The following is a 72,089-nucleotide window of genomic DNA, read 5'->3' on the forward strand; positions in this document are numbered from 1 at the left end:
GTGTACTCCATCCCCCACATGGTTGCCTTTAGGACATTTATTGCTAAGGAACCCCCTTAGCAGTAGTGTCCATCCCGATGATAATCCTTAGGATAGGTCCCTTATGAGAGGTATTTAGGGGCGTAATGTGAGGATAACGGGAACGGGTAATCGGGTTATTGTTGGTTGATGAAATTAATAAACTATTTATTGTGGGTTGAAAACCCTATGTGCTCACCAGGCTCCCAAGCCTGACCCACTCAGTTTTATGTATTACAGGTAGTGGCGCTCGAGCATAGTTGTGATGTGTTGAGATGAGAGATTACGGATATAGGCCTGTAGATATGAAATAATGTAGTAAGGCTTATATTGTATTGTTTATACTTATGTACTGTATCGAACATGACATCCCGAGTCTTTTAATGAAATACATTTCTAAGGAAATGCTTTTGATAAATCTTTATCATATTATTGTTTTGGGACAAATTCCGCAACTCTTTTATTAAAAGGTTACTCTGATTTTGAAATAAAGTATAAACAAAACCGGTCTTTTCTGGCTGTGAAAATGGGGATCTCACAATATGTATATATATATATATATATATATATATATATATATATATATATATATATATATATATATATATATATATATATATATATATATATATATAAGGTTAAAGTGAATGCAAGACAAATTGAAATACACGTTGGTGGAACCGCGCAACACAAGAACTAGGGTATAAATAGTCCTTGAACCACAAACCAATCATAAGACAAAAAGCTTTCCTGTCGAAGCATACCAGATTGTTGTGTGTCGGAAATATAAGCTCGTACATGTCAACTAGAGGAAAAGTATTATATTGCATGCACATAAGATAGTGATAGAGTAAAGGGTGATATTTGACACCCATCGACATGTTAACATAATCACCAAAACATGATGACCAAACATGGCAGCACAAAGTGGTCTGTGTTGTAACCGGGCCATGACTTTCCGCCCGAGTTCATGCTTGTAGATTACAGTCACAACCACTTCGTATGTTATGTTATGCTACAATCAAAAGAATAATTAATTATGCATTTGTTGTATGTTCCAGATGACATTCTGGAACACAATTCCGTATCAACATATTCCAAAACCAAATTCCAAATCAACATTCCGAACGTGTTCGACGTATTCCGGACATGTTCTACGCATTCCAGACATTTTCTGGACAAGTTAGAATTAGAAAAATTTAAGATTTGTAGTATACACATATAACCACATGTAATCCTACAATAGCCTAAAAACCACTAAAAACTGAAGGAAAACAAACAACATATATATAATTGCATATATTATCTACTTTTTAACATATAACCTAATTTAAAGACATAAAATTATAAAGATAATTGAAACTTACATATAAAAATGGTGCTCGTCCTTGCTATGGATTGATGTCCGAAATGTTGTCCATAATGAAGTCCAAAATGAGTGAGTTCGAAGTTAAGTCCGAAATGAATTCAAAATGTTATTTATAGGGGAAATCATTACCAGGTCGGATCCTGTACCCATTTACAGAATACGAAATTCGGGTCTAAAATGGATCATTTCGGACAAAATGGTCATTTTACATAAATAAAAATTTTATTTTTTATTATTATTATTTTTAAATAGCATTATAAAGTGGTTATATTACTTACTTTCCCTAAATTATGATATAAGATAATTGGTATTGTGTTAGTGTTGTGCTTTTGTACTCTAATCTTTTTAATAAAAAGCATGTTAAGATAAAATTTCTTTTCCAATAGGGATTTAGAGAACGTAGACCCCAAAGTCGACGGTTTCTTGCTAAACCAAAACCAAAACCAAAACCTTAATAAGATTGTTGTTGCAAATCAACTTCACCCGAAGCTCCTTCCACCGCCGACTTGGGTTGCCGGTCACCCGTTCCCTTCCTTACCCACTCATACCAATTACCCCCCGTTTGCTCTAAATTTCCAATCTCTGTCTTGCTCAGAAAGAAAAAGACCAACCCCTCTATATATACACATATACCATCGAGAAACACATACAAATTATACATACCCTGATACCCAGAGGTAGAAATGCACCGCTATAACGCCTGGCTCCCGCCTCCGGTCGCCGACGCCACCAAGAAAGAGAAAGAATCCTTCGCTGGTGTTGTATCATCCGTGAAAGAATCGTACACTAAGGGTGATCCAGAATCTGTCTACTCCACTCTCAAATGGATATCAGTCATTGACCTGTAAGTTCCAATTGTTTTACAGTATCAATTCGCTATTATATTCACTCTTTTATGTGCATTCTTGTGCAAGTAACAACGATCGCTTCTTTCTATGTTAGTTTATACTTAATTTTACTATAAATTTTCGATCTTTTACTTGTTTCTTGATCATTGATGAATGTTTTAATGAAATCTCGAGTCTTTACTCGGACAGGTCAACTATTAGTAGCGCCAACAGTTCAATTTTGAGTATTATTAATCTTTTCTTTACATTTTAGTTTCTGTAAAATAGGCAAGAACCAAATGTGATGAAATAATGCTAATTAATCCCATCCACGAAGTTAAAGAATTGGGTTCTTTCAGAACTATGATGTAATTGGGGACTAACATCCCCAAACATTGACATCTTGAGGCTTCATCTGTTTTTTGGTCAAAACCCTGAACGAATTGTGCTATTTTAGTCTTTATTATATTGAATTTTCTGAAACAAACAAACTATATACAGGCATTCTATAAAAGTACATATGCATAAGTCTTGATATGTTCTTTATGCTTAACTTTTGACAGATGATTAAGGTTACATGCTTAATTTCATTCTTTGTATCTTATATCTCTGTAGCTTATTGTTTATATTTACCACTCAATTAATCATGCAGGTTTGTAAAGGCAAAAAGTGAAGTATCATTGGAAGATGTTTCTACTCTTGTGGAATTTGGGCTTCAAGTGTTTCATTCATCACAAGACAAACTCTATGCTCAGGTATTTGTTTGTCTTACAAAACATCTCCCAAATTATACATTGATACTGAAACTGAAATCACTTAGGTGAGATGGGGTAATGTTCTTGTGAGCTTGCTGAATAAATTCCGCAAAAAGTTGACTTTGAAAGTTGACTGGCGCCCTTTCTATGATACAATGATTCAAACACACTTCACAAGGTATACTTCTATTGATGATATGATGACTATAATGCATATCAAAGCCACTTGTCTTTTACTCTTTTCATTGAGTGTCATTGATACTCTTTTATTAACTTTTTTATGACATATATATATATATATATATATATATATATATATGCTACAGAAACACAGGACCAGAGGGATGGAGGATAAGACAAAGACATTTTGAGACAGTTACTTCTCTTGTTCGTTCATGTAGAAGGTTTTTCCCTCCAAATTCTGCTCAAGAGATATGGTCTGAGTTTAAGTAAGTTACTAATAATGATAATTCAAGATAGTTTTTTGATAATATAACTTATAAAGTTATAATGTTGTCAATTTGCAGATCTCTACTTGAAAATCCATGGCATAACTCGGCTTTTGAAGGGTCTGGATTTGTGAGACTTTTCCTTCCTACAAATATCGATAACAAGGATTTCTATTCAAGGTAATTATAATTTATAGATGTTTGTTTTCTTTATACAATTATTGAAGCAAATTGATAACCTTTATTTGTGATTACAGAGAGTGGATCAATGCATGTATTCTTCAATGGGATTCTATACCAAATTGTCAATTTTGGAACAGCCAATGGGCAGCTATCATTGCTCGTGTTATTAAGAACTACAAATCCAAGGATTGGGAGGATCTTTTACCAGAGATCTTTAGTCGATTCTTGAACATGTTTGAGGTACTTTCTAGTTTCTTCTAAGTGGAATCAAAATCATTAATCATTAAAGATTTCAATTTGACAACATGATATTGAAAAGTGGTCATTTCATTTCTATAGGTGCCTGTGGCAAGTGGAGGTGGATCATATCCTTTCTCTATTGATGTCCCAAGAAATACAAGATTTTTGTTCTCCAATAGATCACACACTCCATCAAAAGCCATTGCAAAATCGATTGTAATATCCATATATATATGATTAGTCATAGTTGATAGATTTCTTTTTGCTAATTCTTATTTTGGTCCCTAACATATGTATGTTTCTAATACGTTGTAGGTTTATTTATTAAGGCCTGGTAGCTTGGCTCAACAACACTTTGAGAAATTGGTCAACCTCTTAGAACAGTTTGTTTTCTAGATTTTTGTTTATTGCAATCTTTAAATGATATATGTGTGGTTTATGACTTATGATTTGTGATGTGTATTTATATTTATAAAATACATGATTGGATACTTGTTGCAGATATTATCATCCTTCTAATGGTGGTCGTTGGACATACTCACTTGAAAGATTTTTGTTTCATTTGGTGTATACGTTTCAAAAACGTTTACAAAGAGAGAAAGAGTAAGAACATCATCTCATTCTTTTGTTTTTTCATACACTTTTGACTAACTTTTCTTTTTTAACTTGTATAATAATATGATTTGTTATAAATTCAGGAATCCAGATAGCAGTGAACAGATTGAATTCTGTTTAGGACAACCAGAAAGGGAATCTTTTGTCACTACTGTTTTGAAGTTAATAGATCGAGGGCAATATAGTAAAAATGAACACCTTTCTGAAACAGTTGCTGCTGCAACTTCTATTTTATCCTATGTAGAGCCTTCATTGGTTTTGCCATTTTTGGTCTCTCGTTTCCACATGGCTCTAGAAACGGTTTGTGATAACATTTTTTAATTTTTGGAGTTAATTTGGACATTCTTATGACTTAATATTCTTCTTCTTCATCAATGGTTAGATGACAGCTACACATCAGTTGAAGACAGCTGTCACATCTGTAGCTTTTTCAGGGAGATCACTGTTTTTGATGTCTTTATCTTCATCATCAATGGAAACAGATGATGTTAATGATGCTGACATGTTCAAAGATCTTCTGATGATATCACTTACCAATGCTTTACTTGGAATGGATGCCAATGATCCACCCAAAACCCTAGCAACAATGCAACTCATTGGCTCCATATTTTCCAATGTAATCATAAAATTTTCTTAATTGTGTCTTTTTTGAAGAAAAGTTTCGTACTTTCATGTATTAATTAACCGAGTTATGTGCCAATTTCAGATGGCAACTTTGGATGATGATACAGATAATTTGTCATTCATGCCTGCAGAACGTTTTTCAGAGTGGCTTGATGAGTTCTTATGTCGCCTTTTTTCTTTGTTGCAACACTTGGAACCTAGTAGTGTTTTGTAAGTACTTTTACATTTTTAGTCCCTCTAGTTTGGAACTTTTACATGTTTAATCCCTGTAATTTGGTGCAGAAATGAAGATGCCCATTCACCTGCAACATCTGGAACATTCCTTGTTGAGGATGGACCTCAGTATTTTTGCATGTTGGAAATATTGTTTGGAAGACTTTCAAGATCTTTGTACAATCAGGTTCAACTTTTTCTCTCCAAATTAATCAATTATTTTGAGGTAGCTTGTTCAAATTTCATAATCATAAGATTTCCATATATACCCTTCAGGCCATTAAAAAAGTTTCCAAGTTTTTGAAGACGAATATTCTACCTGGAGCTATTGCTGAAGTTGGGCTTCTTTGTTGTGCATGTATTCATTCAAATCCAGAGCTTGCTATTAGTCATCTTGTTGAACCTCTTCTATCTTCTGTTATATCATCTTTAAAAGGAATTCCTCTCACGGGTTTTGGAGGAAGTGGGAATTTCACTAGCCAATCTTTGAATAAGGTTTTTATTTTACAATTCTATTTTTCATATGCAACTTGTGTTGCTGATTAATCTCTTTGATAAATCTTCATAGGAAAGAGCCACACTTTCTCCAGCTCTAGAAACATCCATTGATTATCAGCTGAAGGTTTTGTCAATTGCAATAAGTTATGGAGGTCCTTCACTTCTTCATTACAAGGATCAATTCAAAGAGACAATACATTCTGCTTTTGAATCCCCATCTTGGAAGGTTTCTTTACATCTTTGATTTAATAGTTTCTTTGATTCTTGTTCTCAAATATATCTTAATTTGTTGCTACTTTATAATTTGAAAGGTTAACATAGCTGGTGATCAAGTCCTTCGATCCCTTCTTGGAAGTTTTGTTCTCTATTATCCTGTTGATCAATACAAGTATGTTTCTTTTGCCATTTTTTCTTATGATGAACAAATGATTCTTTTGTAACTTGTTTAAGCTCATTAAAATGTGAATTTTTGCTTTTCACAGGTCTGTTTCAGCCAATTCATCTTTGACCCCTCTTGAGGAATGGATAAGTAACAAAGATTTTTCAAACACTGAAGGATTTACAGGCCCCAAATGGCATATCCCTAGTGAGGAAGAAATTCAATTTGCCAATGAGCTTTTAAATCTGCATTTGGAATCAGCTTTAGATGAGCTTCTCAAAATATGTCAAGATAAAATCCATTCTGATCCTGGTATACCTGTGTAAAAATGTTTATCTGAATAAAATAATATGATAATTTGTCACGTTTGTCTTATTATATATCAATTATGATCTACAGGAAATGAAAAAGATCATCTGAAAGTGACACTTTTGCGCATTGATTCCTCATTACAAGGTGTTTTGTCATGTTTGCCTGATTTTATACCTTCATTTAAAAATGGGAAAGTTGAAAATCCACCTTTCTTGATTGCTGGAGCAACGGGTTCAAGTGTTGGTAGCATTAAATTGCGTGAAAAAGCTGCTAATATTGTTCATGTAGCCTCAAAGTAAATAAATAAATCTTGTCTCCTTTTTTTCATCTCACTTTTTTCTATCTTCTAATCTCTCAAAATTCAAAAAGTAAAATATCCACATCTCTTGCAGATACTTACTTGAGAAAAAATCAGATGACAGCATTCTATTGCTACTCCTCATCCGTATCATCGAGGCTTTAGGGAACTATGGTAATTTACTAATGTACCCTTCAACAATATGACTTTCAATATTACCTTTTAGACCTGTTTTCTTAACTAACTTAATACAGGAAGTTCTGAATATGAAGAGTGGACTAATCATAGGCAAGCATGGAAATTGGAATCTGTTGCCATAATAGAACCTCCTGTTAATTTCATTATGCCTTCACGTTCTAAAGGGAAGAAAAGGTATATACATATATATATTCTTGATTCTTCTGAATGACAAAATGTTTTCTTTTCCTAATTCCTAGTTTTGATTTGTTGCTTCAGACCAAGGTGGGCCCTCATTGACAAAGCATACATGCACAATACATGGAGAACATCACAATCATCGTACCATTTGTTTCGTACTATAAAAAACATTTCTCCTTCAGAGAGTGTGAATCTTTTGTTGGATGATCTTCTTAATCTTTCTGTTCATAGCTATGACACTGTTCGCACGTGAGTTTTCTACTTTTCTTTACTTTCTTGTGTTAAGCTTTTAATATAGTGTTTTGTTTTCATTGGTACCCCTTTTGATAAGCTTTTTTTATTTTTTTATTTTTTTATTTTTTATATTAATATTCAGACTTGCTGGAAGATCTCTAGTGAAAATGATCAAAAGGTGGCCTTCTCTCATTGCAAAGTGTGTGCATACACTCACTGAAAATCTTAGAAATGCAAACACACCAGAATACATGGTTTTAGGTTCTTGTGCTGTTCTTGGAACTCAAACTGTTCTCAAGCATCTCACATTGGTATTCTGTTGTTAATTATAGTGTCATATTATCTTCCATTTTCTTTTCTTACACGAGTCATGAGTTATTCTCTTTTCCTATTTATACACAGGAGCCAAAATCTTTCTCATCTTTCCTTCTTGGAATTCTTTTGAGGCAAGTGTCTTGTGTATATATTATTACTATATCATTCGAATTATACGTATTGAATCTAGTGTGACATTATGTTTATGCTTGCAGTTCTCATCATGAATCCTTGAAATCCCAGAAAGCTATCAATGAGGTAAATGTTCACAGATGTTTCAACTTTCAATAGCTTACTTTTCTGTGTGTTTTCTTGCTAACTGAATACCTAATCTTTGCAATTTGCAACTATCAACAGCTATTTGTCAAATACAACATCTATTTTTCGGGGATCTCTAGAAACGTTTTCTGGAAATCAGAGAACAATTCTGGAACAGATTTTGCAGCTTTGGTTTCTGAGATAAGTTCTATGAGTTTTGAGTCAACTAATTTACATTGGAGGTAAACATTCTGGCTTATACAGTTTACACACATGAATATATGATTATTTCAACTCAGCAAAACATGTATTAAATTTTTTTTATTTTATTTTATTTTTTTTTAATTGTTTCATATAGGTATAACTTGATGGCAAATAGGGTTCTCTTGTTATTGGCTATGTCATCTAGAAATGAACCGAGTTTATCATCAAAGATTCTCAGTGAAGCAGCTGGTCATTTCCTAAAGAATTTAAAAAGTCAACTTCCACAAACAAGAATCCTAGCCATTTCTGCTTTGAATATGTTACTAAAAGAGTCACCTTACAAGTTATCACATGAAGAACAATCGGATTTACAAGAAAACACAAAGTCTTCACTTGAAGGGACTTTGAGTAATATCTTTCAAGAGGAAGGATTCTTTACTGAAACATTCGATAGTCTTTCAAATGTCCACATCATCAGTGACACCGAAAACTCATCTTCAAGAAGTGGACATGGGAATTCATCATTCCAGAGTTTAGCTGACAAATCCATCACCCGTTTCTACTTTGACTTTTCATCTTCATGGCCTCGAACACCCTCTTGGATTTCCTTTTTTGGAAGTGATACTTTTTACTCAAGTTTTGCTCGAATATTCAAACGATTAGTTCAAGAATGTGGTGTCCCTGTTTTACACTCACTGAAAAGTGCATTAGAGGAATTTGTAAATGCAAAAGAGAGGTCCAAACAGTGTGTTGCTGCTGAAGCTTTTGCAGGATTGCTTCATGCTGATGTCATCGGTCTTGTAGAAGCATGGGACAGCTGGATGAATGTCCAATTACAGAGCATTCTTCTTGCACCTTCAGTAGAATCTATTCCAGAATGGGCTGCTTGTATAAGATATGCAGTTACTGGGAAGGGTAAATATGGAACAAGAGTTCCTCTTTTAAGACAAAGAATCTTGGATTGTTTGATTCAGCCTTTACCTCAAACAGTAACCACTACCGTTGTTGCCAAAAGATACTCTTTCCTTTCTGCTGCTTTGATAGAAGTATCACCTCCAAGAATGCCATTATCAGAAGTTGAACTCCATCATAAGTTGCTCCAGGAGTTACTGGATAGAATGAGCCATCCCACTGCCCATGTGGGTTTTTTACTATTTTACCCTTGAGTACATAATTGGCGTTTAATTTGTTCAAGTTTAACATATTGGTTTTTTCTGTATTTCAAAACAGGTGAGAGAAGCAATTGCTATTGCCCTTTCTGTGTTGTGTTCAAATATCAGACTACATGCATCCTTTAATGTAGACTATTATGAGAAGGGTAATATGGGAAATGGAAAACACGGAGATAGTTGGGATCAGGTTTTACAAAAACGTGCAACTGAACTTGTGGTGTCAATTCAGAATGCAAATCCTTCTGACAATTTGGAGAAATTATCAGAAACAAACACCCTCTCAGATAGCAACTCACCTGATGATGTTCAATGGATGGAAACGGTAATTATTATTTTTTAATTGTGTTTGTTTCACTGTTGTAGATTATATAAAAAAATTAATATTTGTTCTTTTTTTTTTTGTGTAGTTGTTCCATTTTGTTATCTCATTAATGAAGTCTGGAAGATCTGCATTCCTACTAGATGTGCTTGTGGGATTTCTTTACCCTGTGATCTCTTTACAGGTATGTGATATTTATAAATTTATGCCTATGTGGAATTTGAGATTTTCTTTTTCTTTTCCACATTGTTTTTACATGCTATTATTGTTGTTTTTTTGAAGGAAACTTCAAATAAAGATTTGTCAATACTAGCAAAGGCAGCTTTTGAGTTGCTAAAATGGAGAATATTTCCAGATGCTCATCTCAGAAAGGCAGTTTCCATTCTTTTATCTTCAGCAGAAGATCCCAACTGGAGGACTAGATCTGCAACTTTGACTTTTCTAAGAAGCTTTATGTACAGGTATGTATGCATCCATAAGCTCTTTTAATAATTTTTTTTCATAATTTTATTTGATATTAAGTTATTCTCACATTCACAGGCACACTTTCATCCTCTCCAATGATGAGAAACAGAAAATCTGGAAAACAGTTGAGAAGCTACTTACAGATAACCAAGTGGAGGCAAGTTTTGTTATTTAATTAGTTTAGTTTTTTTGTTTTGTGTTTGAATAAAATAAAGATATTTATTATTAATTTAATATATATATATATATATATACAGGTAAGGGAACATGCTGCAGCAGTTTTAGCTGGCTTAATGAAGGGTGAAGATGGAGAACTATCAAAGAATTTCCGTGAAAGAGCTTACAATGAGGCTACAAAGCTTCAGAAAAGAAGAAAACAAAGGTCTTTTTTTATCGATTTTACAAAATTTCAATCTTTTATTCCTTCAAAACAAGATTCATCAAGCTGTTTTTTACTTTATTTCTTCAGAAGCTCAAGTTCTGGTCCTTCAATTGCTTCTGTACATGGTTGTGTTCTTGCTCTTGTTGCATGTGTGTTATCAGTTCCTTATGATATGCCAAGGTAATTAAACTCTAAAAGGTCTTATATATTTCTTCTACTTTATTATATCCAAAAAGGGTATCTCTAATTTTCATTTCTTGATTTTTTTTTTGTTTTTTTAGTTGGTTGCCTGAACATGCAACATTATTGGCTCGATTTGTTGGGGAATCATCACCAGTTAAATCCACTGTTACAAAAGCAGTTGCAGAGTTTCGTAGAACACATGCAGACACTTGGAGTGTTCAGAAAGATTCATTCACTGAAGAACAGCTTGAGGTAAATAATATCATAATTATAATAATCATCATCTTCTTTGAATCTTTTCCAAGAAAATCAATTGAAATCAGTAGACTTTATTATAACAATCATGGTGAAAAAAACTTGCAGGTTTTGGCAGACACATCATCTTCATCATCATATTTTGCTTGATTTATATTCTATGATTCTATCCCCACTTTAAAGTGAGGAACAAATAGAAGAACTACAACTACAACTAGAACTACAAAGCTAGTAAATTTGATAAGTAGTCTGATAGGAACTGTATTTATGGTTATATGTGATATTGTGATATAAAATAAGCAGTGTTTGATTACATTTTGGATACATGTTAGCTAGTTTTTGCTTCTATGACTCCTCCAATTGATCCAATTAAAGCTACTGCTGACACCACCATTAAAACAATGCTAAAAATTTGTAGAACAATCCATTTTGTGCTCCAAGCTTCCACCTTTCTTTGCTTTTTGTACATTTCCACTGGAAAATATATTGCTAATGGCCATAGATTCAAAGCCCCTAAGAGACCCAGTATTTCATTGAAGTATGGGAACACCATTGAGATTCCAGTTGTTGACACAACGTATGCTGTTCTGAATGATAGTCTGAATAGATTCAGTTGTAAATCTGGCAAAAATGGAAGCTTCAAGTGGTGGATTTTCGTTAGAAATACAGATTCTGGAAACTTCTCAGTTATCCATCTTTCTACGTATGCAAACACCGGCTGACTGTATAGCTTTCCTTACCAAAAAAAGAAAGAAAGAAACAGGCGTTAATATTAACTGTTGAGGTCAAAAGAAGCAATAATACTCGAATCAAGATATTTATAAATAGATTCGTATGTTAATTTTGATATGGGAATTGGGAAGTCGTTGACGTGACTTGAAAAGTCAAAATGGTAGAATGAATATTGAGTAGTGAGAGTATTTACTTGGTAACCTCCGATTAGATGTAGAATGATGCAAGCATTAGCAAAGTCAATAAGCCAGTAAGGCTCGTAAAACCCGAATCCAGTTAACAGGTTTCCTGGTGTACTGTTTCCAAATGCTGCATATCCAAAGCATCCACATCCAAAGTAAAAGAATGTAGTCACTATAATCGCAATAACCGATGCCTTTTTCATAGTCTTATTCTCCTGTGGTGGCGACTTAATGGTATCCTTAAAACACACACAAAAAAAAACATTACTTATCGACAAACATTTAGCAGATCTTTTTAACAAAAAAGTTATTCTTTCAGTAACACTCAGCTTGTGCTGATTCAAACAATCACACCTTCCAAAGATATCATTGGATAGATAGACAATGATTCAAATCCTATGGTGAAACTAAAATTCCCAAGAATTGAAGCTTTATTTAGCCAATTAACAGATAAGAAATTAAATATCATTTTATATTTTTTTCTGACTCATACTCTTACCCATGTCAAATGTTGACATATGTCACATTTAATGAAAATTAATAATATTTCAATCAACTTGTCACAATTTAATATGAATATGATGATAGGTAAGAAGAAAATGTAAGAGGATATTTAATTTCTCTTAACAGATTACCAACCTGTATTTCAAGAAAAATTATGGAATACGGATAAGCAAACGCAATATCGCCAAGCGCTTGAAAAGCTAACAATAGCTTTAGAGGTACATTGCCAGCTGGGACACCATTGATGCTTCCATCTATTCTACCATTTTCTGATTTCGGGCATAATTATTAGAAACTGTTTTTAACAACTCAAGCTTCATTCAACAATTATTCTATTAATATAATATACGTACCAATTACTTTAGCGACACCAAGTCCTAAACCGATGGATGAGTAACAAAACGACATGATAGCAGCAACAATGGACACCCACACCATGCTATGAAAATCAGGTATTTGTGACATCACAATCTGTATAACTCCAAACAAAAACATATAAAGATTGCCCGAATATTCGCATGTAGCCTCCTGCCCTTCTTTATGGTAACAATTTGATTTCTGAATTGCTCTGTATGGATAAAGTGTTGTATACATGAACAATAAACATTTCTTTGAAAACATTTGAGAAAGAGGCATAGTTAATTAATTACATCATACAAGTTGAGGTTGTAACCACATAAGCAACACCAGTCCCGAAGAAGTTAAGAAACTGAAGCCAACCACATAGCAACGCCTGTTTTTCACCTGTTGACCGAATAATAATACTTAAATGTAGAAACTACGTACAAATACGTACATGAAAGATTAGATTATTAATTATATTATAAACTTTGAACGTGTAGTGTAGACTTGTAGTACCCAAGATGACTCTAACTGCTTCTGTATAAGTTTGGTTTCTAGTTCCATTAATGGGGTCGGGTGATCTGTAGCAATCTGATAAAAGAGATGCAGACACATACGTGACCAATGCAAAGAACAACAATGCGATAGGCCCAGCTATCCAACCTAGTTGTGACATGCTCCATGCAAGAGAAAGTACACCGGATCCGATCACTGCAGTGATGATGTGAGCAACTGTACTCCATAGTGTTCCTGAATCCAAGGAAATTAATCTATCCAGAGTTATGATTTGTTTGATTGAAAATGGATTTGGAAAAACACAAAAGGGTGTTTGACTTTGGATTAACCTGTTCTTATTGTGTTGTTGTGATCATTGGTGGCAGAAACTCCATTGATGAGCTCTTGTTCAACTGTTACGTATATGATATATCGAAATCAAAATCAACATGGAGCAAAACAGAAACAGAAGTCAGAACACACAAAAAGAGGAGAAGAAATTGAAGATCAAACGGAGCAAACCAGTGAGCTTTAAAGAAGATAACCCCAACATGGGAGTTTCTTCCTCCTCTTCATAATTATCTTCTCCTTCGATCATGTTTGCTTGTTCACCCAAAAATTGTTAGACCTTTGATGAATCTTGGAGCGATTTAGTTGTTTTGTTAGGTGGGTGTATTGATCATCCAGATTTTGACAAATAAAGACCCTGCATAATGGTCAAACTATCTTTTTCCAGTGACAAACAAATTTGTAGACGAACAAGTAGCGTATAGAAATGAAATCTTAGTGATCAGATGCTGCAGATTCAGTTCTTGTTTTGGGAGCAAAATCTTGGCTGATTGATTATAATTTAAAAGGAATCTTTTGAAGAACTTAACTTTCGGTAGCTCCATTATTATCTTAATATTTGGGTTATTAAAAATAGAGGGGTATGTTATTAAGATATGTTTGCGTATTACAAAAGTTGAGAAGTAATGGGACAGATACATGATTTGATTTTGGTTTAATATAAAATATACATTTGTGGCCCACAGGTATCGAAAGTTGACTGTTCTTTTCTGCCAAATGTTAAGGTTCTATTTACATTGGTACAAAAGATAAGAAATATAGGAGTAGACAAGTGAATGTTTGTTTCAATTTAAAAAGGACAAATACCAAAATATTAATGAATTATATATTATTGGGGACGGTTCACTTGAGATTAAAAAAAAAAAATAGAGATTTTGAGATTAAACCTCAACCACAGATTTCGCATGTGCCGCTCTAATACTCCTGCGTACCAGCAGCAACGACGTATGCCTAATCATAAATGATTATATGACAGAGAGGTAGAATCATACAAGATTATATATGTTTATACGTATATGCATAATCATAAATGATTATACATATGTGTATGTTCATAGATTGAGTAATCATAAATGATTATTACAGTTAGTCACAGAAGAGGTGGTGGTGACAGAGGTGACAGTGATATAAGTAATGGAGGTGATAATGGTGGGTTCGACTGGTGTCAGAGGTGATGGTAGTGGTGGTGGCGGTGGCGGTTACGGTGGTGGGGATGGTGACGGAGGAGAAAGGAAAGGGTGACACTGTTTATGATTACACCAGACTTTCCGTGCCGGTACGCCGAAGGGTTAGAGCGACAGATGTGAAATATATGGCCGATGTTGAATCTCGAGATCTCTATTTTATTTTTAGTCTCAACGGAACCAACCTCATATATTATTTTCCTGGTTTTGTTTTAATTTAAAAAAAAAGATTGAAATATAAAAGAATCATATTATATGTCATTTACCATTTTACCTTATCAATTAATTTGTTGATTTTTTTTTAACAAGAAACCTCTACGTTATCATTGAAATTCTAATTTTCTTTTTCCTTTTTTGCAGTTTTCTTGTGACTATCAAAATGTCAAAATTAGCAAAATAAAAGTGATTACCGCAATCTTATAAAAAACCACTATATTAAATTTTGTTCATGCATTTATTTTTATTATTGATTTTGTCATTTTACACGTTTAAAGTTGATATTAAGTTTATCATTTTATATGTTTCAATTGACATTGGTTTTATTAGATTTATCATTTTATATATTTCAATTGACATTGGTTTTATTAGATGATGTGGGAAAAAAAACAAAGAACTATTTTTTTTAGACAAAATTATTGGTCTTTATGATGGATATGGTGCGGACAACTATCAAAACATGTTTCGTATTTATGGTTTTATTTTCTTGGCTAGTTGAGAATTTACCCATATAAAATGATTTTTTAACTGTTTATTTATTTTATATATTTTTTAAACTAATTTTACTAAAAAAAATTTAACCCTCGCTCTAACCTTTTCTTTCATGATGTTTTTTCATACCCTCAAACACCTCACATCACACTTAAATCACCTCCTAGCTCTAATAGCCACCCTCCATCACCGACATTGCTTCTCTGTCTCTCCGCTCTATTTCACCGAAACATATCCTCCATTATTGGTGATGCATCCATGTCTCTCTGCTCTATTCCCGTTTGGAAATAAGAAGAGATCATGATGGATTTTTATCACAAAGCTAGCACAGACCATGCGAGGGGTGGATTCGATTGACCAAGATTACGCATTTCATCCTTATTCAGGAGAGCATTTATGCAGAGAAGTTAGCATATGTCTATATCCAGGAGGTTGTAGCATGGCATGGGGTTCCCGTCTCGGTGGTTTTAGATCAGAATGTTCGGTTCACTTCTAGGTTTTGGAAGAGGTTCCATGAGGAGTTGGATACTCGGTTGCACTTCAACATAACTTTTCATCTGCAGACTGATGATCAGAGTGAGCGGACTATCCAAACCTTGGAGGATATGCTTCGGACAAGTGTATTGGATTTTGGCGGTAGCTGGGATACATATCTTCCATCGGTTGAACTTTCTTACAACAACAACTACCACACTAGTATTGATAGAACTCCTTTTGATATGCTTTATGGGAGAAAATTTCGGACCCCGATTTGTTGTGGTGAGGTCAATAAACTAGTTATGGGTAGCATGGAGGTGATGCTCCAGATTACCGAGGTGATCCAACAGGTACATGGGAGATTGTAGACCGTGTAGAGTCGACATAAGAGTTACGCTGATAGACTCCAGTCAGATTTAGGATTTTAGGTTAGGGATATGGTACTCTTGAAGGTGTCACCATGGAAATGTGTCATCCGGTTCATGAAGCGGGGTAAGTTGGGCCTCAGATATATCGGTCCTTTCAAGGTTATTGCTTGGGTGGGCAGGGTTACTTATCGTTTGGATACCTGAGGAGCTCAGTCAGATTCACAACACTTTTCACGTCTCTTAGTTGCGGAAGTGTTTGGTTGATGATTTCGTAGTGGTTCCTTTGGAGGATATTTAGGTGGATAAGCGCTTGAATTACATTAAGTGACCGATCACGATCCTCGATAAGAAGACAAAGACCCTATGACGCAAGGAAGTAAGCTTAGTGAGGGTGCGGTGGCAACACCATAAAGGCTCGGAGTGGACATGTGAGCCTTATGAGGAGATGAGAGAGCATTATCCACAGTTGTTTGTGGAGGTGCACTACGAGAATGAAGTCCGATTCAAGTAGGGGAGAATTATAACATTCAATTTCAGCTACTTGTCATTTTAAGCTTAACAATCCAAAAAGTTTGCATTTTAGTCCCTACACATGGTATACGTGGGAGCTACACCATGTGTAACTCTTTTATTTTTTGGACCCGGACTCTGGCTAGTACGCTGGGTGTACGTGGAGGTACGTCAGATATACTCGTGAAAACCTCAAACCATAGTTTTGGGTTTTGACCCTATTTAAACACCTTATGACCCCTTGTAGCCTCTTCATTCTCAACCTCCTTTCACCCCAAAGTTGATATTCGAAACCCTAGCCCCCTTTAGCAAAGTTTGAGACATTTAAGTATTTTTGTGGGTTTTTAGTGCTCTTAGAAGAAGAAGAAGTCAACCAATGAAGCTTGAAGAAGGTCAAGCTCTTAGATCCAAAACTTCCATCATCCTTGCAAGCTTGTGGAGGTATAAAGGTTGTACCTTTATCCTTCTTTTTCTAGATCTAGATTTTGACCATGTTATGTTGTGTTTTGGTCCCAAGATTTGGACTTTTGAGACTAGGGTTGTTCTTAATCATTTTGAGTATCATTTTTGATCATTGTGAGCTTATAAAGTCATAAAGTTGGGAGCTTGGACACTCCATTCATCCATGCATGAGATCTTAGACAATAAAGCATACTTTAGCCTTAGGGTTTAGATTTTTGCCCTATTGATCCATGTAAAGGCATCAAGTTGTTGACGTTATCATTTAAGACACCCCCAAGAGCAAAATTTGTTGTTTAGATGATTGGTCTTAAATCATTAAGTACTTAGAGTTAAGTTTTGGACACCTGATGAGTACATTGGGTGTAGCCTCCTGGAACGTACGACGTAATGGGACGTGACCTTTTCCGCTTTCAGATTAGATCCAATATGTTGGGCATAGGCATTATGTACGCACGACATACTCACCTGAAGCCTATTTGGGTCATTTTGGGCTTTAGGTTAGTTAGGCCTTAGGCCATGGCTTATTAGGCCTAGAGTAGGAGGAGTAAAAGGGTCTTTTACCCTTTGTGATAGGGATTATGATTTGGACCTTCAGTTATGGATTATTACCCTATAGTGATTAGGGTTGGTTTGATTGTGTTTAGTGTGGTAGCAGCAGCATGAGAGCATAACTATAATTGGTATGTACTTGACCCGAGAGTAGCATGGTCCATTTGGGTTGCATGACACCGAAATAATTTGTAGGATGGATTTTTGAGAAGAGGATATTTATGATTTATTAATATATTATAAGTTCTAATATATTAATATGAAATCATATTATTTAATTAGTATTGATCAAGAATCAATTTGAAATTAATTTTGTGATCAAAAGAGACTAATTACATATATGGGGATTGATTGTGTAAATCATTCTGTAACACCCAAGTTTTGAAGGCCAAGAAAGGAAAGAAAACCCTAATTTTTAGGGGTGACTCGGCGGGTCCAAGGAGGAACTCGGCGAGTCCGAGCAGGATCCGGGTCAAGGAGTAAGTGACCGACTCGGCGAGTCAGCCAAGGAGACTCGGCGAGTCTGGTCTGTACGAGGAAAACCCTAATTCCGGGAGTTGTATCCTATATAAAGGGTGTTATGTCCCTCCCTCAGCCTCCATATCATCCTAGAGAACCTGTAAACCCTAGATTTCATGTGAGCTTCCATCATTTGAGAGAAATAGCTTTGGAGGAAGGAAATTTTGGAAAGGAACTTGAAGATCAAGAAGGTTGCTTCAAAGGAGAGGTGTACATCTGAGATCTACTTCAGTTTGTGTTCATCTTGGAGGTATTAAGCTGCCATTTTCCCTTCTTTGCATCTAGATCTATTTTTGTTATGAGATTTGGGGGTTTTATGGTTGATTGAGACCCAATTCGAGTTAGGGGCTTAGATATGTTGTTGCCACTTCAGATCTAGTGTTGGGATGGTCCAATATGTCATAAAGCATCAGGAGATGAGTAGTTGGTAAAGCCCTTTTGTCCTTAAACCAAACCCTAGTATGTTTTGAGCCTAGATCTCTTTAGTTATACGTAAAGTTTGCAACTTTACGTGGGGATTGAGCTTTGGAAGTATGGATCTATGGTTTGGAGTCCCTGCATGACTCAAAAGTCCTCTGCATGTTTGGAGATCTGAATGGACTTGGAGAGTCCTTTGAGTGGACTCGGCGAGTAGCATGAAGATTTGGAGAAACTCGACGAGTGGGAGGAACAGCTCGTCGAGTCAAATGATGTTGGGCAGGAACTCGGCGAGTTGGATGAACAACTCGGCGAGTCTGTTGAAGGTTGTCCTGGACTCGGCGAGTCTGTTCTTGGACTCGACGAGTTAGGTCGAATGGAGACTCGGAGAGTTGGTTAGGTCAGGACTCGGTAATCGGTAGACTCCGCGAGTCATGGACTGACTCGGCGAGTCGAGTCGCAAAGAGAAGGACTCTGGACATATGAACTCGGCGAGTCAATAGGGTGACTCGACGAGTAGGGTTGACCTGGAAGGTTGACTTTGACCAGGACTTTGACTTTGACCAGAGTTGAATTGGTTGTCTTTCGGGGGTCAGTTAGACTCAGTGTTGTTTTGACATTGGCAGCTCGGGGAGCGAGTGAAGCAGGAGTTCAGAGAGTTGCCGGGCAGTAGCTAGTGGGTTCATCAGCTAATTCAGCCAGTGCAGGTGAGTTTCCCTTTGTATGAATGGGTCTACAGCCACAATGCCGGCCCATGTAGTTATGAGTAGAAGACCCGGGGGTTAGACCTAGGCACAGTATGCTAGTATGATATACGGGATGAGGTCCAATGATAGAGGGAGGGTGCCCAAGGAATGGTTTATGTGATAGTTTATACTTGTTGTCTGTGTGATACCTGTATGTGCCTGGTAGGGAGGTGAGTGTGGGCGAGGTCCCGTATCTCACCAATAGCAGAATGTGGATGGTGTTCCACATCTCAGTAGCAGCAGATTAGGGGCGAGGCCCAAGTTAGGGAAGGAGTGAGGGTGGGCTGGGCCCGTACCTCACTATCAGCAGGAGTATGGACGGGGTTCCATGACTCTTCAGTAGCAGGACAAGGGCGGGGCCCAGAGATAGGCGAGGCCTTAGGACAAGATCCGTTAGTATGTGTTTAGATTATGTGATGTGATGTGATATGTTTACGTGCTATTATATGTTAGTGGGCGAGGCCCTGTGACAGGTGAGGCCTAAGTGAAACAGATCTGTATCCGAGCGGGGCTCGAAGCCAGGCGGGGCCTGGAGTGGCGGGGCCGTTGTAGCGGGCGAGGCCCGAGGTAGGGGGCGAGGCCCAGGATAACGGGCGTGGCCCAGTATGTGCAGTATGTGGTTAAGCATGGTATGTGTTAGGGTGGGGAACTCACTAAGCTTCGTGCTTACGGTTTTCAGTTTTGGTTTCAGGTACTTCCGGTAGCGGAGGGAAGAGCTCGGGGTGATCGCATGGCACACACCATAGTTTAAACAGCCTGGGAATGTTTACTCTGATAACGAACATGTATTTTGGAAACTAATACTCTGTTTATGTTTTGAAATGATGAATTTGCTTAAAGTAATGTTTTATTAAAAGAAATTTTTAGTCTTGAATTTTGGGAAGTTACACATTCATTCTTATAAAGTGGGCTTATGATCCATAGTTCCTTATGTTGGGCTAAACCCATGTGGTGACCCATGGATACTCCATGGAGTTTAAAACCCATGGAGCATAAGGAATGTGAAAAGTCATGCACATTAGGGTTTGCATGGTGTAACCCTAGTTATGTCACACTATATAAGAAGCTGTCACACCCTAAAACCAAGAACGACGGAAACGTTCTGCGGCGGAGGACGTCATGTACAGTATCACAACAATGAAAAGTAGTAAACAAGCAACAACATCATCCATTGCATTAATAATATAATTATTATACAAGTGTGTTCTGTCAAATTTTGATAAACACTAAAGCATAAATCAAAATGAAAGATGAGTCTTCAACGAGCTTCATCTTCCCTAATCCTTGCATCGGTACCTGTCTAAGATGACCCGAGGATACAAGTAATTTTGAAAGAGAGTATCAGCTTTGAAGCTGGTGAGATCATAAGTATTTTAGTGTCTTAATTTGTATGTAAGAATTTGTAAGTTTATGAACTGTAAGTATGGAAAATGTAAATGAACTGTAAGTATGGAAAATGTAAATGAACTATAAGTATAAAAATGTTTGTAAAACAACTGTAAGCGTTTGAAAAACTCTAGAATTCCCTATGATTCCTACTATTATATAAGGGTGTCTTCTACCAATACCTAAATGTTCTCAATGTAGTCTTCTACCAAGACCTAACTGTTCTATATGTTCGTTTCTTGTAAACGTGTGTAATTTTCCCAAGTGTAACTATCATTATCAAAATATAGTTTTTATATTAAATGTTTAAGTGAAAAGATCACTAAATATATGCAAGGGAAAATAAATGTAGTACTGTAGTGTTGTATTATAGGAACTACTGCTGTACTAACTACCTTAAACTGGATTTATATTAAGGCATAATGTGATTAATTGCACCATACTATTGACTGGTAACAACGACATACGAATGGTCGTAAAAACGGAATGACGTTTGGCACCAGCAGACCTGCAGGTCCGGCTGTAGCTAGCAACAAGGTGTAGGATAGTCAATCCAGTATAGATCTATACGCAAACTCATGCTCTCCCTTCAAGAGACTCTGGTTACAACTCGGGCCATGACATTTAAGGCATGCTCCGATACATATCACAATAATTAACGTATTCATATATATGTAATGTAATGAACTGTTCTAGCTGTAATGTACGTGCTCTCTACCTAGCAAGTATAGTAATGTACTCGTTCTAGTATCGTTGTATATGTTCTTCCTAGTATAGTTGTATATGTTCTTCTCTAGTATAGTTGTATATGTTCTTCCCTAGTATAGTTGTATATGTTCTCATAGTAGTAAGTATTGACTCATGAATGAACCGACTCATAGTATGATATTGTGTTCTAGTAATAGTCCTAGTATCTTCCTAAACTACCCATATGGTAGTTTACTAGTAATCTAACTGGTACGTATGGACATGGATGTATACCCTTGCTACCCAAGGGCATGGGATGAACTGGAAGGACCTTTTATGACTATATATGTACACATGATATATAACTAATATTTAAACGACCTTTGGACGAGTACCCGATATCCCACCAGACCACATCTCAAGCGCGAAAAGGAAATAGGGTGGATAGCCTTCCTAAGTCTTTTAAACATTTCTTATATAACTATACATATAGAGGCATGAAATTTATAATATAAAAGAAGAAAATAAGATTTTTAAAACCTTTGAACATAAATATTTTCTAAGAAAAGATTGACTTGATGTCGATCTATAAAATGGTTTCGAAGGCATGGGTTTGATAAAACAGTTTAGTATAAAGAACATTTGTTTGAAACACAATTGTAAATAAGTTTGAAATGTAATATACATAATAAAATGTATAGTGTAATAAGGAGTTTTTAAACACATAAAGTGTTTATGAAAAACATTTGAAGGAAACTGTTTGGTAAAACGGCTAATGAGTAGCCAATCATTTGAATGCTGCTTATTAATCACATGTGATTGATATAATAATTAGCATAATTCTACTTGTATCCCCCCCCCCATAAAACATTTAAAAACAGTTTAAAACATTGATTAAGGGGTATGAACTCACCTGCAGTAAGTGACTGGAATTGAACGGACTGTTATCGAAAGGAAGGATCAGGCAAGTGCTTGGTGTCAAGTGAAGACTTTAGACACACACAATGATCCTAATTACATATGAAGACATATGTATATAAATAATTAGTGATTAAAACACTAATTATACAAGTATAAACATTTTAACGCGAGGAAAACACTTTTGGTCAAGTGCTAGGAGACTAATGGGTTGTAACAAAGGAGTGCAATGCCCTTAATGGGAGTTTATGGTCAAATGACCATATGCTTTGGAGTTTACGGCCCAGGGGAGTAAACTCCTGGCTGTAAACTCTCAACTAGGTCTCTAATTGAAGCTTAGAATTAATACAACTCAAGTGGTGAAGGGCTTCTAGTCTTAAACAAGTGTTTGGGCCTCTTTTTAACTCTATTTAGGAGTTCACGACCTTGGGACCATATTCCCTTGGAGTTTACGGCCGTAAACTCCCTTGGGAGGGTGTTTATGGTGTTTTCAAGCCTCATGCACAAGTGGTATAAGTTCTAGGCTTTTATTCCAAACATATGAAGACTCTTGACACACTTTGGTGCCCCTTTAATGAGTTTATGGCCCATGAACCATGTCATGGCCGTAAACTCACTTTGTAAGGTGATTTCTGTGTGTTTAAGGCCCTTGATTTAATGGGAACAAGTCTAGGTAAAAGTCTAAGGCCTTAGGTGCCTTAAAAGCACCATTTTGAGCATGTTTTTTGGAGTTTACGGCCTAAGATACTCTTGGGCTGTGAACTCCTAAACGTGGGTGGTTCTTGCTTGATTTCATGTCCCTAATACACCCCTATACAAGTCCAAGACAGTAGTATATCACGGGGGACAATCTAGGCTTGGTTTCGGGAGTTTACCGCCCAAGAACACCTTGGGGAGTAAACTCCTAAATCGAATGATTTAGCTATGTAATCTATGTTATGAACACCTTTAAAGATTTCTAACACTACTAGAAAGAGTTACTCACAATTTGGGATAAAAACCCGAAGATCCGTGAGAGAGAATTTTGGCTTTTCTCTAATTGGAAATGTAACTAATGAACTATTTGGTTCAGTTTTCTTTATATAGTCCTGGGATTTTTGGCAGAAAATATTTCTATTCTCAGAATGAACTCTAATATCCTAGAGTATTGGAATAACAGTGTTGCACAAAACCCTAGTGCATCCACTCTCCTAACATCTCCTTAAGGGTAAATCCTAAAAACTGCCAAACTTATACTCGAAGTCTGAATTTTCACTGAAACTGTTCTACTTCTATTGGCTTGATATGGTTTGTACAGAATGGAAATTTCGGGTTGTCACAGAAGCCTTATAGCTACCAAAATCGACACTTAAGTGAAAGACAAGAGGGCTAGCCGATTTTGTGAGTGCAAGTAATCTCTTCTCAAGTTCCTCTATTGTTGGTGGTGTTGTGTGAAGCATTTGAGGCATCACACTTGGGGTGCTAGGCTCTTAAAGGCTTCAGGTTTCAAGCTACAAGAAAATATATGTCATTCAACTAGATTTTTGTATTGTATATACTCCATAATATGCTAGTTAGGATGATACCTTGGAAAATTAAAAGTTTGCATGTATAATAGAGAACACATAGATCCAAGGTATCTAGGGTTGCATGTACACCATAAGAGTGTTAGAATTCTCAAAACCCTTTAGACCCAACTCATCGAGTGCACCTACGAACTTATCGAGTTCCTTCGGTAATTTGAGAATCTAGAAAACCCCAACCAACTTGTTGAGTTGACTAGACAACTCGTCGAGTTTTCCCATCTTAACATATTCAATCCTTTTTCATTAAGTGTAACGCTTTAGAATGTAGATTTGGAACCCAAGTGCTGAAAAACCACGTAAAGTTGCTAACTTTACGTCTATGCATGACACAAAGAGGCTAAAACACTCAAAGAAGGCTTATTAAGGGACTTAGTACATGAAGAAAGCCTAGATCTAGATAAATATTGAAACTTTAAGCCCAATAAGGCCACAAGACATCCAGATCTGAAGTTATGACTTCATGACATGCTCAAACCAAGAACAGAACCAAAAATGAGCCAATATGACAATAAACTTTCAAGGAATGAGATCTAAGCTATAGATAAGCAAGGTGTCGATTTATACATCCAAATGTCTGCAACAAGAGAGAAGATTCTGGATCTATAGCATCCTTTCCACATAAACCACTTCAACCTTCAAGCTTCTTCAAAAGAACACCAAGAAAACACTCTTCAAGCTCTCTCACACACAAATATGGAAGAGATTGCACGAGTTAGAGTTTTCTGGACAGGGGAGACGAGTAAGGAGACCACCTAAAGGGTTTAAGGCCTTTAAATAGGGTGCAACACCCTAAAAATTATGGTTTCTTAATCAGCCATCAACTCGTCGAGTTTTCCTCACCAACCCGTCGAGTTGGTCCAAAGAAGATCCGCGACACAAAGACTTTCAACACGTTGAGTTGAGGCCATCAACTTGACGAGTTCCAAGGGAAAAATTTGCCTTTTTAATAAAATTCTCATCCTTGGGAATCGAGATATTACATCACCAAGCGTTGGGCTTACAGATTTGGATTGTGTTTCAGGTACCTCAGAGGATCGCGGAAAGGCAAAGTCGTGATCGTGCACCTCCTCATGTTATGTTTTGTGATTTTCGGAAAAACTCTAATGATAAACATGTTTTGAAAACTATTATGTAGAGAATTATGATTTTTGATTGGTTTGTAAAAGTTTAAATTTTTATGACATTTTATAAATGTTACATAGCGAGGCTACTAGAACTTGGGTCTCTCTCTTAGGCAGAGCATCAAGTAAATGTATCTTTATCGGTTAACCCATTTCTAAACATTATGTCAATGAACAATAACTTTTATAAAATGACTGAAGTGGTTCGTGTTTTGAGAAAAAGTTTTTGAAATAGCGCGCACGTGCATACGCGCACACACACACACACACACACACATATATATATATATATATATATATATATATATATATATATATATATATATATATATGTGTGGAAATAATTCTCATGACAAAGATATTCTACATAACTCATTGTTCATAAGGTCATGTCAAAGAATATTAAATTTTTTAAAATGACATAAATGGTCCCTCTTTTGTGAAGAATTTCAAAAGTAATCCTTATATAAAAAAATTACGAAAACAATCCTTAAGACAAAATGGTCTCTCACTAGATTTTTCGTTTAAAATTAGCAATGATGGACCTTGTTTTGAGAAAATACTTTAGAAATAGTCGGTGTAAAAATCTAAAAATGATCCCCGTCTAAGACAAAAATTAAAGAAATGCCTTTGTAATGGTCTTCATGTAAGATTTATAGAATTGGTCCTTGTATGTAAGAGAAAATTATACAAATGGTCCGTATATAAAAAAGTTACATAAATACTCCCTCTTGAGCAATACTTGGACTTAAAACATTCGTTTTTGTCACATTTCATACTTTTAATCTACAAATACCTTTTTATATGTATTCTAAAACGATAACATATGTTCAATTGCTTAAATCAGATATGATTATGTCTTCTGAGTCAATCATGAATCTCACTTCTATCGAACTTGAAATGTAGTGCCGATGGAATATATTAGTTAACTAGTGGGTTTGCTCACGCCTTTCGTTGATTTATTAATCTTATATTTTTCATATAATTTTATAACGTTCTCTTCCACATGAACATTCAGTATTTTGTTATTAGACAATTATCATTTATTTAGTTTTGTATAACACAAGGATAATTTCTGTAATTTTTCTTTTGGCATGAATTATTTATGTAATTTTATGAAAAGCAGGGTACACTTCTATAATTTTTTGAAACACAATGACAGTTTATGTAAATTTGCTAATAGATAGGGACCATATATATATATATATATATATATATATATATATATATATATATATATATATATATATATATATATATATATATATATATATATAATTTTATGTAACATAACCATTTATTAAAATTTTCATTATAGAAGGACCATTTATATATATATTTTAAATATAGGGACCATTCCTGTAATAATTCTGCATAGAACCTATTCTGTAACTTTCTATTAAAACGTGGACTATTTTATAAGTTAGAAGGACCATTTTTGTAGATTTTTTTTTGATAGAGATTTTTGTAAATATCCCTAACAAATATAAGAAATTATAGAATGTTAAATATCTCCACAAATAGGCCCAAAATATATAATTTTCATTGGAAAAAGCACATAAATATGCATCTAACAATTTTCTTTTCATTTATAAATATGCATCTAAACCTATGAAATTGATTTACTATAATGAGGTTACTCGATTTCAGCTACTTCGATTTTGCTTCAATGAGTCCAGCTACGGATCCAACCAGAGCCACCACCGACACCACCATCAAAACGCCACTGAATATTTCAAGAACCACCCACTTTCTGCTCCAAGATTCCACCCTTCGTTGCACTATATACATCTCCACCGGAAAATATATGGCCAATGGCCACAGGTTCAATGCTCCTAACACACCCAAAATCTCATTGAAGTATGGAAACACCAACGCAATTCCGGTGGTTGATGCCACGTAGGCTGTTCTGAAACATAGCCTGAACAGATTTAATCGAAAAGCCGGCAATAATGGCAGCTTCAGTTCATAAAATTTCGTCAGAAATCCACTGTTGGGGAACTTTCCGGTGAACCATCTCTCGGAAAACGCAAATACTGGCTGGCTGAATAGCTTTTGTTTCAATAAAAACAAAAAGTTGTTTACTTGTGTTAGTCAACGAGTACTCTTATTTAACTTTACAAAAAGAAACAATTTGACTTTTAAGGTCACTAAGAAAATGAAGATTTACTTGATATCCTCCGATCAGATGTATTATAATGCATGCATTTGCAAAGTCGACAAGCCAATAAGGCTCGTAAAATCCAAATCCTGTCAAAAGATTTCCAGGTGTATCGTTCCCAAAGGCTGCATATCCAAAGCATCCACATCCAAGGTAGAAAAAAGTCGTCAACAGAATCGCAATCGCCGATGCCCTTTTTGCAACCTGGTTCTCCGCTGGTGGTGACTTCACAGTATCCTTCAAGTTTCAACTTATTTCATCAAACACCATGTAACATGTATATATATATCTTATGATTAATTATCATCTCTCATAGCGAAAATTCTAACCTGAATTTCTAAAAGGATAATAGCATATGGATACGCGAATGCTATGTCCCCAAGTGCTTGAAAAGTTATCCATAATTTGTGAGCTACACTAGCAGCCGGAGCTCCGGTGATGCTCCCGGCGATCTTACCATTTTCTGTTTTCATGTCATGAAATAAATCAAAACTGTGATTGAAATATGAATTATGAAGGCGTTTGTTGTTAATTAATCACTTAATGTCTTAATCTAATCATATCATACCAATAACTTGAGCACAACCAAGCCCGAAACCAATAGAAGCGTAGCAAAACGACATCGCCGCTGCAACAACAGACACCCACACCATGCTATGGAAATCCGGTATCTGTGACATTACAACCTCCACCACTCCGAACAACAACATGTAAATGTTGCCTCTGTAGTCGCAATCAGCATCGTGTCCTTGTGTATGATAGCAACCCGATTTACGAATCGCCCTTGTAGGAAGAAAGAAAAGTCGCCGACGACGTTAATTAATCACACGAATTGTCATGAACGAACATGAAACGTAATTAGGAGAGTTTTTACTTTTTACCTCATACACGTCGCTGTTGTCACCACATAAGCAATCCCAGTTCCATAAAAGCTCACATACTGAAGCAAACCGCATATCCATGCTTGTTTTTCACCGAGGATAACTCTGACAGCATCTGTAAAAGACCGGTTTCTAGCTCCGGTGATCGGATCAGGTGACCGGTAGCAATCTGACATAAGAGTGGCAGAGACGTACGTCACAAACGCAAAGCAGAACAACGCAACCGGACCTCCGATCCAACCAAGCTGCGCCGTGCTCCAAGCCAGCGACAATACACCGGAGCCAATCACCGCTGTTATGATATGTGCAATCGTGCTCCATAACGTGCCTGGTTTCGATTAGATTCATAGTTTCAGACACCCTTTTCAATAATCCAAAAAACTCACAAAAAATGTGTTTTTTACTCTGTTTTTTACCAGTTCTTATTGTGTTGTCGTCGTCTTTGTCGTTGGTGGAATCCAGAGGTTGGAGTTCAAGTTCTACCGCCATATTGGAGAGTCAGATTCTGTTCAACGGATCTGAAGTAATTATAAGGTTTTGTTTTGTTTGAATAAGGAGTCGTAAGTCGTTGGCTCTTTGCTGTTGTCTAGCAAATGTGTCAAGATTCTTGGTCCCTTTTCGTTGTCATTAGCGACAATTTTCTTAAAACATGTTTGGAATTTCGTGCAGAAACTAATAATTATTGTTAGATGTTTTCTAGTGAGATAAAAGAGACAGAATGAAGCACATGGCAAAGCTATATAGGCACTGAACCAAGGATTCTAAATTGCAAAATCTGGAAGCGTATGATGGGATATGCTCGCCTAAAAATGGTCCATTTGGTGCACTATCAGGTCTTGTTGACTCATGCGACTCCAATAAAATATAAAAGTACAAAGGATAGCGGTTTAGATATATATGCCCAACTTTTTCTTTATTTGTATATATTTTTTTGATTTTGAGTTTCAAAATTATTCATTGAACAAAATTTTATCAACATTAAAAAATAAATACACGGCTAAAATCTTTTGATATCATAATCATGTCCGTTTGTAGTAGTTGTGATGGTGGATCATAAAAGTTTAATTCCTACACAACTTATATAAATATTTGTGTTATTTTACTTAAAATGAATTCGTATTAGTCATACAGGTCAACCTCCATAATTTTGTTTAGTTATACAGATTTGTAAGTTAGATTCAGGTTCGTGAGTCATAATCGGATTCATGGTCACTATAAAAAAGTTTAAATATTGTATATTTACTTCTTAGTCTTTACTAATGCATTTATTTAATAAGTATATATATATATATATTACTATATTATTATACAAACCTTATTATTTCTAAAAATAAATTTAAGACGTTCAAGTGTTTAAACACAATGTACAATATCTAATGCATTATACAATATATACAATAACTTTATGCATTATAGAATAGATAATTTCCTATACGGTCAACAGTTGAATTAGTCAAGATAAGAATGGATTTGTTCACCCAACAATAATTTCTTTTGGGCAAATATCACGGCTTTTGACCTGGCACGCCAAAGAAATCGGTTAAACATACACTTTATATAACATCATCACCCAATTCACACACTCACCACCCACATCCAATTCCGGCACGCCACCACCATCACCGGTTACCACCAGCATCCTCTCCCACTCCCTTTAATACTACCATAATATATAGAGGCTTGTCGCTACTGTCCACAAACCATAGCCAACACAACAAATAATTCTGTCTCTCACTCTCGAAATCTTCTATCTTCTATTTCTCTACCATGATTTCTCAATTACCTTTTTTGATTCAGACATTTGTGTGTTTATGCAGGTGTGTAGCTTGAAGAATTGGTACTCCGATTTTTGCTAACTTTCCATCTCTTTTCTCTCTGTAAAACTGTCCTCCAGTTGTTGCTTATCTATTCTATTTTTTGGCAGCCTAATCTCACATATTTCAATAAATCTTTCATTTGTTGTTAAAGAGGAAACTTGCTCGGAAAATTAGAGGCTCCTGCTACCAAACGAAGTCACTAATGTACTAGGGTTTTCACTAAACGAGGGTCGCTAAAAGAGGTCAACATGAGAAATTATGTTCTCAAAGGTAATATGCAGATTTTGCTAGAAAATATGTCAATTATTCATCTTTCTCTTTATGATAGCTAGATGTGGCCGGAAAATACGTCAATCTTTCATCACCATGTTGATTATTTTGTAGATTTCTAAGGTATATTTTGTCTTCTTCTCTGTAATCACAAAAACCACTTTATTTCTAAATTCTTTATGCTAGTTTTTGAAATGCTCTTTGTTCTGAAGGTTGGTACACGAGTGGTTATGGAGTTGTGGTGGGTTGCTTTAACCATCAGTAAAGACTGTAAGAGAAAATATAATTCAACATAGAGACTAAACTTCAGAAGCTAGAACAAATTTGTAAGGGGCAAAATTATTTTCAAATGTTTACTGCAAAAAGTAGATTTTTTAATTGTTGTTTTGTTTGTTGTTAGATGCAGTTTTTAGCATAACATTACATTATCTCTAAGCAAATGCATGTGTGTTAGGAAAATAGATGTGTGATTTTTACTTTTTCACTAAAACTCATGTGATTTAAGTAGTTATTTTTACTTTTTTTTTACTATCTGACTTATAGACTATCTTATCTTTTCCTTGCATATCTAAACTGTATTTAGAATGTTTAACACACATGTCCGACTTTTATACCACTCCATCCTCCTACTTTGCTCTTTTATATGTTTTTTGTTGGTTTATTTCATCCTTTTAATATTTTTTTGCACCACACTCTATTTTTTAAACTTTAACAATTTTTTTGTGTGTTTAATTTTTTTTTTCACAGATTATTTGGATGTTGGTTTTAGATTAATGCTAAAGATAGTTGTGATATGAGTTTTGGACATTAACATGTATTGCCTCAATAGCTCAAGTACATCAAGCCACATATGGACCATTCATGACATTAATAGGTATATTCAGTATTTGTTGTACTATCTCCATCCCAAATTGATAGTCCACTTTTGAATTTTGAAGTCTTTTTTCTTCAATTTTGACCTTAAATATTTTTATTTTTGATAGATAATATTTGATGCAAAATATATGAATGGATTGTATTTTAAATGTTTTTTCATTATTATAAGTTTTATCAAGTAATATATAATACAAATAAAAATATTTAAGGTCAAAGTTAAAGAAAAAAGACTTAAAAAGTCAAAAGTAGACTATCAATTTGGGACGGAGGGAGTATTATTTTTCTATAATTAACTAATTAGTCAAGACCATTCATGATATTTGTGACAGTTTACCATGGAAAATGGATTATGGACATTTGGGTCGGTATACTATATTATTATTTAGGATATTTAGTACAATTTGATCAAAAGCATCTATAACCTTACCATTTTTCTTTCATTATTGTTTCTATTTTCCTTTTACTCTGGATAATAAAGTTATGGTTAGAAGCTGACACTCTCTCAAGTATCAAAGCTTCACCATCCAAATGTTGTGGTGAAAGATGCTTCATGGAGGACATAAATAGTATATCTTGAATAACAACCTACTTTGTTTCATTCTCAAACTTGGGTGTCATGTTAGGGTCCCTAATCTTTCTTCTTGATTGATCTGAGTTTCTATTATTGGGGATGAAGCCAAGATTGTTTAAAGAGATAGCAACGATAAGTGACGACCACAAGAAAGTCATCACTCATCTTTTTGTCACAGGTTGCAATTTCCATTAATTTCTATTTTGCAGACATCGAAGGGAGAGCAGACCATGATGGTTATTGGTTCAACATTATTATTTTGCTCGATGTTTTTTGGTTTTAAAACTTGAATTAATCATGTCACTTAGTATTTCTATTAGTTAATTAAATTTATTTGTAAGTTTTTTTTTTTTTTTTTTTTTTTTTTTTTTTTTTTTTTTTTTGTAAATGATATTATTTTTTGATTGACTATTAATTCGATCATGTAGTTTTTGTAAGATTAAGTTGTTTGGTTTGGACTTTGGATTCTCTGTAAGGATGGTTATTGTTTTTAGTTGTTGTGGTGTGTTAGATGAAAATTTAGTATTATAGGAGCGGTTTTAGAAAATTTATTTCACTTCCCAAGTTAATTCAAAAAGATGGGTTATAGTTTTTTTATAGGCTTACAAAACATGGACTCTAAGTGTTTGACAAAATGTCTCATAGAAACTCTACACTCAATCAATTTATCTTTTCCATTTTCTATCGACTTTTGAAACTATTTTGTTTGTTTTATTTTATTTTATTAGTTCTAAATTTTGGAGATGGATAGTTACTTGGTTTTGCTTCGATGAAACTTTAGTCAAGGGAACCACTAACTACTTGGTGGGGGATTTCAAAGTGAACGAAGAGGCAAAAAGGCATAATCTGTAAATTTTTTAAAAATGTCATTAATAATTTTTTTTTGAAGTCGGATCAACACAATATCTTTCCCAACATGTAGTTTAAATGGTTGTACTTTATTTTAGGCTATAAAATCACATTTTTTTGGTTATATTTTTCATTTAATGACAGTCCTTGAAAACATGGTATTTTTTTTTTCCTTTTTCTTTCTTGACTTAAAGAACATGGGTTAGTTTCGAAGTTACAAGTTACTATTTTCCAAAGCAAATTAGATTTCATTGTTATGAGATTACATTTTCATTACCTTCCTGTCAAAGTTGGATGCCCAATCATATATTTTTCCGAATTGAAATAACTGCTGAAAGAAACTATTCGCACCCGTCGCTTGGCACGGGTAAACGGCTAGTATATATATATATATATATATATATATATATATATATATATATATATATATATATATATATATATATATATATATATAATCTAATAAAATAAATGTGTTTATAGGTCACCTCGCGATATCATTTACAAATCCACTTATTTTTGTAATGTATTCGTGTCGGAAATTGTCATCTAGTTGGATTTTGTTAAAAAGACAGTGTAGCATGTCTAATGCATTACTTCGGTCATTCATGTATATTAGAGAAAATATAATTTACAATCGTAATAGATGTAATTATATTTGGTATATTTTTAGTTTGTGAAGAAGAAATATATAAATTTTTTTTACAACACTTCATGACTGAAACGAATATTAAAAAAAAAAAGACTTGAAAGGTAAAAAGAAAACAATTTGTGAAAAAAAAACTCTTAAAGAAAACATAAAAACAAAGATGTAAAACATGAAAATAATAATAATAATAATAATAATAATAATAATAATAATAATCTCCCTAGTCTCCCTATTCTAATAAAAGAATAGATTTAATCTCATATTGACAAGTGTCATGTAATTAGAACCCCTCATTAATGTTATATATCATTTATCATGTCACTTGTCAACCTATTAATTATTCATTTCACATTTCAAATTTTAAATTTCTCACTCTAATTTTATTAAATTAATAATTGACAATTGATTCTTAATTTTAAATTTCAAAATTTAAAATTTCTTCCTTTAATTATATTAAATTAATAACATTAGATTAAAAAATAAAATAAAATTAATATAAATTATAAAAGGACATAACTCCACGTATTTATTTAAATCAACGATTATAATTTTATATAACTAAAAAAATATCTCTTAAGTAATAATTTATTTAAAATAATTGATTAATAATTTTAATTTTTTAATACGAAAGTTTAATTAATTTTATAACCGTAGTTATCACGGGTTATAAACTAATAATCCGTATAAACGAAAGCACACGAAGGTTCTAAAATATAGATCTTTAGAAAACTAATTTTATATAAAGAAAAAAACATAAACTAATAAGTTGTAAAAATATTTCCAAAAAACTAAGTTTATTTTCTTTTAAAAACGGTTGTAAAAGATATTGGATACCAGTGAATCATTTCTTTTAGTCAATAGTTTTGTTTGTTTTGATGAATAGTTTTGTTTTGCGATTTGGGTTTAGGGAATAGGTGATGCAAAACAAATACAAGTGTTTTGTGCTTTTGTTTAAAAATATATCTACCTTGTGCAGCCGGTCCAAAAATACAGTTGCCTAGAACGAAAAAAAAAATAAGTTTCTAAAACCGAAAATAGAAAAATTCTTATAAAATTCACTATTAAAAAGCAAAAATCCTTATAAAATTTACTATTAATATTAAAAAACAAAAAAAGAAATTACTAACATTTTTAGATATTAAAAAACAAAAAAAAGAAATTACTAACATTTTTAGATAAATTGATTTTTTTTCTCTCTGTATATATCCCTCCTCCTCCTAATAAAAAAAAACGTGGCTGTTTCTCTTAGAAATTTATTCCCGCCCAAATCATTATTAAAGAATTAAACAAAAAGTCATAACTCGACATCTTCGCCTCATGCTCTTCAATCTTCATTTTCATTCTTGAAAATAAGAAAACAAATAAAGCCAGAAATTTGGTATACCGTAATCTCATAAAATCAGGGATATAATGAAATTAATTTCTTTCTAAATTGCAAGAAATCAACAACTAAATTGTATCAAATTTTGTATTTGATGGATTATGGCTTCAATACATCTGAATGCCGATTTTTTTAATCAAATTTTTTGTCACAGATGAAGTAAAGGAAGCTATGAAATAGAGCCCTAAAGACATCAAAAAAACTTTAATCCTTCACCGTCGCTTCAACATCGGTTATTATTGGTAAGATTTGGATTTTTACTTAATTTCTCTGCTATGATTTCACGATTTTACCATATCTGGTCTTGATTTCTCCTACGATTTCACAGTTAATGGTTTCATAATTTCAGGTTTTCATGGTTAATGAATTCATCGAGGTTGAAGAAACAGTCAAACAAGATTCAAAGTTGTACAATAGTACCTTAGAGATATGTTTTATATATTTGTTAGAATAAATGACACTGCAACTTTTAATTATATAGTACATAAATGAAAAAAACAGATGATTCCCTATAGAAGTTCAATTTACAATTGCATTATTTTTGTACATCATATTTATCTTTGACTTGTGTTTTTGTATTTTCATTTGTAATCGATTTCCATTTGAAGATGCAACTATATCAGCATGGACCGGAAAAAGTGAGTTGGGTATTTGTGTTCTATGTACTAAAGATTGTAGTCTAGGAATCAATTCATATATCCCAATTTCTTGCTGTAGTTATCACACAAGATGAAACCATTCTATTTATTTTCTCTTTTTACTTTCCTTATTTGATGGAATGTGATGAAATTAAATTACTTTTTGTGACTTTGTAGATGGATGACTAAGAAGAGCATGTTATATTTTAGTTTTGAGTTTTCTTACTTTACGTGTTATATTGCTATTGTATTCTATTAAAATTCCAACTTGAAAGATTTTGTTAGCGATGAGCCGATGCTCAGCTTCACTACATGTTTGCAATATGTGGTAGTTGCAAGAGTACTTGACATAACTTTAATTATCCAAGTCAAGATGAAAATGAAGAGATATGGATACCTGATAAGATTATATATTTTAATGTGAAATATCTATTTACTTCCAAGTCAGGATTAAAAGATGAAAATGCCCCTATAAAATTTTTGTCCATTTAACGTTGCACGTCGGGGTTAAAATAGAGAACCTTAAGAAACTGCTCCTTTTTTACATGGTACATGTTTTATGACATACATCTTAAAAATATTTGTGCCACCATGGTATTATTCGTGATGATATGACTGGATTGTTTATATATAAACATATCATTGTCTGTTAATTTAAATTTCACATCAAATGTTATCATTTTGTTATTTTGTTGTAAATAACATATTTTGTTAGTTTAATTTCCATTAGCTCATGCTTTGATATGTGTTCATATTTTTTGTGATTATCCTTAAAGCGTGTTTATATTTTTCGAATATTTACATCACAAATTCTAATATGAGTGTGTTATAATTAACTATTATTATGTGTATTAAGTTTAAAAGTTGTTTTATGTTATAACCTAGTATACTATATATTCAAAGAATTTTGAGCCCTATAGAGACGTAGGCGCTGGACGACCGCCCGGGTTGCCCACCGTCTGGACTGGACCTGACCTTGTGTTAGGGTTGAAAATAAATTTCGTTATTTATATTTAGCGGATATTTATGGTACAAAATCCTAAACTAAATAACAAATTATATTTATATATGACAAAACTTCAAAAATGGTCCCTGTGGTTTCCAGAAATATCAAGTTTAGTCCCTAAGTTCAAAAAACCTCACAGATGGTCCCTGTGGTTTCAAAACTTTTAACAAATGGTCCTTCCGGCTCACTCTGTTAGCATTTCACCGTTAACTCATTTTTTAATAAAATATTGCAGGGGTAATTTCGTCATTTCAGTTGTAACATTCTCTCTTTAATATGAAATGATTACTTGCTTGCACATCACTACCCGTCCCTCTCCCAAGAAGATAACCAGTTACAGGCTTAGTCATCGGGTTCATTCCCATCGTAGAAGCAAGAACATAAATTGGGATTTAGGGTTTTAAGCTGCAGAAATTGCAATGGTGCTATCAATATGGTGTTTTCGAGAAAAATTTGTAACCGTGGAGGACTTAGGAAAAACATACGGTACAATACTACAACAAAACTTGTTTTTTCTTGGTCTATTGTGTTGACGTAAGGAAATCATTGATTTTACTCTTTCTTTTTTTTGTGTTTACAGAAGGTTATGAGAACTATTTCACGTTGAAGATACACTACAGTGGTGTCTTCACCAAAGCACCTGGAAGGAAATACGTTGATGGTGTTGTAGCATATGTAGATTATGTTGACACTGATTTATTTTCAGTTCATGAGCTTGACGACATGGTTCGAGAACTAGGGTACAAAACTGAGCAAACCCTTTACTACCATTTTTGTATCCCTGAATACCCTTTGGACTATGGCTTAATGCCTTTAGGTAATGATCAAGATGTACTTAAAATGGTATCATATGTCCCTAAACACAGACTTATTAGGGTGTATATTGAAACTGGTCAGACAAGGGTAGGTAGTTATTACAAGTCTCCTTCTAAAGTTGTTATTGAAGAGTTGGAGCCTGATAGTGTGTCACCTGAAATGAATAGAAAGAAACCTTGTAGGAGAGAAGCAGGCTCATGTAGTAGAAAGCTTGATCTAAACAAGTCTATGAACCCTGATTATGAGCAGTCACAAGTGTTAGATGTTGATGAAGGCCATGATTACTCAAAGAGTATTCTACCATTTATAAGGTCACAAGGTAAACAAAGTCATGTCATTCAAAAGGAAGTGGTGAATCATGAAATTGAAACTCAAGAAGAAGTGATCACTAGTGCAGTTGAAACTGAAGAACAATTGGGAACTTACCATGTACAGGAACCAAGCTGCCAAGCTGATAATGGAGCTAATACTACAACAGTTGATGACTATGAACCATTTGTAGAGGATTACTCACTTTATGCTGATTATGATGCTGAGTTTAATGTTCAAACTTCATTTGAAAAACAACCAGAAGTGGATTATCTAGAGGGTATGGTGAGTGATGATAGTGGAGATGCTTTCTACTCTGAGAGTGGCCATGGTTCTGAGGATAGTGGAGATGATTCTGATGACAGTGAATACAATGTGGATGAGTCTAACATACAATTTGATGTAGATGTAGACATGAGTGAATTCCATAATGCTGTTGATGTAGATGAACATGGAATCTTGAACAATCATTTAAAAGATGATGGGATTGGAGTGGTTGACTTTGATAATGAGTTGGAAGTTATTGCCACTGATGATTATCAATTTGCAGGATTTCATGAAGATGATAGGAAGAGACTGCTAAAAGAGTTGAGTAAGTCAAGTACATGCTCACATGGAGAGGTTCATGTTAAACCATTTCAGATTGGTCAGGTCTTCAAAACCAAGGTTGATGTTAAAAACTACATGAACTCACATGCTGTAGCAACAAGGAGGTCTTTATACCTAGCCAAAAATGACAAAATCCAGATTAGGGTGAAATGTAAAGGTGTTGTAAGTAAGCCTTCTACAGGAGTTGATAGTGGTGGGCCCTCAACCAGAAGTAGGGCAAAGTGCAAGGGTAAAGATGTAATTGCCAATAAAGGTACATGTCCATGGGCAGTCCAAATATCGAGGGCTAATGAAAATCAGGATTGGTTGATGAAAACAGTACAGGATGAGCATAAATGTTTGCAAACAAGGGCGGTTAAAGCTTGCACTTCCAGATACGTAGCAAAATTAATTGTTCAACAAATACAGAGTAACCCTAAAATTCCAGTGAAAGCTTTACACGAAGAGTTGTGCAAGAAACTGGAGGTAGGAATGTCATTGCAAAAGGTCGCTAGGGCAAAGTCAATGGCTGAGCGTATCATTAGTGGGGACTACCAAGTACAATATGGATTTTTGAGGGATTATGTGTTGGAGCTACTCAACACTAATCCTGGTACAACAGTTCGGATTGATGTGTATCCAGAAACCTCCCTGTCTGTTACCACAAGAACTTTTAGAAGAATATATGTCTGTTTAGGTGCATTGAAGTTAGGATTCAAATCTGGATTAAGAGATTTTCTAGGTCTGGATGGTACTTTCATGAAGGGCCCTTACCCTGGGCAAGTGTTAACTGCTGTAGGGTTGGACTCAAACAATGGCATATACCCTGTAGCATATGCAGTGGTAGAGACAGAATCAACAAGTAGCTGGACCTGGTTCTTGGAACTGTTAGGAGAAGATCTGGATCTGGGACCAAATTCAAACTTTACCTTCATTTCAGATAGACAAAAGGTGTGTACCACCTAACTTTTTTATTACCTTTACTAAATACATTTGGTTAACTAATGTTGATTACATTGACTTTTGTTTAGGGAATAATACCAGCAATGGAGAAAGTATTCCCTAGTGCAGTACACAGGTTCTGTTTGAGGCATATCCAGGAAAACATGAAGAAGCAATGGAAAGGAAAAGACTTAAGTGACCAGCTTTGGGAGTGTGGTAGAGCAACAACAGTCAATCATTTTAACAGAGCAATGGATGAGTTGAAGAAGATCAATGTAGAGGCTCATGCTTGGGTGTCTAAGATCCCAACAAACACTTGGGCTAAATCTCACTTTAGTGGTAAGTTTCTAGAAATTTATTGAGAATTGTTAATCTTCCCTTTTGTGTGTTTACTATATGTGTAATTGTCTTCTGTTAATATATATTATTCAGGAAGGGCACATACTGATTGTTTGTTGAATAACCTTTGTGAGGTATTCAATTCAAAGCTAGATGAAGGTAGGGATAAACCTATTATCACTTGCTTAGAGTATATTAGAGAGTATCTCATGAAGAGGTTATGTGTGGTGCAAAAGGAAATAGATAAGTGTGAAGGACTTCTAACCCCTACTGCAACTACACTGTTTGAAAAGATTAAGGCTGATGCATCAAAGTATGTGGCTAAATACAATGGGGCAGGGAAGTACCAAGTGGCAAGCACATGGCAAGACCAATATGTGGTAAATTTGAATGATCACAGTTGCAGTTGTAGGTTTTGGGAGATTACAGGTTTCCCATGTAGACATGTTGTTTGTGCTATATGGGACAAAATTGAAAATGGTGAAAATGCCCCACATGTTGATGAATGGGTCCATCCTTGCTATAGGTTATCAACATGGAAAGCCATGTATTTCAACAAAATTGATACATTGAATGGACGTACAATGTGGCCTAAAAGTGACTGCCCATTCACTTTACTTCCACCAAAACATAAGACACAGGTTTGTATTTAAAGTACACAAAATATATAGTATACATGTGAACATGGAATGAATTCAATTTTAACTATAGTATATCAACATGTGTAGGTTGGGAGGCCTAAGAAGAAGAGAAGAAGGGGTGTTGATGAGCCAAACAGCCAAGCTGGTAGATTGAGCAGGAAATATTTGGCAGTCACTTGTTCAAAGTGTCATAACAAAGGGCACAATTCCAGAACATGTAAAGGGCAGGGAGGCAGTGGTGAAGTTGGAGAAGGCTGAAAATTGACTTTTTAGTGGTTATTAGGATGTTGGTGTTGTAGGTATTTAGAAACTTATGTAATGTGTACTTGTTTGAAGATGTGTTAAGAACTTGAAAACTTTGCATGTAATGCTTGTGTTGTAGGTCTTTTTAAAAATTTGCATCATGGTTGTGTTAAGAAATTTATAACTTTGAATGTAATGGTGTGTATGCACTTTTTGGTGATGAATTAATATGTTTTGTGTACTACCCTTCACTTCACAGATCAATTAATAACAATGTACATTTCAATTGCAAATGAAAACCATCTTCAAGATGCAATTACAATACACTTAACAATTACATTTCAAAAACATTCAAGAAATTGAACAATGAACTATAACAAACTACATTCCATTACCATTACCATTACCACTGCATTACACATTAATCTGATACATAAACCAAATACAACAACACCAATTCCAAAACCACCTACATAAACTGAAAGCAAAAAAACCCCTATCTAATTAAAATAAAAAAAACCCTGCAATGGTTACAAACCAAAAACCAAAACTCCATTACCATCCAAACCTTCAGAAGATACTTAGAGATTAAAATAATACCAAAAAAAAAACACCCATGAACAAAACAACATCAGCTGGTAGTTCCACAATTCTGCAGTTACAATGGTGACCCTCTCCTCCAATCGATTCATTGATCTTATCAAACCTGGAATCACCACCAATGCCCTAGCACACATAGGGGGATCAGACCATCGAATGAAACCACATCTTTTACAGTTCCAAAATTGCCTTCCAGGGTTACGATCCGTCCATGAAGTGATCTTCGTTGCTTCATTCCCACATCTGCAAGTCACCATCTTTGAATCAGAAGCGATTGGATGTCGTGAAGGGTGCAACGGTCGAGCAACAGTGGAAAGGAGGAGAGATGATCGACTGATGAAGCTAAAGGATTTGCCCAAAAATCGGACATGCAATTTCTTTTAAAGAGAGGAGGTTACAACTGAAATGACGAAATTACCCCTGCAATATTTTATTAAAAAATGAGTTAACGGTGAAATGCTAACGGAGTGAGCCGGAAGGACCATTTGTTAAAAGTTTTGAAACCACAGGGACCATCTGTGAGGTTTTTTGAACTTAGGGACTAAACTTGATATTTCTAGAAACCACAGGGACCATTTTTGAAGTTTTGTCTTTATATATTAATAATAAAAATGAGTATGATTTTTCATATGATGGATGCTTGTATACTTTTAATATATGATTGTTAGTTATATTAAATGTGTGATGAAAATGAAAATATGTATGGAATTTAATAATAAAATAACTGAAAATCAAATAAAAATATCTAAGTCTTTTTATTTTCTATTCAAATAAATGAATAAGTTTATTCTCTTATTGACAAATGTTATAATATTAGAAATCCTCATTAATATTATATGTCACATATAATATCACATGTCAACCTATTAATTCTTCATTTTAAATTTTAAATTTTAGAATTTCTACTCTAATTACATTAAATTAATAATTGATTCTTCATTTTAAATTTTAAATTTTAAAATTTCCACTCTAATTACATTAAATTAATAATTGATTCTTCATTTTAAATTTTAAATTTTAAAATTTCCACTCTAATTACATTAAATTAATAATTGATTCTTCATTTTAAATTTACACTCTAATTATATTAAATTAATAACATTAGAATAAAAAATAAAATAAAATTAGTATATATTATAAGGAGATATAATTTCATATATTTATTTAAATCAACGATTATAAATTTATATAACTAAAAAATATCTTTTAATTAATAATTGAATTAAACTATTTTATTTAAAATAATTGATTAATAATTTTAAGTTTTTATTATAAAAGTTTAATTAATTTTATAACTGTAGTTCTCACAAGTTATAAACTAGTTGTTAGATGAAAAAATACAATTATTATTTTGTAGAAGTTTTGTTGGTCAAGAATAAAGTAAAATAACTTTCGCTAAATAACTGATATGAATTGTGTCATTGCTTCAAGATACTATTATGTAAAATGCATGTCTCAAAATTTAGTCAAAATTGATCACTTTCCATAATAATAATAATAATAATAATAATAATAATAATAATAATAATAATAATAATAAAAAAGGCATACAAAAAGATTTTCACCAACAAAACGAAGATTTATGCATGACGTACTAAAGACTTCACTTTTTTTTATATATATAAAAAATACATGATGAAATTTAATAATAATGCATGTATTGTCTCTTCGTTTATATACTTTATAACTTACATTTATATCGTTTATGAATTTCTTTTTCACTGGAAAATAGTAATTACCTAATGCATGAGGGAGGATGCATTCCATCTATCTTGGATGTTACCTAACTAATATGCACTATGCTAAATGAAATCGTGACAGGCTCTGCAAAATATTTGGTCGTTGCTTTTCTAGTTTCAACATTCGTTCCTGATATTTTGAAAATTTAGCGTGAGAGGGTTAGAATGCAAGAAAAACACCATACTTTTATTGGTTTTTCCTAAATTAGCTAACTACTTAAAAAATTACCCAAAAAAATAATTTGGTCAACAAATAAATTGAATGCAAGAAATAGCATTGTATTCTGTTTATTTCTAGCATTTAACACAAAAATTAATTCGGTAAAAAAAGTATAGGATGAAATAGCAACATTCTTTATATTTTCCTTGCATTTAACTCAAGAAATAGCAATTTTGTTTATTTCCTGTTTTCATAATGTACTGGCTCTAAAATATCTAATTACATATGATTGATTTTGTATAGATTTAAGACATGACTCAAGGGACGCAAAAACAAGTATCCTACTATATTTACCTCATACTCACATTAAAAGGTAAATTATGGGGCGTACAACTCACACATGTGGCATATGAAGTAATTAGGGGTACGTATAATATTAGCCAAAATTGGTAAGTATGTCATTGATTGAAACAACATAACAACATATTTTATAGATTAAATTACATAAATGGTTCAAATTACATAAATGGTTCATGTTGTCTAGTCCTTAAGTTTAAAAATTAATAGGTTGCATTCTTATACTTTTAACAATTATCACATTGTACATATAAAAAAGATTACTTTAACCTTACTACTATATATATATATATATATATATATATATATATATATATATATATATATATATATATATATATATATATATATATATATATATACCCGTTTAAATATTTTGTAACACCCGGTTCCTGGTATTTATTTTAAATAAATTTATTCATTTTTGTACAGGAACTCGACGAGTTGGAGGCCCAAACTCGTCGAGTAGGAACGGAAATTGGACGCGGAACTTAAAGTCTACTCGACTAGTTGAGGGACTCAACTCGACGAGTAGGGCTGCCAGAATGAAACCCTAACTTTCAGGGTTTGCATCCTATTTAAACACCTTAACCTCCAAAGGGTGGCCTCATTTGCAGCCTCCATCACTCCAAACCCTAGCCATGCAACCCTAATCCACTTTTGGAGAATTTAGAGTCATATTCTGCATTCTTTGTGATTTTGAAGCTTGAGGATTCAAGAGGAAGCTAGTAGATCCGGAGTTTGAGCTGCATTTCTAACTCATTTGAGGTATAAACTTGATACGTTGGCTTTCTATTGCTTAGATCTTCATTTAGGGTTGTATATTGTCACTTTTGGGCCATATTGAAGTCATTTTCTGGAATTGAGTGTATCATGAAGTTGTGACTTCAAATCTAGGCACTCATGAGCTTATGAGGCTTAAAGTTGCCAGCTTTATCAAACCTTGGTCCTTCCCCATGCCCTAGATCTCTTATATAGCTTAGTTTTGGTGTTTCTAGCTTCATGACACCATGCATGAATGTAAAGTTAGCAACTTTACGTGGTAACTTAGTCCTAGAGAATCAGATCTATGGTTTGGGAGCATTGAACTAGATTGGAAGTGATTGGATGGATTTAGACTAAGGAGGACTCGACGAGTTGTTCATCCAACTCGGCGAGTTGGGTCGTGGTCCCCCAACCTTTTCTGTTACTGAGCAAACTCGTCGAGTCTAGGAGATAACTCAGCGAATTGGCCATGGTTTTTGGGTTTTGAAGATTGAAGAACTCGAAGAGTTCAAGGAGGAACTCTGCGAGTTGTGAGTGAAATGTCCCGACTCTGTTATGAGGAGGAACTCGACGAGGTCATGAAAGAACTCGACGAGTTGGATCGAGATTTCCAGGGTTTTATGGATCATGGACCTCGACGAGTTGATGGACCAACTCGGCAAGTTGAGTCAACCAGGATATTAACTTTGACCTAGATGTTGACTTTGACTTTGACCATTGACCAAAGTTGACCCTTAGAGGGGTTATGAGTATAAAAAGGGTAATTAAAGAAAATGCTTATGTGTAGGAGTCTGAGAGGGATTGATTTCAGAGCATGAGCCTTTACAGCTATTTCCCAGTTATCGAGGTGAGTTACCTTCCAATAGAAGTGGGTCGAAGGCACCAATGTCGGCCCACTAGTAAGAATTATAGTAGAGATGATTGCCTTTGTGATAATTATTTGGTATGCCACTATCTGTTATGCTTTATGTGCTATTATGTTATTACATTATGTGAAAGTAGTAGGAGGGGTAGGATAGGCCCCAGTACCGGTCGAAATGAATGAAGGGGTAGGTCAACACCCTGATATGCTAGACAGTATGTGACTTATGTGTTTATGTACTAGGAGATTACATAGTAGAAGTAGGGGGTGAAATAGTCCTCGGTACCAGTCGAAAGGACCGAAGGGGTAGGCCGTGTAACACCCCGTTTCTTTATTAGATAAATAAATTAATTAATGAACAAAAAGTAGCCCTAAAATCCATAATAATTGAGCAAGGCGTTGGTCTCAAGGAGTTAAATGTCATAATTATAGAAGTTGGGGGTTAAAATGTAATTTTTGGATTAAATTGTATAGAAGTTTGAAGGTTGAAGTCCGTTCGGTAATTATTAGGACGTAATATGTAAGGGATTTCGAAGTTAGGGGCTTAATGGAAAATATTGGATTAAAATGGTAACTTATGGACTGATTGTGAAAGAATTTTTGGATGCTGGGGGGCTGCTTTGTAAATTATGGCCTAATATTGAAAGGAAATCAGATGGGAGGGACCTATCCTGCCATTATGGAAATATGTTTGTGTGTGTCGGGTATATATGCGATATGAAACCCTAGACCTAACCCACAGTGCAACCTCCATCATCGGGGCTCTTCATCCTTCACCCTCTTATTGATACCTCCAGCCACCGCCTTGGGGAGTTGATCGCCACCTAGCTGCTGCTACTTCTCCGCCGGAGCCCCCACAACCACAATTACTGCCGATGATGATGAAGCCGGAGGAGTTGAACTTCGCTGCTGCTACGCCGCCAAGGACCACCAAACCTCCTCCGTTCTTCTCCTTCCTTTTCCCTCGACGCCGTCTTCTGCCACTATTGCCGACGTGAACTGAAGCCGAAAAGCCAAACGACGTGGCAGCGAGAAGTCAGAGGAGCATCTTCGGACGTCATTGCTGCTGTTACGGTGGGTGTCGCCACCTTCTTCCTCTTCTGCCCTGTCGTCCATATACCCCATTAATACCGCCGAGCATGTGCACCACCACTGATGTGGGTTGTTGCCAAGCGCGATGACCACCAATGGTGCCACCGCTACTGTCGTGGTTTTGTACTCCCGTCGTCGCCAACCACCACCAGGAGGGTGGCCGAATTCTCTTGCAAGAAGTTATCGTCGGTGTGTATGCATTTCTGTTGCGTATGAGTGGTGTGTATGTGTAGCTTGGTCGGAAAATGAGAACAGCCATAGCCACCACCGTGAGGCGGTGGCTGCTACCTTCTACCACCACCGGCCACCATAGAGTGGTTGTGTGTGTGTGTTTATTTTGAGTTTTAGCATTGTAAAGTGTAAATTACAATGTGGATAATGAAAAGAAAGCTAAAACCACCACAGTAGGGTGGTGGCTGCCGTCTCCTGCCGCCACCGGCCGCCGTGTCGGGTGGTGGTGTGCTTGCCTCGTTGAGTTCGATTCGGTTAGGGTGCTTGAAACCCTAATGGGCCCAAAGAAGCCTTAATGGGCTTAGTGAAACCTTATTAGGCCTAATGAATCCCTAATTGACATTAAAGCCCAAACATGTGTTTAATGGGTCTAATGGACCCTAATTGTCCTTAGTAACCCTAATGGGCTTAAGGACCTAGCTATCAGGCCTATTGGGCTAAGATGGGTTGGAAACCCTAATTAGGGTTTGAAAAACCCTAATGCCATGAGACCCTAATTTGGGACTTAGCGGGACCGCATCAGAATAATTTAATGAACTTAAAACATTCATTATTAATCATTGCAAATTAACCTAAGGCCATGTGGGACTTAATGGATTAAGTCCTTAATGGGTTAAGTAGGAAACTTAACCCTAATCATCATTTTATGAGAAACCCTAATTTCACTTGGGTTTATTGTTGGGCCTTGATGATTGGGTTATTAATGAGCCATCCAAGATCAAGCAAATGGACTAGAATAATTAATGGGCTTTGTGGTAAGGCCCATATGGGGAGTCGGGCCCAATTTGGAAAATTAAGCCATAGATGGCGCCATAGTTTGGTCCTTTATGATTATGTGATATTGGGCCATTAGAATGTTGAATGTTGGACTGGACTAAATGGTTGGGCCTTATGGTAAGACCTTGTAAGGGTTTGGGCCCAATTTGGAAAATTGGGCCATATGATGGGCTTTGACTCATAGTTGATTTTTGGGCCTTTGGATTGGGACTTGGGCTTGAATAAAGCCAAGCATGGGGTAATGTAGTAATGACCCCAAGTACGTACTTATGGTTATGTAGTGGAACCCAATTATTAATTGGGTGTTATTTTGGTGTTGATAGTTCGGGAATCTGTCATCCTGTAGTTGGGGTTGAGTCTGTGGGACTTCAGGTGCGTGGGATTGTGTCTACGGGACTTCAGCAGTGTGAGGTGAGTTACCTTCCAGTAGCGGTGGGTCTACGGCCACAATGTCGGCCCACTAGTAAGAGTTGTATGTTAGATGATTGTCTTTGTGATATTCATCTAGGTTTACGGCTACCTGTTATGTTTTATGTGCTAGCATGTTATGATGTTATGTGATAGGGGTAGTAGGGGGTGAAATAGTCCCCGGTTACCGGTCAATAGGACCGAAGAGGTAGTTTTGTACCCAACCATGCTAGTCAGATTATGATATATGTGATATGATATTATGTGGTAGTAGTAGGGGGTGAAATAGTCCCGGGTTACCGGTCGACATGACCGAAGGGGTAGGCCAGCACCTAGATATGCTAGGCAGTATGTGATTTATGTTTATATGCCAGGGTTTTATGTGGTAGTGGTAGGGGGTGAAATAGTCCCCGATTACCGGTTGAAAGATACCGAAGGGGAGGCCAGCTCCCGGTTACCGGTAGAAAGATACCGAAGGGGTAGGCCATCACCCATATATGCTAGGCAGTCACCGGTCGAGAGGACCGAAGGGGTAGGCCAACACCCAGATATACTAGGCAAGGTCACCGGTCGAGAGGGCCGAAATGGTAGGTCGGGCACCCAGATGTGCCTGGCAGTATGTAAGTTATATGTGTTTGTACGGTATGTGGTATGATGGGGGAACTCACCAAGCTTTGTGCTTACGATTTACAATTTTGGTTTCAGGTACTCGTTTTCAAAGGAAAGGAGTCGGCTTGGTCGCAACGCATCACACTATGTTTTCCGCACATGAGATCTTTGGGATTACACTTTGCTATTATTTTATGATAATATGTTTTGATTACTGACGCTTTGGTTTGACACGAGATATCATTATGAGTGTTTTTATACTAATGGTTTTATGTAATAACTTATTTAAAAATGAAATTTTTGGCCTTGAATTTTGGGATGTTACAAGTTGGTATCAGAGCCTTGGTTTGAGAGATTCGGGTACACTCTCAGGTGTGTCTGAACTCAAACTAAGGACTTGGTATGAAAATTTTCAAAAGTTAAACCATTTTTATAAAAAGAAGTTTGAAAAGAGAACAAAACTTTGAAAAGAACAAAGTGTATGATGTGTGCAATCAGCCGAGCTCAAGTAAGTTTTGCCCAAGATACCCATACATGTTATGTTATGATATGATATGATATGGTTATGAGAACTGCATGCTAGATTAGGGTTGAGGATCTAGGAGGAAGCCTTATATGCCTATTGTATGTGCTTGTAGACTTCTATGCTAGTACTGATCAGTCAGTAATTGGATAGCATGTTTAGGTTATGCCTGATTGTATGAGCCTTTGAATTGCATGTACAGATTCCTGATTAGAGGATAGAATGATTTGATTGGAATATGATGTTTAGATTTTCCATTGTCTGAATGATGTTTGCTTTGTGCTTTGTGGGACTCTTAGTGATGTGAGTTAGCTACTAAGTGAATATGCTAAGTCACATGGGACACATGCCGGATAATCTTAGAGTGATGGACTTGACCCTATTACGCAACTTTTGTCTGAGTCCAACCGTTCTAGGTATGGGTCTTTTACTCGAAGGATTATCTGATCTCTGTTGCATGTGGCTATATTCATGAGGTAGCTAGTTGACATTAGTGGGAAGTCTTTCAGCAGCTGAGGACTGGGTGAGTACGGGACCCTTGGAAAGCCTATGATATGTTTCAGTGGGTTAGTAGTGAGGCTCAGTGAGACTTGGGTGTACCAGTTGAGGAAGTGACTTGGAGGATCCGGGAGGACTGTTGAGGAAAGTATGGATAGATGTGGAAGGTAGTATTAGGCCCGTACTACTGAAAGCACATGATCCATACTCGAATTGGTGAGAGTCTTGGAGAATCTGAGAAGCTTCAAGGAAGAGTTTGTGACCCAGTTTAAGGACAAAGGATGTTCTAGTTGTTGCAGCTTAGCCATTGGCAAGTGAGTTAGTGAGTGTGGCAGGGTGTCAGACCCTGGAGGATATGATTTCCAGGAAGTTTCAGATGCGAGATCGATTTGGAGCACCCTGGAAAGAGAGGGTTGTGCCAGGTGCGTATAGTAGAGGGTCCCAGGAAGAGACCCATGACTTCTGATCATCGGGTGAAAGGCCAACAGGGTCTGAGTCAGTGCAGCACGTACAGGACAGTGCACAAGGGAGTTTGTCGCTCCGAGGGTTTAGGCTGCTATAGGGTAGCGGGGTTGGTCATGTCAGCAGAAGGTGATTAGTATTCCTCTAGATATTGTGGGTATGTCATCTTCTATTGCTACTAGATGGATGTTGGGGATACGTATCACGTTGGAGTTATGAGTGAGTTGGATAAGTTAAATCTCGGGTCAGTTTCCTGCTAGTGTTTGGATTATCAAGGATCATATATGCCATCCTGCATGCCGAAAAGTCCTTGATGAACCCACAGAGGGATGCATTTTGCGGAGTGGGTTCCTCATGTACCGTTATCATTACAGATCTTTGTCAGGATCTGTGCAGGTATTATTTAGAGGATATTCGGTCAGGGTTAGAGCGATAGTTCTCCAGTGAAGTTAGCGTTCAGTGGTTCTATCATGGTTCAGATATGGTCGACAATTGTCTGTGGATGAACTTTGGAGTTCAAGGCACTACCGTTGCTAGGAAAGGACCGGTAGCATGAAGATGGTAATGTCAGTTGCGGGTGTTAGATGCATAAGTGGTTGGTCATTGGATGTTCAAGAGAATTGGATTTCCCGCGTGGGCTATGTTCGGTTAGAGTTCAGTGGTGCTGCAAGATTGGAAGTGGAAACGAGGATTCGTCAGCTAGAGTGAAGATTAAGGTCTTCAGTGAACAACATGGGAGATGGTCTGAGGTGTCAGAATGTACCAGATTCAAGAATACTCTTAAAGATTTCAGAGGATGGGCAATCTTAAGGTTCAACTGGTAAGTGATCGCTAGCATGGGTAAGCACAGGCTGTCAGCAATGGACTATTGTGAAGTAAGAAGGATTAGGAATCCTTCAAGTCGCACGTCCAGTGAAAACTTAGTCGAATCTAAGTGGGGGAGAGACTTTTTATATAGTTCTCCAAATGAGAGTTCTGGTTGCGCGAGGTGCAACCTATTGGGCACCTTGTCAACCAGAAGGGTATTCTGGTCGATCCGGCCAAGATAAAGGCCGTGATGTTCCAAGGTCTGCAACCAAGATTCGGGGTTTCCTGGGTCTAGCAGGTTATTACCGGAGATTTATATGGGACATCTCCGAGATTTTGGTTCCTTTGACCCGACTGACCAAGAAGTCGGTGGCCTTTCGTTGAGGGCCTGAGCAGTAGACAACCTTCGAGACTCTCAGAAAGTGGTTGTGCCAAGCACCAATTCTCACCCTGTCAGAGGGTGTAGATGATTTTGTGGTTTACTGTGATGCTTTGATCACGGGCATGGGTGCGGTACTGATACAGTGGGGTCACATGATAGCAGGTTTCGGGAACCAGGTTAGGGATTCCAATAAGAACTCAAGTTCAGTTGTGTGTTAGGTCGAGTGCGTGTTCGACCTAGTATGGAAAGTGTTGTAAGACTACAGGGGTAGCCGTAGCATTGACTAACAGTCAGTTAGCGTGGTAGGTGTTGTAAGTCTGCGGGTGCAGCCGTAGCATTCACCAGGTTGGTAGATACTGTGAGGAGTGTTGTAAGACTACGGGGGTAGCCGTAGCATTCACTAGCGGTCAGTTAGCATGGAAGTGTTGTAAGAGTGTTGGGGTAGCCATAGCATTCACTAGTGATCAGATAGTGTTAGCGTGTTGTAAGTTTGCGGGTGTAGGCGTAACATTCACAAGGTTAGCAGATAGTGCTTGGGTGATGTAAGTCTGTGAGTGTAGCCATAGCCTTCACTTGGATGACAGATAACATGAGCGCGTTGTTAGGACGCGGAATGAACAGTAGTATGCACCAGTTCGGATGCAACATTGAGGATATGGAAATCCACAGATTGGATTTCGGATTTACCCAGAAGGATTAGATCAGTTTGAGCCAGTGATACGATTGTAGGAGTACCACTACAATTATGGGATCAGGGATAACAATGGACTGGTTGAGGACGTGTGAGATATGGCTACCATTAGTCAGGTAGCAATCACTTTTTGTCTTGGATTTGATGATGATAGGATTCGGCGCATGGACCCGATCAATTAGATCAGAAACTAGTAGAGTCACAGTGGCATGATAACTAGTGGTAACTAGTTCCACAGAAGGATTTCGTTCAGAAGTCGTGTGAGGCGATTAATTGGGAATCCTTTGGCTCCGCAGCCGGGCTGAAATTCAGTATTTCAGATGACTGACAGGTGAATTGAGACCAGGAAGGTCTCGATAGATTTTGGGAAATAGTTATGTAGCAGCATACTGCTTCAGGAAATTCAGTGTTCAGGCAGTTCCAGCGTTTGGGAAATGTTAGTATTTGCGTTTTAGGTTGCAAGTACGGACGAAATAACAGATTGCATGGGTTATGCTAAGTGACCTGTAGGGATAATTGGGTTGGTGATCCTGTTTTGTAGTGGGAACCTCGGGTTATTAGAAGTTGGGTGGTCAGTTGAGGGATAGACGGACTGGACTCAACGATAATGATTCAGTATAAGTGGTCTGTCGGTGAATTAGACCATCTCAAGACAACAGATTTCAGATCGAGTAGATGTTATTTTGTTGTGAGGAATTCGTTCATCTGCGGATTTTAGGGCTTTGCGAAGATTAGTCACGGCTACCCTGGGAAGGTAGGGGCATGCCCATGATGACGATCATGTTACTTGAGTGGTTTGGCATACAAGAAATGGTAAGGAATGATTTCGAGGATGAAATCTAAATTAAGTGGGGGAGATTTGTAACACCCCGTTTATTTATTAGATAAATAAATAAATTAATGAACGAAAAGTAGCCCTAAAATCCATAATAATTGAGCACGACGTTGGTCTCGAGGAGTTAAATGTCATAATTATAGAAGTTGGGGGTTAAAACGTAATTTTCGGATTAAATTGTATAGAAGTTTGAAGGTTGAAGTCCGTTTGGTAATTATTAGGACGTAATATGTAAGGGATTTCGAAGTTAGGGATTTAATGGTAAATATTGGATTAAAATGGTAACTTATGGACTGATTATGAAAGAATTTTTAGATGTTGGGGGGCTGCTTTGTAAATTATGGCCTAATATTGAAAGGAAATCAGATAGGAGGGACCTATCCTGCCATTATGGAAATATGTTTGTGTGTGTCGGGTATATATGCGATATGAAACCCTAGACTTAACCCATAGTGCAGCCGCCATCATCGGGGCTCTTTAGCCTTCACCCTCTCATTGATACCTCCAGCCACTGCGTTGGGGAGTTGATCGCCACCTGGCTGCTGCTACTTCGCCACCGAAGCCCCCACAACCATAATCACCGCCGATGATGATGAAGCCAGAGGATTTGAACTTCGCTGCTGCTACGCCGCCAAGGACCACCAAGCCTCCTCTATTCTTCTCCTTCCTTTTCCCTCGACGCCGTCTTCTGCCACTACTGCCGACGTGAACTGAAGCCGACAAGCCAAACGACGTGGCAGCGAGAAGTCAGAGGAGCGTCTGTGGACGTCATTGCTGTTGTTCCGGTGGGTGTCGCCACCATCTTCCTCCTCTACCCTGTCATCCATATACCCCATCAGTGCCGTCGAGCATGTGCGCCACCACTGATGTGGGTTGCTGCCAAGCGCGATGACCACCAGTGGTGCCACCGCTGCTGTCGTGGTTTTGTACTCCCGCGTCGTCAACCACCACCAGGAGGGTGGCCGAATTCTCTTGCAAGAAGTTATCGTCGGTGTGTATGCATTTCTGTTGCGTATGAGTGGTGTGTATGTGTAGCTTGGTCGGAAAATGAGAACAACCATCGCCACCACCGTGAGGTGGTGGCTGCCACCTTCTACCACCACCGGCCACCATAGGGTGGTTGTGTGTGTGTTTATGGTTTTTAGTGTGTGTGTTTATTTTGAGTTTTAGCATTGTAAAGTGTAAATTACAATTTAGATAATGAAAAGAAAGCTAAAACCACCACAATAGGGTGGTGGCTGCCGTCTCCTGCCGCCACCGGCCGCCGTGTCGGGTGGTGGTGTGCTTGCCTCGTTGAGTTCGATTCGGTTAGGGTGCTTGAAACCCTAATGGGCCCAAAGAAGCCTTAATGGGCTTAGTGAAACCTTATTGGGCCTAATGCATCCCTAATTGACATTAAAACCCAAACATGTGTCTAATGGGTCTAATGGACCCTAATTGACCTTAGTAACCCTAATGGGCTTAAGGACCTAGCTATCGGGCCTATTGCGCTAAGATGGGTTGGAAACCTTAATTAGGGTTTGAAAAACCCTAATGCCATGAAACCCAAATTTGGGACTTAGCGGGACCGCATCAGAATAATTTAATGAACTTAAAATATTCATTATTAATGATTGCAAATTAACCTAAGGCCATGTGTGACTTAATGGATTAAGTCCTTAATGGGTTAAGTAGGAAACTTAACCCTAATCATCATTTTATGAGAAACCCTAATTTCACTTGGGTTTATTGTTGGGCCTTGATGATTGGGTTATTAATGAGCCATCCAAGATCAAGCAAATGGACTAGAATAATTAATGGGCTTTGTGGTAAGGCCCATATGGGGAGTCGGGCCCAATTTGGAAAATTAAGCCATAGATGGCGCCATAGTTTGGTCCTTTATGATTATGTGATATTGGGCCATTAGAATGTTGAATGTTGGACTGGACTAAATGGTTGGGCCTTATGGTAAGACCTTGTAAGGGTTTGGGCCCAACTTGGAAAATTGGGCCATATGATGGGCTTTGACTCATAGTTGATTTTTGGGCCTTTGGATTGGGCCTTGGGCTTGAATAAAGCCAAGCATGGGGTAATGTAGTAATGACCCCAAGTACGTACTTATGGTTATGTAGTGGAACCCAATTATTAATTGGGTGTTATTTTGGTGTTGATAGTTCGGGAATCTGTCATCCTGTAGTTGGGGTTGAGTCTGTGGGACTTCAGGCGCGTGGGATTGTGTCTACGGGACTTCAGCAGTGTGAGGTGAGTTACCTTCCAGTAGCGGTGGGTCTACGGCCACAATGTCGGCCCACTAGTAGGAGTTGTATGTTAGATGATTGTCTTTGTGATATTCATCTAGGTTTACGGCTACCTGTTATGTTTTATGTGCTAGCATGTTATGATGTTATGTGATAGGGGTAGTAGGGGGTGAAATAGTCCCCGGTTACCGGTCGATAGGACCGAAGAGGTAGTTTTGTACCCAGCCATGCTAGTCAGATTATGATATATGTGATATGATATTATGTGGTAGTAGTAGGGGGTGAAATAGTCCCGGGTTACCGGTCGACATGACCGAAGGGGTAGGCCAGCACCTAGATATGCTAGGCAGTATGTGATTTATGTTTATATGCCAGGGTTTTATGTGGTAGTGGTAGGGGGTGAAATAGTCCCCGATTACCGGTTGAAAGATACCGAAGGGGAGGCCAGCTCCCGGTTACCGGTAGAAAGATACCGAAGGGGTAGGCCATCACCCATATATGCTAGGCAGTCACCGGTCGAGAGGACCGAAGGGGTAGGCCAACACCCAGATATACTAGGCAAGGTCACCGGTCAAGAGGGCCGAAATGGTAGGTCGGGCACCCAGATGTGCCTGGCAGTATGTAAGTTATATGTGTTTGTACGGTATGTGGTATGATGGGGGAACTCACCAAGCTTTGTGCTTACGATTTACAGTTTTGGTTTCAGGTACTCGTTTTCAAAGGAAAGGAGTCGGCTTGATCGCAGCGCATTATACTATGTTTTCCGCACATGCGATCTTTGGGATTACACTTTGATATTATTTTATGATAATATGTTTTGATTACCGACACTTTGGTTTGACACGAGATAGTATTATGAATGTTTTTATACTGATGGTTTTATGTAATAACTTATTTAAAAATGAAAATTTTTGGCCTTGAATTTTGGGATGTTACAGGCCGAGTGCTAGTGATGATGAGATCTGCAAGATTGTTGCCACTAAGGTGGCCGTATAAATCAGAGGGGCTATTCCAGAGATGTTTGGGTCTATCAAGACCACTCTGATGGAGAGCTTCGATGAGCGTTATGTCGCCGTCAATTAGGCTGCTATTTCCGCATCCATTACAATTGTAGCTGCTGCGAGACCGCATGGGGGTGATTCATTTCGGTACCGAGAGTTCAACAACACGAAGCCACCCAAGTTTATTTGTAACATCCGTTTCCTTGGATGAATCGGATTAGGGTTTTGTTGGGTCAAAAGATTAGATTTTTGTGAAAAAGGTGTCCTCACGACGTTAGGCATGGAGGCTCACAACGTGAGGAGGGCCGCATGAAGATTTTATTCGGGACTGGGCTCACGAAGTGAGTAATAAGAGCTCACGACATGAGGTTCGCTGCAGCCCAAGCCCACCAAGTGTTTGGGTTTCCCACGTATTTAAATCCCCTTAACTCGGTTTTAGGGTTCATTTCTTGTAACGCCCGTAGATCCGAGCTAGTCAATTTAGAGATAATAGGGATCGAAAATGACTTTTTGACAAAAGATTATTTAGAATAAATAATATTAACCAAGTTGTAGAATACGTCTCAAGGGTTCCGTACGTATAAAGAACGCCGACATCCGAGTTATAACGAAGAAGTTATGGCCCGTCGAAATTTTTTGGCAAAACCGGCACGACACCAGGAGACGTAAATAGTGAATTTACGATGGAGGAATTTTTATCCTTAGAAATCTAAACAAAAGTTGTAGTATATGTTAAACCGAGAACGTACAAAAAAGAGCACCCAAATCTGACTTCGTATGAGGAAGTTATTAATTTTCTAAGATTTAGCATAACAGTGCACGACCTGAAACTCGAATTTTAGTTCGAGCGGTTTTTGGCCTATGCAACCTAAATGAGAGTTGAAGACCTCATTACTAGGAACTCAACGATAAAAAGACAGAAGAAAACGGAGTTCGTATGTAGAAGTTATGAATTTTACGCGGACATTTAACAGTATAATCTCCTCCTACTGTTAAATTTAATATCGGTCGAGAATTAGCCGACGAAGTTTAAATGAATGTTGTAGATCTTGTTTTTACCTATGCGTGGATATAATAACGTCGAAAACGGAGCTCGTATGGGTGTTGTGCGAGTTTGGGTGACGTGGCGCGATCACAGCCGTTGCTTCCTCCCCAAGGCTAGCCACCAGATGGTGACACCTGGCCTGGAAATCGATGCGTTGGAGGCCAAATCGACGAGTTTTAGTGATTTCCAGCCTATAAATAAAGTGCTAGGGCACCCTCATTTCTCACACCTTCCAACTTCACTTTCTCTCTCTACTTTCTCTCTCTAGCCTCCCTTAAGCCCCCTAAAGTCTAGGTAAACCCCCTAGCACCCGAAGGAAGCCCCAAGGCTCCCGAAGCCCCAAGAAAAGAGCCTTTCGGCTCGGGAATGCTGCTCTAGCGAAGCCTGGTTTTGAGAAAAACTCGTTGTAAGTGAGCCACGCCTAACCTATCTTTAGTATAGCTTATGTTTTAATATAGTAATGTTATTAGGACCTTATAATAAGTAATTGGGCTATTATTATGGTTTATATAAGTATCGTTTAACGCTTATATAATATTAATAATAGCTAGACTATTAATTAGTCTCGGTGAATATTAGACTAAACTCTAGTGGTAATTATACTAGGTTTTGTCCGAGGAAAATTATGTTAAGAGTAACGAAGTGCTGTCCGAGTGCCGAGTCACCACCTTCTCAGGTGAGTGCATATTCTCTTTCATCTTACACATAGATATGAAGTATTTTATATAAACTATGTGCTATGTGTGTATATTATCTGTATACTTGCTATCTATGTTGGATAAACGATTTTATACAAGTTTTAAATAAATGATTTAAACTGTATATGTATTTTATATCTATGAATATGCTGGGTAAAACATGGGTAGATGAAAGATGAGAGATGAAGGATGATATGAGTGAACATAGGCATCTATATACTTAGTGCCTGATAAATAACCCCGACAACTATGGACTTAGTGCCAATTGAATAAACGTTGGTAGCTATGGACTTAGTCCATGTTAGATAAACATTGGTAGCTATGGATTTAGTACCTATTCGATGAACACTGGTAGATATGGATTTAGTACCCGATGAATGAACTTTAGCAGCTATGGAATTAGTGCTTTATGAACAAGCATTGGCAGCTATAGACTTAGTGCCTATCATATAAACCCTAAAAGCAATGGGCTTCGAAATGAACGAATGCAGGATAGATGATTCTTAGGGTAGATCCTTAAGAGTAAGGAAGATAATGGGGATGGGTAGTTGGGTTGATTGTCGATGTTTAAACATAATAATTATATTATTGCGGGTTGAAAACCCTATGTACTCACCATGTTTCCCAACCTGACCCACTCAAGCTTATTTGTATCACAAGTGTCAATACGAAGCTACTTTAAACTGAGAGATTTAAAAGAGATGTAGATCACTAGTGTAAATGAATGTAAGTTCTGTTTATGCTTATGTTTCTGTATTGACGATGACATCCCAAGGTTTTAAAAGGAATAAAAATACATTTCTTCGGAAATGGTTTGATAACACATTTATCATGTTTTTCTGGGAACAAATTCCGTAATATTTTTATTAAAAGAAGTACTCTGATCTTTATAAAGCATAAACAAAAATCGGTCTTTTCTGGCTGTGAAAATGGGGATGTCATAGTTGGTATTAGAGCATTAGTTTAAGTAAACTAGGAATAAGGATTTATTTCTAGACTTAAACTTAGAATGCTAAGCGATGAATCGTGAGGAATGTGTCTAATATATTTTAGGAAGTACACCTGAATAGACACGAGCACTAGCTCATTTAGGGAAGATGCCTAAATTGCTTTTATATGCTAAATGATTTGTGATGCTTTATGTTATTGTTTGATCGGATCTATGGTCTGTTGCCGACCGGATCTGGAAACTTTATGTGTTCAGATTTCTCAACGTTTAAACACGGTATTAGAACTGGCATGTAATTTTTCGGAGTGATAAGGAGATTTACACGTCGATCGTAAATTAAATCTTTCCTATCTTAATTCTCGTCATTTTGCACCGAACGTCTGATTTGGTGTATAGATCAAGATGGCAAGAACCCAAAGTGGAAACGCGACTGGAAATAGAAATCAAGTTCCAGTGATTGAGCAAATACCTATTGTAGCAACCGCTCCTGAGCTAATTACAATCGCTGGAGTACAAGCTATGATTTGGGCTATGATGGCTGAGCAAAGAGAAGATATGAGGCAGATGTTGCATGAAAATAGGGATGAAGCTACTGTGCCCATTGTGTAACTTGAGTTGATCGCTGAACAATCGGAGGAGGGAAATTATAGCCGTACAGTAAGTCAATTTGAAACCCAAGGGGCAAGGAGGAATGGACCAGAGAGGGGAAATGACCAAGATGGGTGATTGTATAAGAATTTCTTGGGTGCCAAGCCACCAAGTCTTTCTGGAAGCCCGAAGCCGGTTGAGATTATGGATTGGATCTCTGAGATGGAGATGGTGTTTGAGAGCTGCAACTGTAGCGAGAAACAGAAGACTGTCTTCGTAGTAAGACAACTGAAAACTGGAGTCTTGAGCTGGTGGAAGCTATTGGCAGATACGATGCCACGAGGAGAAGCCCTAAGGATGTCATGGGAAGAGTTTTTGGAACAGTTGAAAATGCAGTGCTGCTCAGAGATAGATCTGATAGACCTAAACAACGAGTTTCAAAACATGAAGAAAGGGAAGATGAGTGTTGATGAGTATGCCACCTGTCACACCCCAAAACCGAGAACGGAGGAAACATTCTGGGGCGCAGGACGTCATGTAATGTATCACAACAATGTAAAGTAGTAAACAAGCAACAATATCATCCATTGCATTAATAGTATAATTATAAATTACAAGTGTGTTCTTTCATAGCATAAGACAACATGATAACTAATCAAAATAAAAGAGGAGTCTTGATTTCTCCATCTTCACAAAACCTGGTCGTCGTACCTGTCTATTTGTGACCTGAGAATACGAGTTATTTTGAAAACGAGTATCAGCAATAAAGCTGGTGAATTCATAAGCATTAATGTGTCTTTGATTTGTAAAAACTGTGAAGTAAAGACTTGTAAACTTTTGGAAAAAGTTGTAAAATGTTTGTAAGTAATTATAAACGTTTGAAAACCCTAGGAAATCCTATATTTCGTACTAGTATAAAAGTAGTCTTCTACCAAGACTTGACTGTTTTGTAAGTAAGCATCACTGTAGATGTGACGGTTTTTCCCTTGTTTAACTATTATTATAAAAGTTATAGTCTACCTCGTCGTTTATGTGTATGAGTCACAATATAAAGGTAATAAGGAAAATAGTTTATCTATATCGAATATGTTTTTAATACTCCCTGTGAGTCTTTTGTTTAAGTAAAACTAGTTAAAAGGGTGTTTATCCCGAATCGTGAATATGCTAATAATATCCCATGGTATAGTTATTACCCCCTGAGCATGACTGAGTTAAATGTACATTACTACGTACAAAAGTTGTTGTTTCCGCTGTTTGTAAGTTTCTCATAACCATACTAGACGTGGTACTAATGTCGACATTTGTCACCCCAGACCTACCGGTCTAACTGGAGCTTACAGTTTAGGTGCGGGTTCGTCAACCCCATATAGATCTATACACAAATTTGCGCTCTCCCTCCAGGAGACTCTGGTTAAAGATGGGGACTTTCGTTTTGGTACTAACAAAGCCATACGTATCACATGATTGCTAACAACAAGTTCACGAGTAATATAATGAAATACCTTTTGTATGAAAAGATTATCCTTGTTATGAAGAATGCATGCTTGTAAATAAAATGTTGGTATAGACTCATGAATGAACTGACTCTTGCGTGATTCCTTGTAATAGGAATAATGTTTTGTTTCCCCTAAACTATTCCTATAATAGTTTACTGGAATGTAATTGATGAGTGTCCAAGTATGTTTATACACCCTTGCTACCCAAGAGTGTCGGAACTGAACTAACTGATGGAACTTTTATGTTTATATAGGTATACATGATCTCTATAACTAATATTTAGACAACATTCAGACGAATAACTGATACCCTAAGGCCACATCCCAACGAGAACAGAAAAAGAAATAAGGCCTGCTAGTCGTTCCAAGTCTTTTAAACCTTTCTTATTTAACCATACATATATAGGCAAGCATTTAACAATATAAAAGTATAAAAGAGGTTTTGTAAAACCTTTGAAAAGTTTAATAAATAAGAATTTATGACTTGATGTCAGTTTATAAAACAATTCAAAAACAGTTGACAAGACAGTTTAAGTGTAAGAAAACCTTTGTTTGAAGCACAACTATAACAGATTCAAAAAGGAAACATACATTTTGTAAGATAGTTTCTAAAAGTGTTTTAACATGTAAAAACGTTTGAGAAAGCTATTTGAAGTATTCTATTTGGTGAAACGGCTAAAAGTGTATTAAGTCCAATTGTATGTTAGTTATAAATCACATGTGATTGATTATATAACCAAAAAGTATAACAAAGATTTATGTCTTTCACAAGGGGATAACCGTGTGTTTACTTGTATTCCCCCCTTAAAAGTGTATAAAAAGCATTGATAAATTATTTGAAAGAGTAGTTTATAGGGGTATGAACTCACATGATTGAAGTGGTTGATTTGAAGTAGTCGAGAGAAGAATCGAACAGAACCTCGACAGGAACAATTGAAAACGCGGGAAAATCTCGGGATTCTCGGGAATCTCGGGAATACAAACCTTCCTTCGGGACTTGAAGGTGAAAATCGGGGCTTTGGGAGGGATTCGGGGGCTTAAACGCAGAGTTTCGGTGCGAGAAAGAAGGGAACTGAGCAATGGAACTCGGAGCCCTTAAAATCTATTTATAGGGCCATTTTTTGAGTGCTACGTCGTAGAAGAGGGTGTGCTACGTCGTGGTGAGTCAGCCTTATCCTCTTCTGTTGATTGGACGCTCTCAGTCACTGGCCGGGTCGCGACGAACTGTGCCACGTCGTGGCAAGCCTGATATCCTCGGATTTCGGGTCTCGAACTTGTAAAATCCGTAACTTTCGCATACGAGCTCCGTTTTAGACGTTCTTTATATGCACGCGTAGGTGAAAATATGCTCTATAACTCTCGTTTAGACTTCATCAGAAAATTTTGACTTTATTTTTAATTATGTATCTCTAACGGGCCGGGACACGAAAAATCCGTTAAAAATCCATAACTTCTTTATCCGATGTCCGTTTTCGTCAGACTTTTTACCGTTGCACTAATATTGTTGAGACCTTGAATTCTCATTTAGGTTGTTTCGGCCAAAAGTCTCTCGATATCTATTTCGAGTTTTTAGCTGTCTACTGCTATATCCGGATCTTGGAAAAATCATAACTTCCTCATATGAAGTCAGATTTGGACGTACTTTTTACGTACGTTTATGCGTTTTGGATCGTAAGTTGGTATTTGCTTATGATTTTGTGTGAGATCCTAAATGTTAAGTGGTTATGATTGGAAAATTTCATAGGTCTTCAGCTGAAATTTAGGATTCTCTTAAGATTGGTTTGATCCTTATCTGGAAGGTCGTTCCCCATATGTTATACATTCCTGTAACGCACCGGTTTTTCTCGGTATGTTTGGTTATTTTATTTTAATTATCCTTGTAACCTTGGGTTAATTTATTTTACCAATGTCTGATTTCTTATGTTATTGGACTGTTTTGATCATCTTGTAAACTCCTTTTATTGAAGTCCAAAAACACCTTCTGAAATTCGCAGTTTCTTGGGTTTAGCCGGTTATTACCGGAGGTTCATTGAAAAATCTCTAAAATCGCCTTACCACTCACCCGATTGACCAAGAAATTAGTGAAATTCGCTTGGGGCCTGGAGCAGCAGCTGGCGTTTGATGAGTTAAGGGAACGATTGTGTGATGCTATGATTTTGGCCTTACCTGATGGGGTTGAGGATATGGTGGTTTACTGTGATGCATCGCTTCAGGGTCTTGGTGCCGTGTTAATGCAACGAGATAGGGTGATATCCTATGCCTCGCGACAGCTGAAACTCCACGAACGAAACTACCCCACTCATGATTTGGAGCTTGGGGCTGTTGTTTTCGCTCTTAAGATTTGGAGACACTATCTCTATGGAGTGAAGTTTATCATATACACTGACCATAAGAGTCTGAAATATTTTTCGAGCATCAGGATTTGAGCATGAGGCAGATCAGATGGTTGGATGTGGTAAAAGATTATGATTGTGAAATTCACTACCACCCCGGTAAAGCTAATGTGGTAGCTGATGCACTCAGTCGTAAACAATCTGCCGAACCGATTAGAGCTAAGTGTCTCCGGATCACGATGGTGTCGTCTTTGTTAGATCTAATCCGAGACGCCCAAAAGACAGCAATACTGGAGGAAAACCTCAGGCGTGAGAAGATTGGGAAAGATTTGCCTAAGATGGAATGAGACGGGCGGGGTTTGCTGACTCGCTACGGTAGGGTTTGGGTTCCATATACTGGGGGAATTCGGAAAACCCTAATGGATGAGTCTCATAAGTCAAAATTTTCTATCCATCCTGGTGCTACTAAAATGTATCGGGACCTTTATGAGGCTTACTCGTGGCATGGAATGAAGAATGACGTGGCTCGATTTGTGGAAGAATGTATGACCTGTCGGAAGGTCAAGGCGGAACACCAGAAACCGCATGGGAAGTTGCAACCATTGGAGATTCCTGAATGGAAATGGGAGCATCTAACCATGGACTTCATTACAAAACTTCCTAGAACTGCCCAAGGAGCCGATACGATATGGGTGATTGTTGATCGTTTGACTAAGAGTGCTCACTTTCTGGCTATAAAGGAGAGCTCATCGGCGGAGAAATTAGCCGAGATCTTTATTCGGGAGATTGTCTCATTACATGGGGTGCCCGTTTCTATCATCTCCGATCGGGACACCAGATTTACTTCTCGGTTCTGGAGGAAGTTTCAAGAGGAGTTGGGCACACGATTACATTTTAGCACCACCTTCCATCCGCAGACAGACAGGCAGAGTGAACGGACGATTCAGACCTTGGAAGACATGCTTAGGGCATGTGCGATTGATTTTGGGGGTAGTTGGGATGACAATCTACATCTAGCTGAGTTTTCTTATAACAACAGCTATCACTCGAGCATTAAAATGCCTCCGTATGAAACTTTGTACGGGAGGAAGTGCAGGACGCCCGATTGTTGGGGCGAGGTTGGGCAGAGGGTACTTGGGAGTACCGATATCGTGCTACGGACTACGGAGAAAATCCAAGTGATTCGGGATCATTTGGTCACATCGAGCATTCTTCAGAAAAGTTATGCCGACAAAAGACGCTCCAATCTTGAGTTCCAGGTGGGAGATTATGTGTTGCTTAAAGTCTCCCCCTGGAAAGGTGTGATTCAATTTCGTAAGTGGGGAAAGCTCGGACCCCGATTCATTGGACCCTACAAGGTCATAGCCTGTGCGGGAAAGGTGGCTTACCGTTTAGAGCTTAGTCTAATTCATAATACGTTCCACGTGTCTCAGTTACAAAAATGCGTTGTTGATGAGACTGTTGTGATACCACTGGAGGACATACAGATTGATGAGCGTCTCAATTATGTTGAGAAACCAATCGCTATTTTAGAACGACAGGCGAAAGCTCTCCGCAAAAAGACTATAATCTTGGCTAAGGTGCAGTGGCAACATAGGAAGGGTTTGGAATGGACTTGGGAACCGAAATGCGAGATGCGGGCTCATTATCCGGATCTGTTTCTAGGCGTTGACTTCGAGGACGAAGTTCGTTCTTAGTGGGGGAGAGTTGTAACGCCCCGGTTTTTCTCGGTATGTTTGGTTATTTTATTTTAATTATCCTTGTAACCTTGGGTTAATTTATTTAACCAATGTCTGATTTCTTATGTTATTGGACTCTTTTGATCATCTTGTAAACTCCTTTTATTGAAGTCCATGGGCTATGGGCCTATTTGCAAAGTCCATCTAGTAAATAGTACTTAATGTGTTAATTGATTCATTTGGAACACACACAAGAAAAACACTCTAAACCCTCTCTCTCTCTCTCTCTCAAATCGTCCTCTCTCTCTCTTTGGGATCAAGAGAAGCCAAGGGGCTGTTGTTTGGAGCTTAATTCTTGTTCATTTCCAGCCTTGATTCATATTGGTATGAACCTCCTTATCATTTCTTACAACTTGATTCGTAACCTTGTTCTAGTTTTATGATTTCATCTTCACTTTTTCTCCTTCTTATTTGATTTGTAATTGTATGTTATACATCATCTCAAGTGGATGATGGATCTAGGGGATTACATGTGGCAAAAGATCATGGAAACCCTAAAAGGGAGAATGGTGATTTTATGTGCTTTATGTTCATTTTCATGTTGATTATTATTACAATCTTGTGGCAAAATGAAATCCTAATGATACCTAACCCTTTTCACCATGATCATGGGGACTAAATTGGGATGATGAACACATCTTAAAAGGTGTTTCAAAGGGAGAAGGATGGATAATCCAAAAAGGAATCACAGGTGGCTACGATTCTGTTTTCCATCAGATCTGTAGTCATTTTGTAAAACTCATATATTGAGCTCTAGAACTCAAACGGACCCCAAACCTGTTCCAAAAGTTCACAAATTTAGTTGGCTAACTTTCTAAATAAGGCCAAACTCACTGATAAGGACTTTATCTATGGGAAAGAATGGCATCTTTGCTGTTAGGTCTGATCCGGGTCTATTCTGATATGTCATTTTGTTTTCATCCTTTCTAAGGCTTGGAAAAGGATCCAGAGTGATTCCAAGTTTCTATATATATGTTCCTTATATTATGAATTTAAGATCTGGAGCAAATGGGGTGTTATTTCCAATTATAAATTGGTTAGAATGGATCCACACTCCAGATCAGTGAGCAGTCACCAGCTTTTGCTAGTGCTGTGATTGTCCACAATGTGAATTTTATATCTGGAGTTTGGGAGATGCTTTTCATTCAATTCCAAATCTGAGACTTTCATTTGTATGTCCTTTACTTCTCTTAATTTTGGTTTGGACGAATTATACTCACAAGTTGGGTAGAATTGGCCAACATCACTTGACTGTATTGTTGGAGACAGAAGTGATACACCATTTTGTAAAATTCATATTTAATTCATCTTTTGGAGTTAGAATGATTTCTTTATAGTTGTGGAATCCTGAGCAATCATAGTTTCCTATAAAATTTAGTTGAAGCTATGTTTCTGTTTTAGATTTTGGAGTAAATCCGTTTTGAACAACAGGTCTGTTTTAGAGACCTTGTTGTGATTACTCTTTTCTCAACTCATAGCTTCATTACTTCTCCTTCCTAACCTTTAGTCCTTCTTAGGTGAGGTTTTGAAGTTTGCTCAAGCTTGGTAGCATTATTTGATTGTTAGCTATCCTTACTACTCACTCAAGGTGAGTTCTCTCACACCGTTGTATTGATGATTGTGTTTGCTAGTTAGCTCGTGTGTGATTATTTGAATTTATTATAAAAGCATGCTATATAAGTATTGTTTTAATTCGTACATGTGAACTGTATGTAACTAATCATGGATATGGGGACACCACCAAAGGATATGGATTTACCGGTGCGGTGGGTAGGTAAGATCACCAACGTAATACTCATCGTGAGGTGCGGTGATTAGGGCCAAGTGATACGGGATCTTCCCTGTGCGACTCAAACCTACAAGTCCTTCTTGTATTGTTGGCGTTGATTCGTTCTTTGCCCTTATTATACAACTATAATTGGAAAATGGATTAGGGTTAGTAAATATGAATGTTAGTACAATGTCTGTGTTTGAATTCACTAAGCTTTGTGCTTACGGTTTCCCTTATAACTTTTCAGGTGTTAAGATTAAAGAGGCTAAGGCTTGACAAGGAGCACCGGGTCATCGCTACTAGTTATCTTTGTTGGGACCTTATTATTATTATTTCTTCCGCACTTATTTTATATGATTATTAAGTAGATGGATTATGTTATGACTATTTCAGTTGTTTTAATTTAATTTAAGATGGGTTTAAAAGTTTAAAATTTTTGCAAAAATTTGGGTGTCACAAGTTGGTATCAGAGCCAGGTTTGAGGGAACTAGGCATTCTTGTGGATGTTCTAGACTCAAATTTGAGGCTCTATAAGAGTTTATTTTCTTTTTAAAGGATTTTTCAAAATTTCTGAAGACTAGTAGTGGAAGATGTCGCGGTGTTCCAGTCGGCTAGCCAAGTAAGCCTTATTTCTTATGTTAAATGTTTATGTTAAATTGTTGACTATGAATTGCATTCTACTAGTCTTAAAATGTTAGATTACACACTTATTTAATGTTAACATGTGAGAGAGTTGTAAAATTAACGGCTAGAGCGAGCTGGAAATTTTGAAACTAGACGCGAATGCGAAATTGGAACTTGTGTGCAAGGTAGTAGAAGGGCCCCTAGTATTTGAAACATCGGTGCCGGTTTCGGGTTGGGGAAAGGTTGAAAAATTTTCGGCAAGCTAAGTGTTTCGTCTTCCTAGAAATATCTATGCTGAATTATTTCTAAATATTTTCCTCCTTCTACGGATATAGATGGCTCCGCCTGCTCGACTTAATCAGCTCCAAATGGAGCAAGTTAGGAATATTGTCGCTGAGGAATTCAATAACGCTTTCAACGAACTAATCCTGGGTGTGACCAATGACATAATCAACCAGGTCAATGCTCTTCTGGATGAGCGCCTCGCAGCTATTCCCGAGGGAGCGTTACCGGCTCCGCCCGTTCGGGATTCGACATACTACTTCGAGAAGTTCACCAAGTGTAGCCCTCCTCTTTGGAATGGTGAATCTGACCCAGTTGCTGCTAAGCACTGGGTGTCAGATGTTGAGGGCGCCTTCATGACTGTTGGGTGTCTGGACCAGTACTAAGTTGTGATCGCCTTGAATTAGCTGCGAAAATGGGGAAAGACATGGTGGAACACCATCACCGCTCTATTAAAAGAAGAAGAAGTGAGGGCCATTTATTGGGCCCAATTCATGGAGAGGTTCGAGGCACATTATGTGCCTAAGGTGGAGCAGCAGCGGATGCAGCAAGAGTTCATGGCCTTACAGCAAACTGTCGTGTCTGTTAGCGGCTTGAACGCCAAGTTCTTGGAGATGCTATCTTTTTGTCCCTCGTTTGCTAGGAACGAGGCCTGGTTGGTCAGCCGATACACTGCCATTCTACGTACCGAAATTCGAGAATTCGTTAGCATGCAGGAGTTCCCGACTTTATCCGCGATCATGGATGTAGCGAGGAGGAGGGAAATCGAGTTGCATACCCAGTCCAAGAGGAAGGCCAATGACACCTCCTCCAAGACATCCAGAGATGCCCAGAAAAAGCAAAAGCAGGGTGGTAAGTCAAGGTATGAGTACAGGGCGTCTTCAGGTCCGGGCGAGAAAAATCCGTTGATATGCTACAACTGCAAAAAGCTAGGGCATCATTGGAAGAATTGTAGGGCTCCCCCTGTGAGTGCAGTTCCTCAGATTACTTCTGCTGCTCCCGTCTGCTATCACTGCAACGACACAGGACACAAGAAGCCCGAATGCCCGAAGTTGAAGGCTGGTAAAGGAGGTGGGGGTACAAATCCTGCAATTACATCGTCTTCTAAGGGACTCACTATGGTGACACGAGGTCGTGCTCACCAGATGACTGCAGATGAGCCGGTGATTATCGCGACAGTGGCAGGTAATTTTTTTTCTTTTCCCTCCTAGCATTATTTAATAAATGGTAGTTAGAATTGTTTACATGATTGTATGTGGTAAATCAGGCACTTATTTGCTAGATTCTGAGCCCGCCGTTGTTATGTTTGATAGCGGTGCTACCCATTCTTTTGTATCTTGCACGTTTATGACCCTAGGAGTGTTAGGAAGCCTTTTGGAAAAGATGAATTGGTAGCTTAACAGATTAAGAGGTTTTTGGACCAAAATGGCGTACAGACGGATCTCACGATGTGAGGAAGATGCATGTCATGTCGTGAGGTTTGTAGCCTCTATTATTTTGTCCTATAGCAGCTCACGGCGTGGGCCATAGATGGTCACGTCATGAGGGCCTGTTGACCATTGACTTTTTGACGAAGTGTGACCGAGGGTATTTTGGATGGTGTTTGAGATGTCGTACTAGGCCCCAGTTTCGGGCCAAGTATGGAAAAGGTTAGAAAGGTCTTTTACCCTTTACGAAGTTGGATTATGGATTGGGCCTTGCATTTTGGATTATCGGGATAATTATTGATTAAGATTGTATTTGTTAGTTAGCATGAGGATACCCGGTTCTGTAACACCCGTAGATCAGGGCTAGTCAATTTAGAGATGACAAGCGTCAAAAATGACTTTTTGGTAGAAGATTATTTATGGTGGATAATCTTAACTAAGTTGTAGTGGTCGTGATAAGGATTCCGGAGATATAAAGAACGCCGAAATCCGAGTTATAACGAAGAAGTTATGACTTGCCAAAGTTTCGCGACAGAATCGGCACGACGCTGAATACTCGATTTGAGATCCAGAGGTTTTTTAGCCGAAACAATCTAAACAAGAGTCGAAGATCTCGTCGATAGTAGTCCAACTACAAAAAGACAGACGAAAACGGAGTTCAGATGAAGGAGTTATGAATTTCGAACGGAGTTTTCCTGTCCTGGACTACAAAAAATAATATATAAGTAATATATTTATAATATATTAAAAATAAAGTCAAAATTATCCAACGGAGTCTAAATGAGAGATGTAGAGCATAATCTCAACTACGCGTCGATATAAAGAACGTCGAAAACGGAGTTCATATGCGAAAGTTATGAATTTCTGAAGTTCGGGGCGCGAAACCCCAAAACTGTCAGATACCACGACGTGGCAAGCAGTGCCACGACATGGCAAGTCTTCTGAAGCCTCCTGGAATCCCCCAAACGCAACTTGCGATGACGCATGCAGTGACGACCAAGCCCACGACGTGGAAAAGGTGCCACGACGTGGCAAGGGCAAATTTTGCCCTAAAATAGATTTGAAGGGGCAACTGTTTGTGGTTGCCAAATCTCTTCTCTCTCACCCATATTTCCTCGATTTATGTGCAAAGTAGTACCCCCGAAGCCCAGATATCATCCCGAGACCCGAAGCAAGTCCCGAAGTCCGAAGATCCCAAGAAGAAAAGAGTTTCTGAGCCGAAGCTCTGCCCGCGAGAAACCCGGTGTGTGAAGTGATCCCGGTTTCACCGAAGAATACTACTTCTGCAAGCCATAGTTTTGTCCGATCATCTTCTGATCAGGTGAGTGTGTGGTCACTTTCTTCTAACACATAAATATTAAGTATTTGCTATGAAATACGTGCTATGTGTTTAGATATTGTTGTTTATTTGAGATGTTAGTGGAATGCATGAACTATATAGGTTTTAATGAGTTAAACTGTATATGTATTTTGTAACTACAAATATGTTGGGTAGGACATGGGTAGATGAGATCCGTGAGTATGGATCAGATCAAGAGATTAGTTTAGATACGTGAGTAGAGATCAGATCAAGAGGCTAGTTTTAGATCCGTGAGTATGGATTAGACTAAGAGGTTAGTTTTAGATCCGGGAGTATGGATCAGGTAAAGAGATAAGTTGTTATTAGTCCGGGAGTATGGATTAAGACTAATTTAATTGTCCCTAGTCCGGGAGTATGGATTGGGCACAGTTATTGATCCGGGAGTATGGATCAGATCAAGATTAAGGTATAGTTAATTGTCCCTATTTTGGGAGTATTGATTGGGTACAATTATTGATCCGGGAGTATGGATCAGATCAGGAGGTTAGTTTTAGATCCATGAGTATGGATCAGGTAGTTTTAGATCCGTGAGTAAGGATCAGGTGAAAAGGTTAGTTTTAGATCCGTGAGTAGGGATTTGGTAAAGAGGAAAATTTTAGATACGAGAGTTTAGATCGTGTTGTTGTGAGGATCGATGGGGTGGGATAAGAGTTGCTTGTATATAGTGAAATTATATACATATATATGATATAACATTGTGGGTTGAAAACCCTATATGCTCACCAGATTTTGGTCTGTATTGAACATGATATCCCGAGATTTTGTTAAATAATGAAAATACATTTCTTTAAAGAAATGCTTTGATAAATTCTTATCATATTTTGTTTTGGGAACAAATTCCGCAACCGTTTTCTTTAAATGATTACTCTGATTTATAAAACAAAGCATAAACAAATCGGTCTTTTCTGGCCGTGAAATTGGGGATGTCACAGGTTCAGCAACTTGGGCAGGCATTTGAGTATCAGAAAATTGAGGTGAGCCTTTCTCACTGTACTTAGGAGTCGAAGACACCAAGGCTAGCCTATTGGATTAGATATTCTATTATGTGATAGTAAGTTATTGTTCTATTGTGCTCTGTTAGATCGATATCCTAGTATATAGGATGATGCTACGCTTAGTGATATGTAGATCTGCCCGATTGTCAGTTGATTGATTATATGTTGGTTGGTGGTTGAGATTTTACTACTTTGTGTGTGAGCCAACAGACCAGGGGCATTCCAACCTGATGGTTGAGTGGGTTGGAGGGTATTCCATCCTGAGGATGACATGACCTGTTGTGTATTGGCATTCCAACCTGATGGTCGAGGGGCATTGGGTATTCCAACCTGATGGTTGATTGGACCCGATGTTATTGTATGGTATGTGGTGAGACTGGACTGCTTTGTGCTTCAGTCAATAGACCGAGGGTATTTCAACCCGATTGTTGATTGGGCCCGACATGTTTGGTAATCCAACCCGATGGTTGATTGGACCAAATTGTTTATGACGTGAGGGTATTCCATCCTAAGGATGACTTGGCCCATCGTAGACATGCCTGGTATTCTAGCGCGAGGTTGATTGGACCAGGCATGAGTATTTGAGCATGCTAGTGTATATGTTATATGTTTGTCCGGTGGTATTTTAAGGGAAAACTCACTAAGCTTCGTGCTTACAGATTTGGTTTATAGTTTCAGGTACTTCAGTGGACCATGGCAAGGCGAAGGCGTGACCAGAAACACCCTTGGTTTTCAACTGATTTGATATTAGGAGACGCTGATTTTAAATAATGGTTTGGAGAACAAAGGTTTTGTAACACCTCTAGTAGTAAAAAGGGTTGTTTTGAAAAGTTTTAAATTTGTTGAATTTTTAGGATGTTACATTGATGGGACCCAGGATCCGATTGCTACTATGAGATGGATCTCTGATGTCGAGTGATGTTTTTACACTTGCTCCTGTCCAAAGAATTTGAGGGTTCGTTTCGCGCTTAACCTGCTTCGCTTGGGAGTGAAGGATTGGTGGAAGTTTGTGATAGCCGATTATACTTTTGCAAAGCATTCTGTGGTGACTTGGGAGAGGTTTACTGAGATGTTCAAGGATGATTTTGTACCCATGGTTGAGGGGTAAATATTGGTCCAGGAGTTCCTGTCTCTCAAGTAGAAGACAGAGACGATGACTGAGATCACCAAGATGTTTCATGAGGGGCCTTGTTTTTCCCTGAGCACGTGTCCACGGAGTAGGCACACGTGAGTCAATATTTGAGCATTCTAAGGAGGGATATCCGTGAGTTTGTGGCGAAAACTATATATCGAACATTAGCTGAGCTATAGACCAACACTAGGAGGAGAGAGATTGAGTTGAAGACCCATGCTAGGGAGGAGATGGAGACCCAAGTGAATGATAGGAGGTCTGTACAGTCGCAGTCGCAATTAAGTGTCCCAAGCCTGCTGATCAGAGAGATGGAGGCCAGAAGGTTCGTACTTGCAGAAAGTAAGGCAAGGGATATGAGGGACCCTGTCAGTTAGGATCGGATTGCTACTTGTGTGGCAAGGAGGGGAATTTGGCTAAGGATTTCTCTAAGGGATTTCGGGTTTGCTTCAATTGAAACCAGATGGGTCACATG

General features: G+C 37.2%; 4 protein-coding genes across 5 annotated transcripts; 2 read left to right on the forward strand and 2 right to left on the reverse strand.

The window, feature by feature from the left end:
• Positions 1–1,806: 1,806 nt before the first annotated feature.
• On the forward strand, positions 1,807–11,258 carry LOC111888203 (proteasome activator subunit 4). Its single transcript, XM_023884344.3, has 34 exons — positions 1,807–2,231; positions 2,867–2,969; positions 3,035–3,147; positions 3,296–3,418; positions 3,497–3,598; positions 3,676–3,841; positions 3,941–4,057; positions 4,157–4,224; positions 4,343–4,444; positions 4,540–4,756; positions 4,839–5,072; positions 5,163–5,290; positions 5,363–5,480; positions 5,570–5,788; positions 5,862–6,017; positions 6,103–6,179; positions 6,274–6,482; positions 6,570–6,777; positions 6,875–6,954; positions 7,035–7,152; positions 7,237–7,407; positions 7,535–7,703; positions 7,795–7,838; positions 7,923–7,965; positions 8,065–8,207; positions 8,324–9,308; positions 9,400–9,663; positions 9,749–9,844; positions 9,943–10,121; positions 10,201–10,282; positions 10,383–10,507; positions 10,595–10,687; positions 10,789–10,942; positions 11,054–11,258. The coding sequence occupies exons 1-34, from the start codon at positions 2,071–2,073 to the stop codon at positions 11,093–11,095; spliced, it is 5,409 nt and encodes a 1,802-aa protein (XP_023740112.1). The 5' UTR covers positions 1,807–2,070; the 3' UTR covers positions 11,096–11,258.
• Positions 11,196–14,120, reverse strand: LOC111888204 (probable amino acid permease 7). 2 transcript variants are annotated; one of them, XM_023884345.3, is made up of 8 exons: positions 13,723–14,119; positions 13,551–13,613; positions 13,222–13,455; positions 13,014–13,107; positions 12,717–12,931; positions 12,499–12,632; positions 11,871–12,098; positions 11,196–11,675 (listed from the first exon to the last, which is right to left on the reverse strand). In XM_023884345.3, exons 1-8 carry the CDS (start codon positions 13,796–13,798, stop codon positions 11,274–11,276), a joined length of 1,446 nt encoding a protein of 481 aa, XP_023740113.1. In that variant the 5' UTR covers positions 13,799–14,119; the 3' UTR covers positions 11,196–11,273. The 2 variants fall into 2 exon arrangements, with proteins under 2 accessions (XP_023740113.1, XP_042753850.1); XM_042897916.2 differs by having other exon boundaries at positions 11,495–11,680; positions 13,723–14,120.
• Positions 14,121–26,686: 12,566 nt separating this feature from the next.
• On the reverse strand, positions 26,687–28,839 carry LOC111888130 (probable amino acid permease 7). The gene is made up of 6 exons (XM_023884260.3): positions 28,624–28,839; positions 28,208–28,535; positions 27,895–28,109; positions 27,656–27,789; positions 27,336–27,563; positions 26,687–27,217 (listed from the first exon to the last, which is right to left on the reverse strand). The coding sequence occupies exons 1-6, from the start codon at positions 28,694–28,696 to the stop codon at positions 26,816–26,818; spliced, it is 1,380 nt and encodes a 459-aa protein (XP_023740028.1). The 5' UTR covers positions 28,697–28,839; the 3' UTR covers positions 26,687–26,815.
• Positions 28,840–67,197: 38,358 nt separating this feature from the next.
• On the forward strand, positions 67,198–68,098 carry LOC111888171 (uncharacterized). Its single transcript, XM_023884299.1, has 2 exons — positions 67,198–67,888; positions 67,971–68,098. The coding sequence occupies exons 1-2, from the start codon at positions 67,198–67,200 to the stop codon at positions 68,096–68,098; spliced, it is 819 nt and encodes a 272-aa protein (XP_023740067.1).
• Positions 68,099–72,089: the final 3,991 nt, after the last annotated feature.

The sequence above is a fragment of the Lactuca sativa genome, chromosome 9 (genome assembly GCF_002870075.4).
Source record: "Lactuca sativa cultivar Salinas chromosome 9, Lsat_Salinas_v11, whole genome shotgun sequence".
In the NCBI taxonomy this organism is placed as follows: domain Eukaryota; kingdom Viridiplantae; phylum Streptophyta; class Magnoliopsida; order Asterales; family Asteraceae; genus Lactuca; species Lactuca sativa.

Bases quoted from the DNA above. Each gene is read 5' to 3' on its own strand.
- LOC111888203 (XM_023884344.3), top strand. From the start codon at position 2,071: ATGCACCGCTATAACGCCTGGCTCCCGCCTCCGGTCGCCGACGCCACC. The intron at 6,483-6,569 runs GTATACCTGTGT...TATGATCTACAG, and splicing joins TAAAATCCATTCTGATCCTG to GAAATGAAAAAGATCATCTG. The intron at 7,408-7,534 runs GTGAGTTTTCTA...ATTAATATTCAG, and splicing joins AGCTATGACACTGTTCGCAC to ACTTGCTGGAAGATCTCTAG.
- LOC111888204 (XM_023884345.3), bottom strand. From the start codon at position 13,798: ATGATCGAAGGAGAAGATAATTATGAAGAGGAGGAAGAAACTCCCATG. The intron at 13,456-13,550 runs GTTAATCCAAAG...CCTTGGATTCAG, and splicing joins CAACAACACAATAAGAACAG to GAACACTATGGAGTACAGTT. The intron at 13,108-13,221 runs GTACTACAAGTC...TTCGGTCAACAG, and splicing joins AGCAGTTAGAGTCATCTTGG to GTGAAAAACAGGCGTTGCTA.
- LOC111888130 (XM_023884260.3), bottom strand. From the start codon at position 28,696: ATGGCGGTAGAACTTGAACTCCAACCTCTGGATTCCACCAACGACAAA. The intron at 28,110-28,207 runs GTAAAAAGTAAA...TCTTCCTACAAG, and splicing joins ACAACAGCGACGTGTATGAG to GGCGATTCGTAAATCGGGTT. The intron at 27,790-27,894 runs GTATGATATGAT...ACATGAAAACAG, and splicing joins TGGTTGTGCTCAAGTTATTG to AAAATGGTAAGATCGCCGGG.
- LOC111888171 (XM_023884299.1), top strand. From the start codon at position 67,198: ATGGAGAGGTTCGAGGCACATTATGTGCCTAAGGTGGAGCAGCAGCGG. The intron at 67,889-67,970 runs GTAATTTTTTTT...GTGGTAAATCAG, and splicing joins GATTATCGCGACAGTGGCAG to GCACTTATTTGCTAGATTCT.